This window comes from Notechis scutatus, chromosome Z (assembly GCF_049901735.1).
Source record: "Notechis scutatus isolate UNSWTSFEM ecotype Mainland chromosome Z, rNotScu1.2, whole genome shotgun sequence".
Lineage (NCBI taxonomy): Eukaryota > Metazoa > Chordata > Lepidosauria > Squamata > Elapidae > Notechis > Notechis scutatus.
This window is the reverse complement of record NC_142025.1, coordinates 15,911,750-15,983,838: the sequence shown is the minus strand read 5'-3', so window position 1 is coordinate 15,983,838 and position 72,089 is coordinate 15,911,750.

Sequence of the window (72,089 nt, the reverse complement as noted above, 5' to 3'; positions counted from 1 at the left end):
GGAAGACTTCAACTCAAGCCTAATTGACTTATTTCTTGCTCAATGGTGGACCCTCCTATTATTCCTCCTGTGAAAGCTGCTCTCTAGATGACATTACTTCCCTTGTTCCCTTGGATGGCTCATGTCTTTGGGATGCCAGGAATGATAGAAGAAATTCTCAAATGCTCCCACCTTGACTGAGCTTTCTTTCTTTCTTTCTTTCTTTCTTTCTTTCTTTCTTTCTTTCTTTCTTTCTTTCTTTCTTTCTTTCTTTCTTTCTTTCTTTCTTTCTTTCTTTCTTTCTTTCTTCTTTCTTTCTTTCTTTCTTTCTTTCTTTCTTCCTTCCTTCCTTCCTTCCTTCCTTCCTTCCTTCCTTCCTTCCTTCCTTCCCTCCCTCCTCTCATCTTGACCTAGATATGCTCATCTTTGGTTACTTTGGATCAGGTTAAGGATATTTTTAGCCATTGCAGCATCTTATACAATACATTCCCATGCTGATAACCCACCTTCCCTTCCCTTGCCTTCCCTTCCCTCTTGAATATTCACTTATATTTATGAATTAAAGAAAAGCTTTGTCTAGAACAAGCTTTTGTCTTCATTGGGTTCATTGGAGATTATTTTGATGCTAAGGCCATGGTTTAAAAACACATGTTGCCTTCCATTTGTAGGCCTACAGAAGTTAACTTCATGCTCCAGAGAGAAGGCAGCCTCCTTCTAGAGAATGAGGGAGGTCCATGCTCTTCTTTGAATTATATGCAAGTTTTTCCATTGCTGTCCCTCCATCTGACAATCCTTATTATGCAGTTGAGGAGAGAGGCGCTCAGGTCACTAAAGCAGAATCGTTCCCTGCTTTAAAAATTTATCATGCTATTGTTGTGGTGCATTAGATTTTCCCCCTTTTAGACAAGTGGTGCCAAGTCTCTTCTTCTGAGCCTGCAACTCATTAAATGGTCCTCAGGACTGGACAGCCCTAATTGCATTTCACCTGTGGTGATTCTATGTCATTCGGATTCAAACCCAAGTCAAATCAAGCTTCTCTTGTCTCAGAAGTGTGTCTGGGCAATATAAATATAAATATACAATACAAATGGATTGCTGATGGTGCAAATGAATGATAAGGAATACTGATAATGCTAGAATGAGACTTATTAATTATAATTCCTCCCCACCCAAGATTGAATCCATGGGGGAAAAAATCACTGAGAACTTTTGTTCCATTCCATTTGCAAGTTATAATTTTTTTCTCTACTCAATATAAGATTTGTTAGGACACCAGAATACTTCAGTCTCTAGATGTTTTATGATGGGTTTGCAGAACTAGGACAAGCACAACATGGCCACGGGCAAAATTCTGATATCTAGGAGACAGGATGCATTTTAATCAAACATCAAGGAAATACAAGACCATAAATGTGATTATTTGTAAAATAATTATAAAAATGCACTTTTACAACAGACCCAAGATGCTAAGTTATGGCCATTAAATGTACCTGCCAGACATCAGGTCACATCTTGAGCTTCTTCTAGCTACTCTAACCAACTTAATATTGAATCATAACTATAAACACAATATAGAAACTATTTTTATGTCCTTATTTGCTCTTAGTGCTTGCTAAATATTTAGCGCTACATGTTAAAACATTTATTAATATTCAAATGGCTTAAATCAGTATTTTTCAAACTTGGCAATCTTAAGATGTGTGCACAGCATGTTGGCTGGGGAATTCTGGGAACTGAAGTCCATATGTCAAGTTTAGAAAATACTGCTGTATATTCTGAAGCATGGATGAACTACACAGTTGGTAACAGCTTCCATTAGGAATCTCTATAAAGTTCTAGAAGTACATAAAAGGTACTTTTTGAAGCAACGGAGGAATAGAAGAAATGCACTTTTTCCAATGCTAGTTCTTCAGATTGGCTACCCTACCATCATTCTTGATCTTTCTCTTAATTCATATACTTGGAAGAAAACCAGTGGAAGTTGCAAGGAAAGCATTTTGCACATTTTCATCTTGTATTAAACAAAGATGGTTTAAGAACAGGTTAGATAGTCCTTGGCTTATGATTATTCATTCAGTAACTGTTTGAAGTTACAATGGCACTAAAAAAACTGATTTTTGTCATGTCATCCTACTTATGACTGTTGCAGCATTCTTGCAATCACATAGTCATAATTTGGATGTTTGGCAGTGTGTATATATTTACAATAGTTGCAGTGTCCCAGAATTACACGATCATAGCATGTGATTTTCCCAGTCAGCCCCAAACAAACAAAGACAAAACTGGATTAATGATTGCATGAAGCACTTAATAATTGCTGCAGAAAGATTGTAAAACTGGGTGGATTACTCGGTTAATCACTGATTCACTTAGCAATGGAAATCTCAACCTGTGGCTGGAAGTTGAATGCTACCTGCAATATATTGGAAGAACTAATTCTATAATTGGCTAGGCCACCAAACCCAATGGCTTGCTTCATAGAAAAAACCAAATCCAACCTCCACAAGACCATGTCAATTAAATCAGATCCTACTACACCATCTATTGTTTCAAATGTCTGTTTTTTAAGCTTCAGTACTAACGCAGGAACTGAACTAATTTTCCTCAAAAATGAAACTTGTGAAGTAACGAATTACAAGGTCACAGGTTTTCCCAATTCATGGTCTTTGAACATACTGAGACTACAATTCCCACAATTCCTTTCAGCATGGCCTTCTATTCTGAAGAAATTGTGGTTTGGAAAAGGCTCAACTATTTTGTTGCATGAAAACAAAACTCTTTTAGTTTTGCAGCCATTAAAAAAACAACAACTTTAAAACATTCTTATTTTGCCTTTTGGCTTCTATTTAGCTTAATTAATATTTTCAGGACTGAAGTGTATTTAAAATGAATGTCGACTCTATGAAATCATCCAATGTACTGATGTAGCTGCAGGTCATTTATTCAATTATTTAATGTGAGAAAGAACATGAGAAAGATTTGCATTATCCCCCCTTCTATCCACATGCCCGAAGTAAACTTTTGCCTCCTTCGTGCCTCTTAAATTCATAATTAGTTTGGGATTCTGGAACTGAGAAAACTTATGGGGATCAGATTTTTAGAAAATGCATATGTTTAAAAATCAAGATTTTGCTAAATGCAAAGAAAGTCAAACAGAGGGTTTATTTGTATTCAAATGTAGCTTTTAGGTATTTCAAATGGATTAAAGTGAATTCAGACAAAATAGAAGTTTAAATCATGAATTCTAAAAATCATAGAGTGAAAAGGAACCTTGGAAGTCACTGATGAGTCTTCACTGCAGAATTAATCTATGAATGATATGTCAAAGAATATTCAGCCTTTGGTTAAATATCCTCAGCAAAGATAGTTCTCTTCTAAAGACTCACTCTTCCACCCCCAATAATTTGAATTATTACATTTTTCTAATGAGCTTCGCCACACCACCACCCATAAATTTTCCCCAATGTGCTTTCAAGCAACCAGTCTTGATTTTACAATTTGTGGGTCCCAATTATGTTTAATATAGATCTAGAACCTGTTTCACTAATTGTTCCTCAGTACAACCTAGCCAAAGTTTACCATCCAACCAATCAACTGATCTTCTGTTCAGGTTTTGGTACTTAAAAGTCACAGAGTTTACCTTCCCTCCTTCAGAGCTCCCAATGTGTTCTGAAATCACAAAAGAAATAACAACAATAAGAACAAAAGCAAAAGACTTCAGTGTATCATAGTAATATTATAGGACATCATATGAAGTCTGATATCATTGCAAATCCTGAAAAAATAAGCATTTTTTCCAAGTGGGGCTATAAGGAATAGCCGAAAGATATTTTTGACAATGGGAATACCCACAAACAGGGTGACTTTTTGGGAACATGTTTAATCCACAATTAATACATGTAAGAAGGAATAAAAAAGTCTGGTTTTCAAATGCTTGCAAAGTTTTAGGATTTGAAGCACTTGTTGGCTGTTAGTATTGTGTGACAGAGTTATGATCATGCTATCCTGGGAGCAAGAACTGTGCTTTCAGAGACAACCATCATCTAGATAGGAGAATGAGGAACTGGCTAAATTCCTTTGTCTATAATATCTGTTTCTATCCAGTCTTTCAAGATTTTCAAGAACCAAAGGGCAAGTTTCGCTGATAATGATGTCTTGGGATCATCCCTATGGCCTGGATTTCAGGAAATTCAAACTAGTAAATATAATACATGGGTGGCAGCACCCAAGTAAGAGCACCCAGGTGCATCATGAAAGGTTCTTCATGGGAATATAGCCTGAATATGCTCTTGATATGCCACTTATGAAATATAGTTGATGTAATTCAAGTTGCATAATACACATAAGAGAGAATTATCTTGCTAAAAAAGAAAACCGTGTGTCATTTTAATGGGGAGAAAAAGGATGTAGGAATTGGGAAAAAAACATTTGAAGAGACATTTAAATTGAGTTGACTCACTTCCTTCCTTCCTTCCTTCCTTCCTTCCTTCCTTCCTTCCTTCCTTCCTTCCTTCCTTCCTTCCTTCCTTCCTTCCTTCCTTCCTTCCTTCCTTCCTTCCTCAATACATAATCTAAGGGGTGTCAAACTTGCATCATCATGGCAGCATCATGTGATGTATTGGGACTCCCCGCCCTTTGCTAAACCAGATGGAGGCATGGCCAGCATGTGACGCATCTGGCCTGTGGGGCACGAGTTTGACAGCCTTATCTAACACGTAAATTTATCTTTTATCTTCAATAAATTTATTTTTAATTCTTCAAATTTATGAAAACTAGAAGGAGATCTTTCTGTTTACAGAGTTCTGGATTTCTATCATGCTTTTCATCAACTAAGCCAATTCTGAAATTAATTGGAAAGATAAACAATAGTGTTAAAAACAAACACAGGGATTTTTAGTTACTCAGGATGAATTCTTGTAAATACAGTGCTGATCCTAGCATTTAATTTATTTTGGCCTATGGTGTCTGCCACATTTTGTTCTATGCCTAGCATGGTATACCACGAATGTCATCACACAGATATTCTTACTGTCTTTATCCTCTATATTTTGCATATTGCCATGGATAATTTTCAATCTGTGGTCATTCCCTCTACTCTTGTTATGGTTTGAAGGGATTTATTACCATTCAGTAGACAATCAAGACCTACCATCTTCCTAGTGCAAATTGATGACAAGGTTGAATTTGACTTCCAAATATTATGGCTTCAATGTGGCAAGAACATCTGATTGTTTGGGTTCTGATTTCATACTGGTGTTGGGTAAGTGCTCCATCTGGAACCACTTTGCAGGAGAAATCCTATCATTTCTGCAGAAGCTGTGATTACAAGGCAAATGCCAGAATTTGGGGGTGAATATGAAAACCCAGGATAAATATCTATTTACACGCAGAGCACAGGCTTTGAATGGGATGGGTGACTTTAAATATGTAACTCAATGTATTCCAATCTCTAGAAAATGTTGACTTTGTGCATTTCATAAATAAGTTCAAGGTAGAATGTTTCCTAAAGTAGATGAAATTGAGTAGGAAAATATACTAATTTAGATCAGCAGTGCTAAAGCTGCCCTCCTCCCTCCAAAGCCTTCCTAATACCATAAGGAAATGTGATGATTGCATTATCCACCTAATGCTGAACCTTCCATACTATACTAACCTAGTGCCCTTAAGATTTATTCCTGGCAATGCTGGGAGGAGAAATTAGTTGATTTGGTCTGCTGGCAGAATTCAAATCAGTTAATATTTTTCAGCCACACCAACAGAACCGGTAATAATTTTTTTTTTGAATCCCACCACTGACAGAGTTACCTAGCAGCCTAAGCCTGTATGGAATTCAGGTGAATTCCAGCAGTTGGTCCACACATTTTAAATCTGCCAAGTTTGAAAAACACTGCTCTAAATTATTTTTTGTGCCACTTCATCCATCTCTTCAAACACAGCAAGACCTTGCTGGAAGGCACATGACAGAATAGAAATGTAAGGAGCTGGTTTGTTACATACTGGGTGACTCAAAAGTCTCACCAAAATACCACTGCTATTTAAGAATATTATCTTCACAGCCCTTGGCCATTTCTGAATTCCTTGGTTTGACCAATGACATTGTGAAATCTTTGGTTGTTCCCTCCCCCTGATTTGCTGTATGAACTTCAGTTTTTAATTTCCAGCTTCTATTAATGCTGACCTCAGCAGTAACCCATGTGATCTCCTCACATCTGCTCATGTGTGGCCACCAGGGAGCTGTCTGGCATGGCTGCATGCATTTTTCCATGTCTGTCAGCTAAAGCAAGAATAAAAAAAAATCCACGTATAAAATGTAGGGCTCTGGAGCATTTGTGGGAGGATAGATCTGTGACATTCTGCAGAGCTTCTTTAGTCTCCGAAGCAATGAATGGATTAGGTGAGTCAATCAGGCTGGAATTGATTAAACCCTTTACAAATTTCCCTTGTCTGATTTCCAGCTCTGGCTGAATATACCTGATTGCTGGAAAAGTGGATGAAGAGAAAAGGTGGTTACTTTTAAAAGCAAATTATTTTGCTTTCAATCTCCTGCATGTACTTAAATTTTTTCCCCCAGTCTATGGAAGGTTGTTGCAGAACATCTAGAGAATGGAGGATATTGCTTTTATAACAATCCTGAGAAAGATTTTAAGCATGCATCTGAACAGAATGAGTTACAATACAGCAGCCTTTTTTGTTGTCTGCTATCTGCGTTGACTGTATTTGGAGAACTGTAGGATGCTTTCAGGTGACACATTATGTTGGATGACAATGTTTATGAAATATATGAGAACATCCTCCCCACCCACCAAATATTGGTGTCTTTCTTCCATATAGATTCACTTTATACACCTGTCACTAAAGCTGTGATAGCAAAATATATGCAAGAATTCAGAAAATTTGAAAGGAGGGAAATACTTGTGCTCACAAGTGTGTGTGTGTGTGTGTGTGTATACAGTATATGAAGAAAGAAATCCCATTGGTCTTACATAGTGTAGCCAAGGGTTGGAGAAAGAGGTAATACACCTGTCAAGCGGTAGGATCTCCTCTTCAGCAAAATGAGAACAAGTATAATTATTAGGCTCCTGCATAAGAGACTGTATGTCAATTTGACTCATCGTATAAAGATGTATGTCATTTTTTAAAAAAGTCCACAATCATAAGCATATGTGGTTCTTGAGTTTTCAAGCAAAGTGACCCAATGGAAATACTGTGGCTGAGTAAAGTTTTAGGCTATGTAATAACTTCTTTTGAACCATTGTAGCTGCAACAATGAGAACCTTGAAGTCCCAGAAATTTGGGAGGCATTAAGTTTCTACCAGGTAAATATGGGATATCTTCAAAGAAAGGACTGTAGTATAATAGTCCTTAAATAAAGAACGGCACTCTATAAACGTGGAAACACAGAAAATACTACAACACTAATTTCAAACAAGGGAAGGAAAGTGATTAGAACTTAGCTTCTGAATTTTTTTCCAGCTTCTTTGCCAGCAATGGCCACAGCAGGTGTCTGAATTTTCTTCATCATTTACTGTATTTCATTTCATTTTGATTCTATGGCTGCCAGTTTGCAAACTTGGGTAGCTAGCAGCGTTAAAACAGAAAGAAGTATTAATAATAAAAATGAAGGGGAGGGGAAGAGAGGGGAAGGGGAAGGAGGGGGAGACAAGGAGGGGAAGGGGAAGGAGGGGGGAAGAGAAGGAAGGCAAGCAGATAATATAGATGCACATGCACATAAAATAAAATTATTTATATTTCCAGGACCAGGATATTATGTAAGTTATTAATATGTGTATGGTGATATTTCACCATACACATATTAATAACTTACATATTATCCTGACCCTAGGAAGACCAAGGCCTCAGGACTTTTCTAAAGAACAGTAGTGTCAGAGCATCCAGGTCTTGGAGGAGTTGCTAATCAGAGGTGTATTCACAAGTTCTGACCAGTTCTGGAGAACCGGTAGCGGAAATTTTGAGTAGTTTGGAGAACCGGCAAATACCACTTCTGACTGGCCCCATCCCCATCTATCCTCTGCCTCCCAAATCCCAACTGATCGGCTGGGTCTTCTTTTGCTGCCCTGCACAGGAAAATGGAGCTGGAAAGCAGGTTAGTAAGGTGGGGAGGGAATGGGGATGTTGCAGTAACCTTCCTCAGGAGTGGGGAGTATTCTTTCCCTGCCATGCCCACCACTACCACACCCACCAAGCCATGCCACACCCACCAAGCCATACCCACAGAACCAGTAGTAAATTTTTTTGAATCCCACCACTCTTGCTAATGTACAGTAAGAAAAAAGGCCCACTGCCTAACTTCTGTCAATTCTTAATGCACAATAAGAAAAAAGGCCCACTGCCTAACTTCTGTCAATTAGAACTGTTTAGCAGATAGGGCCTGGAGATGCCCACCCTGTCTGATCTTAGTAGGCAGGCATGAATAGTTCTTCAAAAATTCTGGGTCTGTATCCTGAAGAGCTTTGTAGGTAACAGTAAACAGCATTTTGAACTGTACCTAGACACTTACCAGAAATCAATGCAGTTTATAATACAGTAGCAGTATTATAGATTATGGATATAAAGTAGGTGGGTTGCATTCTGGGTTAGTTCCAGGTAATCTCCAACAGTAGCCTCAGATAGAGCATACACCAAACGAGAGGTTGCAAAGGCATCATTGACTATGTGCAGAGTTTCCTAACCAAGTAGCAAGTGCAACTTTCCAACTAGATAGATTCTACTAAGGCTACTATGCCACCTGCTTCCAAAACCACAGGTCCACAACATCTCCAGATTGTGCAAGGTAGCTTGATCAAGAACAAAAATGAAATGTCTCCACAATCTTGTGATTCCAAAATTCACAGCTTTCCTGTAGGTGAGTTTCTACATCCAGACTCCAAGATCTCCAGACTCTGAGGAAGAACCTTGACAACATCACTTGGGTGATGTAACAAAACAGTACATTGCATCTCTTACTTCCTTTTTGATATTTTAATATTTGTTCTCCCTTTGTGTTGAGTTTGTTTGTGTGTTACCATGAGCATTGGAATTGTCAGCTTTCTGAATCATTGCCCATTGCCTTTTCCATAGGAAAGCGCTTAATTTTTTTGCCCTGGATTTTTTTCTCTCTCCATAGCTCTTGGCGAGATTTCTGAAGTCAATCTACTTTTTGCTGACTTTTCCCAGTATGGGCAGATTTGATCCTGTTTGTTTCCAGATTTGGTGAATTATTCTGCTGATGGGCAAGTAGAATCCCTTTATGAAAATTAATTCTAAAGTTCTATTTGATTAGTAGGAATTTTAAAGAACAATACAAGTTGGCCCAAAGATGAACTATATTATGCTCACCTTTTTGCTCTTTTCATTTTTTAGGAAAGGAATTAGGTCCTTCCACTCAAGCTGGACCTTTTCAGCTCAAGGTTTATCTCAATTCTTTTAGCTGATTTATCTGCTTTGTATTTTAGGAGGCTTTTTTAATGAGTTTGAGAGAACTCTGGGAACAAAGGCATGATATAAATGACTAAACCAGCAACATTGGTATGTATGAATGTGTGAGAAAATAAAACTTACTACCCTATAGGTTTGCAAAGCCCCTTAAGATCAAGATGATGACGCTGTGGAAATGTATTTGCTGTGTCTGACATTCATCCTGCAGAAACCTTAAAGAGCAGCGATCTTGACTTTCCCAGCTGTTTGCTTCAGGCAGAAGCATTGCACTGAGCTTCTATCTCTAGCCCTGGGAATAACTATCTGGCAGATGTTAAGTCCCCTTGCTCAAAAGCTTATCAGAAATCCTTTTATTTTTAAGTCTATGAGGACTAGGCAGCAACCATGACAAAGTCTACATTAAAACTATTGCATAGCTATATTTTAAAGTTTCTCCTTCATAATCTTTGCATTCTTACCAAAACATAGGGTACAAAAGGATTCGTATTGATAAAGTAGAAGGAATACGTTGCTAATCATGTGCTTTATTTTCTACCTATTTCAGTTGGACCTAGTATAGAAAAACAAGAGAAATTAGGTAAACACATCTAAGGTAGTAATCGTTTTAACTATTCAGTCATGTCCAACTCTTGACAACTTTATAGGCAAGTGATGTCCATGCTACCTCTTTGTATCAGTTTTTATAGTATCAAGCCAGTAAGTTCTTTGCTTGTTCCTTCTTTTTGACCCACTAACCATTCCTAACATCACTGACTTCTCCAATGAATTCACACATCTGACATGACCAAAGTGAATCAGATAGGTAACCCCCAGGTTACAAGTGCTCCTATAGTGAATGTTCGAAGTTATATGATAAGTGCCCCCTATTGTTTATGAATAACTTCCAAAATTATGAATATTGCAACACCATGGCAGTTGTTTGCTGTTACGGACAACCACAGAGGCTCTGCAACATTCACCCCACCCATTCCACCTCCCCTGCCAGGTTTTCACAGGCATTTTGCTCATGGAGACTCAATTGCCTTGCAAAGATCTCTCGATTGCAGTTTCTTTGCCTGCATTCACAGAGAACAGAGGCCTAATGTACTGCGAGATCATGTGAGATCAGTAGCGTGAAATCTCATGCTACTGATCTCATGTAATCTCACACTTTATGTCTCTATTCTCTGAGAATTGAGGCCTGGACATTTGCAAATGGAGGGAAGGCTTTGGTCCTTCAGGCCTTCCCTCCATTTGCCGTTTCCTTGCCAAAGCCTGCAGGGGATTGAATTCTTGTAGGCTTCGGCAAACATTTGCAAAAAGTATTTGTTGGCACTAGCGGAGCTTGGCAGGTGCGAACGCATCCCTCCTGTTCCTACCAACAAAGGCTTTTGGGAAAGGGCTGCTGAAGCCTACAGGGATGCAACCCTCAAGCACTTTGCTGATGAGAAAGCAGCCCCTTAAAGCTGCACACAGACTTCTGTGGTTGCTTTCTTACTGGAGATAGCTTGATGAGGCCTGCAGTGGAGAAAAAGCAGTCCCATAAGGCTGAGTGGGGCCTTATGGGGCTGCTTTCTTTCTGCCAGAGGTCTCGTCAAGCTGATCTTCAATGAGAAAGTAACCACAGAAGACTGTGTGCAGCTTTAAGGGGCTGCTTTCTCTCCACCAGAAGCCTCATCAAACCTTTTGCTGGTGAGAAAGGAGTGAGCAGGCAAAGAAACAGGCTGGAGAGAAGACAGATCTTCAAAAGGTAAGTCACTGGCATGACAGGATGTGGGGGGGGGGAAGCAATTATGGGGAATCCAGGGAGGGAGAATAAATATCTGTGGGTCAGGGAGGCCTTGGGTGGTTGGAAGTAGGTGGCCTGTTCCATTACTAGCCCCCATGGCTTTCCCCACCCCAAGATACCTCATGTCCACTTAACGAGCCGTGCATTCACCCACACATTAAGTTAGCAAATGCATGGGCAAAAGCAGGGAGTGATATTCAAATTTTGAGATTCACTCTCATGAATTCTTGAGTTATGGATGGAATGGATAGGCTCCATTACATTCGTAACTCAAGGACTACCTATAGTATTGTGATTTTGGCTTCTAGGGATGTTTCTGGTTTTATACGATTCTTGTATATTGTCCACAATATGCACAATAATTTACACCAACATCAAAGTTCAAAGGCATCAATTTTTCTTTGATCAGCCATTCTTAGTCTCCAACTTTCACACTCATACATCATTATAGGGAAGTCTATTTCCCTAACTAGTCTGCTGTTTGTATTAATTTCAACATCTCTGCTTTTCCAGATTGTATACATGTTAACCATTACAGCCTAAAGTTATCCTGCATTTGACTTGTAGTGTAGAATTGCTATCATGAACAAAAGCAAAACAAGAGCAAACCACTATTTAAAATATGCAATAGGATCAAAGCTATGGCTGATCTATGGAATAGGGAGATGACCTAAGCAATTGAAACTATTATCCCTAAATATCCTCTGCCACCCAGAAAGTTCAATGAGCCACTTGGTCTATCAGGAACCTCAGGGCATTACAATAGATATATTATTTAAGCTAGTGAGAATTTTAGGCAATCAGGCAACAAATGTACACATTTTTGATTAACAGGGTTTTATGAACTTGTTTATTAAAACTTGTTTATTAAAAATATCCGATTTTTCAGAGTTAAAGGCTTTGGAAGAGGAAGAATGCATATAGAGAAATCCAGAAATTAGCCCTTCTCCTCTTCCCTAGTAAAAATCAGATGGAATCTGCTTCGTGCTGTACCGAAGCTCAACTTGCAGCAAGGTGCTGGCATTGACAGCTGTGATGCTTCATTAGCCAGAGGCTATGTATCCTATCACATGCTCTAATTTTGGTAAAGATTTGAATCTCTGAGGAACACCAAGAAAGACCTTGGGGAGAACAAAATGAGGCAACATGTTGAGGACTTATATGCAAGAGCAACTTTTACTAATAAACTGCTCAACACCAAGCTGAAAAATGGCTTTGTGTTAGAATCAACTTTGAAAAAGAAAGACCATCTCGAGTGGCAAATCCACCCTGACAAGTTATTATTCTCTCTACATCCTGAACAGGAGATATCTTTCCTAGACCAATTTCTTGCTTCTTTTAAAAGATGGAGACTTAGGAACAATGACAGGTTTATATCAAGAAAAGGTCGCAGGTTCATCCTTGTAGATGACAGACATGGAATATATCTTAATTTTTAAATTTTTATTGTTTCATTTTATACTTCTTTGGGAACTCAAGATGGTTTGAAATCATTGTTTCTCAACCTTAGCAACTTTAAGATATGTAGACTTCAACTCCCTGAATTCCCCAGAGAAGCATGGGAGAGTTCATAGAGGTCAAGTCCACATATCTTAAACTTCCCAAGCTTGAGATACATTGGTTTAAATTAGAGTTTTCATATTATCTCCAATTAGTAACTCTATGAAAGGAAAATAGTCAAGACACCCAGAGGCTTCCATGGCTGCAGTTGACTTTAGGTGAACCCAAGTGCTGAATCTGCCCCCTCCTGAAAACCAGACACTAAATTAAATCTATCCCTAAAGTCCCCCCTTCTTGTCTTTTACTCTCATTTCCCATTCTAATTTATCCCTTCTCTTCATCTTCCTCCAGATTTTTTCTTTTCAAAAAATTCTTTTTTCTTTTCATCAAAGCCTTTCTTCTTGTCTCAGTATTTCATTCCTTGTGTGTCCAATCACACTTGGCCAACACAGAATTATTCTATTCTATTCTATTCTATTCTATTCTATTCTATTCTATTCTATTCTATTCTATTCTATTCTATTCTATTCTATTCTATTCTATTCTGTTCTGTTCTGTTCTGTTCTGTTCTGTTCTGTTCTGTTCTGTTCTGTTCTATTCTATTCTATTCTTATCTCCTTTTCCTGTTTTCTAAATTCTTCTTTAACCATAGGTTTAGGCTGGAAACCTACCTCTATTACAGTAGTCACCCCTTGTACCTCTTATATCTCTTGTTTGTTGTAGGTTCTAATGTAGATCTGGTTTTGGAAGCCAAAATGTTGGCTATTGACTACAAAGTGTGAAGTCTACAACAGCCAAGTTATCTTCATTTTTATGAGGGAATATAGTGAGGAAGTGGATTCTCACGACGGAGGGGTGCATTCCAGAGTAGAAAGATTCAACCCAGCCCAGATAACATGTATAAGAGGAAGAGGAGGAAGTTAGCCCCTCCATAATAGTTCACAGAGTATATTGTAGATGCAGATAGTAGAGTCTCCAGTCTGACAAGACTGACAGGCCTCAAACCAAGAATAATATGTGGTAATTCTTCCATGCTAAGTTCTTTATTATTTCACCCATAGACAAAAATCTACGATACCTGACTTTGTTACACCATTTATAGGAAACATTTTGGGATGATATTTGAAAGCAAATGCAGTACGTTACAGTTGTAAAAAGATAAAATGACATTGCAGGTGTCTGGGTTAGAGGTTACACACTATGTTAGAGGTTATACATCCTCTCTTAAGTTGTACACAGTGCACTAAGCATAATCCAAAGATCAGATATCTATAAGGAAGATTGCATTTGGTCAAGGAAATTCTTAACTACATCCAGAAGGATGTGTGGAGGAAAAAATGAAGTTGCTTTTGAGCAGGGGTGGGATCCAAGCAGTATAACTACTGGTTCGGTGCCTACATGTGCATGCAAGCTTCATGCACATGCACGCCTGATGTGCACTGCGCACATGTGCAATTAACAAACTGCTGAGCTAGTCGGACAGCTGAGCAGCGCTGCATGTGGGTGTGTAGCGTTTGAAAAAGCACTTTTTTCCTGCTTTTTCAACCGCAGCTGTGCTGCGCAAAGCAGCTGAGGTTGAAAAAGCAGGAAATAAAGGACAGCCAAGAGCCTGGGCAGGCGGCTGGGCCAAAACAGCAGCAGACACAGAGCCGGTTCTATGTCTGCTGCTCTTCAGAGCTACCGGTTCTACAGAATCCCACCCCTGCTTTTGAGTCTACAGAATCCCACCCCTGCTTTTGAGTCATGCGCATGCTGTAACTTCATGGACATACCTTAATCTTCTCCTGGTAATAGCATACAAGTGTTTTATTTTTTTTTAACTTCCCAGTATAACCCACTGCAGGACATCTCTCACTGAAGTAACCATCTCTGTTGCTGCTTAGCTTTTGAATCCATACAAATTTAGGAAGATATTGCTGCTTGCTTATAGATGTTGAGGTGGCCCTGAATGCAGGTAGTCCTTGACATACAATAGTTCATTTAGGGACCATTCAAATTTACAGTGGCCCTGAAAAAGGTGACTTATGACAGTTTTTCACACTTATGACCATGGTAGCATCCCTGTGGCTACATGATAAAAATGTGGACGCTTTTGTGTCCCAGATTCATGTGATTCCCTTTTGCAACTTTCTGACGAGCAAAATTAATTAAGTCAGATTCACTTCACAACTGTATCCCTAATTTAACAACTGTGACAAGAAAAGTTGTAAAACGAGGCAAAACTCACTTAACAAATGTTTCATTTAGCAACAGAAATTTTGGCTCAATTGTGGTGGCAAATTGAGGAATACCTGAAATCTTTTCATTACCAACTAGAGGGAGAGGAGAAATTTGGAAGGGATCTCAACTAAATCCTATTTGTACCTATTATGTCCTGAACTATAGAAGCCTGGAATTTACTTCTGACTTCCTCCTCGGGAGCAATTGCATGTGCTGAAGCGACAATATATTAAATGAGAGGCAATTTGCTTGTTTATTTCATTTGTTCCTCCTAATTAAAAATCTACTTACCGCACACAATTAATGCAAAATGCATTAAGTGGAGGATAGGAGAGAGAAAGAGAATGGCAGTGGAAGAAAGCAGGAGGCACTTTAGTCAAGCAGGCATCTAAGCTGGAGATTACTTGGGTTTGCCTGGGGCTGCGTTTGCTGTCAAGAAAACCCCTGGAGCATCTGCAGTTTGCAAGCTTTACAGCCAATCAGAATCAATAAAAGTGACAACTCCGAGCTAGGGGAAGTGAATTAAAGCTTGTTGTTGCTCTGACCATCAAGAGAATAAACCAATGCATACTTAAAGAGTAATCTTAAATAAATTAGATTAAAACAGAACAAGAACAGTCAAGTGCGTGCAATCACAAACACACACACACACACACACACACAAGCCCCTCTTCAGAAATATTTAATGCTTCTACAAGAAGCCCCGATCAAAGGGAAGGAAGAGATTTGTATAGACTTGATGTCGCCTTCTTTATGGTCTATACAATTCCCTGCCTTCCTTATTTATGTTAAAAAAAACTGCACCTTTTGCATTTCTGCACTGGGAAAAACTCACTCCATTAATATGTTTGTTTCTTCTTCAAGTTTCATCTCTTGCCAAAAAAGAAGGATAACTTGAAGTCAAGCTGTAAATGATAGAATGCAGTTATAAATGTAGACTAATACACAGCAGGTGATAATAACAAAAACCAAATGGCAGTGAAGGTCAGAAAATGTGGTTTTCTCATCAAACTTTCTTCTATTGGACAAATTAATGAAAGTGATTGGCAGTAGATTCCAGACTGTAGAACTCACTGGCACAAGATGTAGTAATGATCTGAAGGTTAGAAAACATGCATATACAAGAAATAACAATGTAGGGAAAGTTGCACAAGAATAATTTAAAATGCAGTTAGCAGAAGACAGAGACAATGTAGAGAAGAGAGAGAAATGGAAGAAACAAAAAGAGGAAAATGTAAGAAGAGCATAGATATCATCTTCCCTATTCTTTGAGAAGCTGTCCTGATTCTCCATTCAAGGAGTTTAGATTACAGAAGTGGAGTAATTTAGTATGATGGAAACATAAAGCAAACCTAATGCCAGTTAAATCAATTAGAGCTCAAGGACTTGAAAAACAAACCAAAAATAGTACTATATTAGCATAAATATGACAACTGTGGTAAACCCAGTTATTATATCATATCAGAGTATGCCTCTAACCAATGCTACTAATTCATTTTAATGATCATATGAAGTTAACTACTCACGACTTGGTTTTGAAGTTCCAATGTCACCAATGTCCAATGTTTGGGCATTTGACAACTAGTCCATATTTACAGCTATTTGCAGTGCCATGTGGTCACGACTAGTTTACAATATTTTTGCTGGAAACAGGTGTTTACTTATGAGCTCTAGTGGCAGTGGTTAGAATACAATACTACAGGCTACTTTGCTGTCTGCCGGTTGCCTGCAATTTGGCAGTTCACATCTCACTAGACTCATGGTTGACACAGCCTTCCATCCTTCTGAGGTGGATAAAATCAGGCCACATATTGTTGGGGGCAAAATGCTGACTCTGTAAACTCCTTAGAGAGGGCTATAAAGCACTGTAAAGTGGTATATAAGTCTAAGTGCTATTGCTATTGCTACTTCCATTTTCTGGCAAAAACTGGCCCATAGAAAACATTGGCTTTACTTAATGACTGCAGCATTTGCTTGAAGACCATCACAAAAAATGTCATACAACTGGGTCCTATCACACACTAGAAAGGATGCAATGGCTCAGCCATTAAAGACACTGAGTTTGTTAGCTGGAAAGTTGACAGCCCAAGTTCAAGATTCAAGTACCATGTGACAGGTGAGCTCCCATTACTTGCCCCAGCTTCTGCCCACTTAGCAATTTGAAAGCATGCAAATGCAAGTAGATAAATAGGTACCACTTCAGTGGGAAGCTAACAGCATTCCATGTACTTCTGCATATAATCATGGTGACCACATGACCAGGAATATGTCATCAGACAATGTTGGCTCCCTTGGCTAAGAAACAGAGATAAGCATCACCCCCTAAAGTTGAATGCAACTGGACAGGAGAAACATTTACCTTTATCACAAGGTAACTGTCATGATTTATAACCATAATTGCAAGCCTTAATTACAATTATAACTACAATTAATTTCCTATTTGAAATTGTTTACTGCCAACAGCCCAGCTAATGTACAATGAGCTCATTTCATAATAATAGAATTATAGAGCAAGAATATGCCATTAAATTTAACCCTACCAGAAAAGGAAAACCAGGTCCACATGTGAAGGTTCAATTAAATTGATTTATTGCTGAAAGCTATCTACAGGAATCTTCTAATTTAACCTTGGAGTAAGATAAGTACCAATAGAACAAAAGGGAAATTAGATTTTGTTTGTGGCTCTGTAGTGATTCTAGGCCACTTCCCTTTTTCACTCTGCCATCTTTTCTCTTACAATTTCCCTGCCCTCATTCAGTGCTTCTTTAAAGATTTGTAATCAATAACATTATCTTTATTACAGCTTCCCATTTCTTGAAGCAGGTTAGCAGTTAATCTGAAAGTGAAGCCCCCTCTCCTAAGATGGTTAGAATAATCATCGGAACATAGCCACTCAGCTTATCTTCCCTCTCAAACTGCTCACAAAACTATAAGTCACTCTATTAGCAAAACAGCATTACCTTTCTTAAATTATATGTTTATAGTGCTATATCTCAAGTGGGTTCATACCAGCCACTCTTTCACCCAACCTTTTTCTTTATTTCTAGCCACTGAATGTCTTATCTCAATGTTTCTTAACCTTGGCAGCTTTTAAGATATGTACATTCAACTACTGAACTTCAGCCAGCATGTTGGCTGGGGAATTCTGGGAGTTGAAGTCCACATATCTTAAGGTTGCCAAGATTGAAACATATTGCTGCCTTATCTGATTGTAATGCATCCAGATAAGTGAATTGCATGGTGAACATATACACTTTTATATGGTTATGTAATATTTCACATTTGTTTTGGTTGAACTGCTAACAAACATCTCTCCTACTTGGTAAAAATAAAGTAATTTGTCAGATAGTAAAGGTTTTTAGATATTTTTCCTGCTATTGAAGGATTAAATTATTGGAGTTTCATCATATATGAATTTGCCAGACATTTTAAGTGGTGCTGAGAAAACAAGGAAAGAATGATATGGAATGCAATATCTTTCCAAAAGTAGAAATGTTTAAGAAAGGGTGGATGTACATATTATTCTGATGAAATTCTTCTTATCCTTCTTATTTTTCTGATATCACTAAACAACCCATGACCCATTAAGTCATCATTTAAAAGCTATGTCCTTATTCACTGGTTTCCCCATTGAATTTCTTTGTGGAAAGTGGTGGGGAATATTGAAAATTAATTCCTTCCTTCCTTCCTTCCTTCCTTCCTTCCTCCCTCCCTCCCTCCCTCCCTCCCTCCCTCTCTCCCTCCCTGCAGATACATAGCTGTTGGTAGGTAAAGGAAGGAGGGAGAAGTTGTGTGAATGGCAGTGGTGGTATTCTACTGGTTTGGTCTGGTTCGACTGAACCGGTAGCTTTGCTGATCATCTGTAAGTGAACAGGTTCACTCCGAGATAAGCTGCTGGGCCCTCCCACCCACTCCGTCTTTATAGTGACCCTTATTTCCTGCTTTTCAACCTCAGCTGCTTTGCATGGCACAGCCGATTGCCGCAGGTCAGCTGTTTTACACACAGGGATTGCAGCAGAAGGTGAGCTGCAAATGCTGCCCATGCGCAAAGCACAAGTTTGGTCCACACGCATGCAAAGCACACAAAGTGTGCACTCACACTGAACCGGTAGGAAAACTTTTTGAAACCCACCACTGGTGAGTGGCCAGTGGCAAGCACAGAAGGATGGTGTGTGTGTGTGTGTATACGTGTGTGTAAGACTTACCTGAGCAACTTGCAACCTTCCCTGCTATCTTCCCCATTAACTTTCCCCTGCAAGCTTTCCACAAGCGATGAGTTTGCTTTTGGGAAGGTTACAAGGAGCATCAGCAATCACAATTGATTTTACAGTTCTTGCTGGCTTTCCCATTGACCTCTGGGAAACTGTGTAAGGGAGTGTTGAAAATGAAAATTATGTGGCCACATCTAGCAGTTGCAGTGTATTGGCAGTGCTTAAGTGGCCATAACATTTCATTCCCACAGGAATCATGGGACCTGCAATTCTGTAAGATAGCCCATTTGAATTACCTTGTTTCAGTAATTGTTGCCCTGTGCTTTCCAATTTCACCCAATTGAAGATTACAAACAGACACCAAAGTTTTAGGGGTATATAGATAAGTGAGAAAACAGGTAGGCAGGGCAAATCAACAAAGCCAAGATGGTAGTTGCATGATAACGCTCCATCCGTCTGCATGTGTTGAGGTTATACCTAAAAAGAGGGTGGGCACTGATGACCAGCTGTGGCAGCCATCTTAAAAAGGGGAAGGACTTGAATTGCATCTTGGGTTTCATCTTGGATCTCTTTTTTCATCCACTCTGTTAGGCACTCCTGCTCACAAAATATTTAAATTAGAACAATTGTGGTAGTTATTAGTTGAAATGTATTAATCATGGCTCCCAGGGTCTGCTGGGAGCCAGCACATCCAGACATTGAGAATTCAGATAAGTGTTGGAAGAAAAAAAAAAAGCCTCTCCATTCTCTGCGACTGTCTCAGTTGTGCGAACAAGGAGAGAAAGGGAAAGCAGCAGCTTACTTCTGGGGCTGGGAAATATTTGGAGACAGGAGAGCCCTGATGTTTAGGAAAGGATGCTTTATATTTAGGAATGGCTTGGTAAATTATTATCTCTGTATTTATTTATGGAGCTGCAGGACATAAGCATAAGGCATCTCTCCTGCCTCTAGTTAAAATATAGACATAACTTTGATCTTGCCTCCTGAGCAACAGAAGAAAAGGTATTCCCAAGCCCATAGGGCTACAGTTTGATCTTAAGGGGATATCCTTCCTAAGTCCAGAAAGATGTCAAATAATTCTTTCCTGTCCATTTTTTTTTTGCTTTGAAATAATTCATTTTTCTTTAGTAAAAAAAAATGCACTGGGATATTTGTTTTGCGCACTGTACCAAAAGTCACTTTTTTTAAAACAAAAAATGCAAATACAGACAAGAAACATCCACTCATCCATTTCCTAACCCAGGCTAACTGGTTTGGGTGAATTCAGTGACTACTACTGCCTCCCCCCAACATATGTTCTCTCTATCTCAGGAAATTTCAGTAAGGCAAAAAGTTGGTAGATTCCATTGTTCTGCAAAAATTTGACTAATCAGGTTTGAACTGTTGACCCTCCTAGACAGATCACATATCCAGGATGTGCAGTTGATGCCATTTCACCACTGAGAGATATTCCCAAGGAAATTATGCAGCATTCACATTTCACAGTCCTTTTTAAATGTGCTCTGAATGAAGAGATTGTCAGGATCACTGATCTTAATCTGGGAATCCACTTTAAAGAGACTCAGGAGAATAAACTTGAAGCTAGGGGATAATAAAACAGCATTTGAGTTGCCTGAACAAATGAGAGAACGATAAGGGAGAATTCAAAGATAATAATAATAAAAAAGGAAATAAATCCTTTGCCTCAAAGGGAATAAATGTAGAGAATATGGAATGAGACTGATGTCATCTGAAAATGATGTTCTTTACCAACCTGAAGCATGGTTTGTCTGGGGACTGAAATTTTCTCTTGAAATTTGGGCAGAATTTCAGAATCTACAGAAATAAGCAGATTTTTTTACTCAGAGCATACAGATCCTCAAATCTTTAACAACCATTTCTCTCTCCAAAAAAAACATCAGGTAAGCATGAGAAAACAAACAGGGCTAAAAAAATAAAATAAGGAATTCCAAGTCAAATCTTGACCTCTAGTTTTCCATAGTCCTATATTGATGTGCTTAAAGCTATAGGTTGCTGTCAATTGGAAGCTGGGAGGACAGTTGAGCCAAACAACAGTCAAGTTTCTGAGCCAGGAAACAAGTCAAAGATGAGTCAGGAAAGGAAGGAGGAAAAAAAAGAGATGATAATCACCCAGGCTACAGGGTTATGCAAACTTTGAACATGATTCAGAGAAAGTGTGGTGAACTCCACACAGGCATAGCATCTCTCTGCTAGTCCTTAAGGCAGCTTCATTGTTTGCTGCATGGCCTGATGTGGAAGCTTCAAGGGCTAGCCCTTCAAAGTAGACCAGACTAAGAAACCAGGATTATGAATGCTAATACTAATTTATTACACGTAGACCTTGACTTATGAGAACACTTAAGCCCCAAATTTCTGTTTCTAAGCAAGACAAATATTAAGTTAATTTTGCCCCATTTTATGACCTTTCTTGCCATATTTGTTAAGTGAATTATTGCAGTTGTTAAGTTAGTAATGCAATTGTTAAGAGAATGTGTCTTCCCCATTGACTTTGCTTATCAGAAGATCGCAGAAGGTGACCATGTGACACTGGGACATTATAACCATTATAAATATATGCCAATTGTCAAGCATCCAAATTTTGATCATGGGATGTTGCAACAATCATAAGGGTGAAAAACCATCATGTCACTTTTTCAGTGCCATTATAAGTTTAAATGAAGCTTGGAAGCTTGAATGTGCTTCCTCCTTCCCTTTATCTTCATGAGAACTAGAGAGGTCATGTCTGAGATGCTTTTTCTAACTACATTTCTGCCTTGGACTCAATAAATCTGACCATTGTCTTGGTTGTGATTTTCCATCCTCTCCCTCAAGGTTATTCCTATTTACCCTTATATTTGATGAACAACAAAGAAGTAGTGTGCTTATTCTCATGAAAGTCCTGAAGTACTTCTGAATCTACCTTCCTTCTTATCCTTCCTTCCTTCTTAGCCTTATTGACCATCTCAGTCCCAAGGATGCTAGGTAGTGTACAAAACAGCAATGAAATAAAACAATAATAGTACAATCCCTCTAAAAATTCCATTCTGGCACAATCAATTCCTGAAAGCCTTGTGAAAGAGTCACATTTGTATTTGACTTTAGAAACCCATGACAGTGGGAGCCATTTTAAACACTAATGTTTCAGAAGAGGGGAGCCCCCATGAAGAATGGATACCCATGGCCCCTTGTAAAAGAGGAGGGAATACTGGAGACTTTCAACAAACACTCTCTGATTGTCTGGATTGAGTGGACAGAGGATCTGGGAAATGAAAAACAATGTTGAAGCAAACAAATAAGATTTCTTCCCCTATGTAGTCAGAATCTGCAAAGACGAAGTCAGGATAGCAAAGGCTCAGAACGAACAAAGACTTGCAACAAAAGTCAAAGATAATAAAAAAAAGTTTCTTCCAACATATAAATAACAAGAAAAAAATCAAGGAAACAGTCGGTCCACTAAAGAGAGAAGATGGCAAGGAAGTAACGGGCAACAGAGAGAAAGCAGAACTGCTTAACTCATTCTTTGCATCTGTCTTCACGCAAAAAGAAACTATAGCTCAACCCACCAAAAACATAACTGTAAAAGACAGACTAGAAATAAAAATTAAAAGAAGCAAAAAAAATAGTAAGAGAACACCTGTCTGATTTTGATGAAAACAAATTGCCAGGGCCTGATGGATTACATCCCAGAGTTTTTAAAGGAGCTGGCAGAGGTCATCTCAGAACCACTGCACCATATCTTTCAAAAATCCTGAGCACCGGGAACTACCAGAGGACTGGAAAAGAGCTGATGTGGTTCCCATCTTCAAAAAGGAAAAAAAAACAGACCCAGGAAACTATAGACCAATCAGCCTAACATCAATACCCGGGAAGATACTGGAAAAGATAATAAAAAAAAAACAGATCTGCCAACATCTAGAAACAAGTAAAGTAATAACTAGCAGTCAGCACGGGTTTGTTAAAACAGATCATGCCAAACCAATCTTATTTCATTCTTCAACACAGTGACTAAATTAGTAGACCAGCAAAATACTGTGGACATAATATATTTAGATTTCAGCAAGGCATTTGACAAAGTAGATCACAACCTACTTCTTAGTAAGCTAGAAAAAAGTGGAATAGATAGATGGACCACTAGATGGACTCGCAACTGGCTGGCAAACCGTACTCAACGAGTAGTCCTTAATGGGTCTAAGTCTACATGGAGGGAAGTAAGCAGTGGGGTGCCAAAAGGTTCTGTCTTAGGCCCAGTACTCTTCAATATCTTCATTAATTACTTAGATGAGAGAATAGAAGGGGAACTTACCAAATTTACAGATGATACTAAGCTGGCAGGAATAGCTAACACCCAAGAAGATAGGCTCAAGATCCAGATGGATCTTGACAGACTAGAACACTGGACCATATCTAACAAAATGAAATTCAATATAGAGAAAAGTAAAGTCCTACACTTAGGCAAGAAAAACCAAAAGTACACATATAGCCTGGGTGAAACCAGGCTCAATAGCAGTAACTGTGAGAGAGATCTTGGAGTCTTAGTGGACAATCAGCTAAATAAGAGCCAGCAGTGTGCAGCAGCAGTCAAAAAAGCTAATGCAATCCTAAATTGCATTAACAGAGGGATACAATCAAGAACAAGGGAAGTACTAATACCACTCTATAAAGCCTTAGTAAGACCACACCTAGAGTACTGCATCCAGTTTTGTTCACCACATTATAAAAAAGATGTTGAAACTCTAGAAAAAGTACAGAGAAGAGCAACCAGGGTGATTAGGGGACTGGAGACTAAGGCATATGAAGAAAGGTTGCAGGATCTGGGCTTGGCTAGTCTAGTAAAGAGAAGGACCAGGGGAGACATGATAGCAGTCTTCCAATATTTGAGGGGCTGCCACAGGGAGGAAGGAGTCAAGCTATTTTCTAAAGTGCCTATAGGTCAGACAAGGAATAATGGATGGAAACTGAACAAGGAGAGATTTAACCTGGAAATAAGGAGAAACTTTCTGACAGTGAGAACAATCAACCAATGGAACAGCTTGCCCACGGAAGTTGTGGGAGTGCCATCACTTCAGACTTTCAAGAAGAGATTGGACTGCCATTTGTCAGAAATGGTGTAGGGTCTCCCGCTTGGATGGGGGGGTTGGACTAGATGACCTACAAGGTCCCTTCCAACTCTGATTATCTGTTTGATCTGTCTGTTTGATCTGTTTGTGAGTCTGACTGGATAGCACCATTTCAAAATTCAGGGGATAACTGAAATCATGACATGGAGCCATAGGTTCTTGCATCAGCAAATCCCTAGTCATATCCAATTTATTTTGCATTCACGATCTCAAATGCAGCACATTTCCATAATGAATTTGATGTGTTGATGCCCTTCCTTACTGGATCACGACTGTATCTTAAAGAGATATATGAGCAGATCCACTATGCATTTCTGAATAGTATGTTTCATACTATAAAAACTCAGCATGAGTCAGTTCACACATTCATGGTAAACTCTAGCATTTGCTTAACCACTACTGTGTTTGTTTCATGACCACAGTGTTTGCTTTATGTAATGACTACTGCAAAAAACATTGTAAAATTAGGCTGGCGACAATCAGTTTTATGACCATTATGATTTACAGGGATAATGGGCAGGCTCCATGATAGTTGTAACTCAAGAACTATCTGCAATAAGCTGATGGATGTACATGGTGATCTATGGGTCCTGTATAATTGGAAGAAAATGTGTCGACATGCAATGGAGATGAATCATAAGTAAAAACATAACCACCCTATCCGATGAATGTGAGATTCTAGGCATTTGGTAATAGATAGAACTGAAGGGAAATGATCTGTCTATTTCTGTTTTGACTCACAGTAAAGATATATTTTGTTCAGTCAGTTGTGATCCAGTTCTATATCCACCTTTAAATATTTTGCCCTGCTAATGAACTTAATAGATATAATTCCTGGATAATTTCTCTAGTTTCTTGGAAAAAGATACTTACATGATTCATTTGTTAAAACCAAAGAATGAAACAGAATGAGAAGCAGTGAATAACTGGATTCAATTCTCTTTGCATTTTTATTTTATAGCATTTTCTTGAATCAGAGAACAGTTCTCCCACAAACATTAATCACATTACTTCTGAAGTTTCATGTTGTTTGCAGTGATAATCATTGATTCAATAGACACAGAGCAGGTGGTACACATAATTCCTGTGAATTAGCCCAGTTTAATTCCCCTGTATGTCAGTCCTGTCAGCTTTGTCTTACAAAGAAACATTTGCAAACAGCTTAGCTTGTACAATAATTAGGCTACTATGGTTTCACCGTTTTGCTACATGGTTTGGCAAGTGATAAATATTCTACTATGTTATCTGCTTATGACATTGCAAAAAGTGATTAAAAAATAAATAAAATGAGCTGTTCCAAGGCTCCAGGGTCACACACACGAAACATTGACTGAGATCTGTAACAGCCTAGGCCTACCTCACTAAAGCTGTAACCAGAGGGTGAATTGAGCAATGAGTCTAAGTCCTAAATCTAAGCTGAGTCTAAGCTGGATTTCCAGGGGAGAAAATTCAGTAAAGGGGCATTGCAGTTGAATCTGGTAATTAACAAGGCTGACCTCTCTGCTTGGATTGGAGAAAACCAGGAATTCCCAAGGCGATAAGGCCAAATTGGGTAGTCAAAAAAACTTCCTGGATGTGATTTATGGTTTTAAAGATTAGCAGGATACATTATAGAAAAAAGGTAGTATGATGAAATTTTGGTGGGAGATAGATTAAAATATATTTGTACTTATAATTGCTGTAAAGAATATTAGAAACCACTTCTAAATATATTTATATTTTGTTTCTTTAATTTCCCCCCCAATTTTGTTCTTTTACTGTACTTTTTGCTTTTTATTTCATTTCTTTCTCTTTGTTTTATATTAGTTTGTGTTACTGTTTGTCTTCTTTCTTAAATTTTTATTTTTAGCTCCTCCTCCTCCATCATCATTTTTTTTTTTTACTCTTGGGGATTATCATTATCATTCCCTTCCCTTCCCCCGGTCATTCCATTCCTTCACCATGTGCCATTACCATTTGGATTTCTACAATTGTGTTCACCACTGCTAATAAATTACAGTAGAGCTCCTTCAAATGTCCTGGTGGTGTTTCTTTCTTAACATTTAGTGCTTAGTGCTTAGAATGGACATCCCCTTAGTCCGTTCTTCACCCTTCCTTCAAAGTTCATTTTATTTCTTTTCCATATAAGGATGTGTTTCACTTTAGAATGGGATGGGTAGCAGATAAGTTTAATAGATAATAGCCAAATAAATAAATAATTGTTAGAGTGGTGTAGTCATTAAAGGGAAAGGGCTACAAATTGGGAGACTGTGAGTTCTAGCTCTGTGATGACCGGGGCATGGCATAAAGGCTACACAGTGAAATAAGCAAGAAGAGTCCCTTTATTATCTCCAGCTTTGCCCCCAATGTCTAGGTTACCTTTGGCTGGAGAAAAGCTCTCCCAGGAACAGCCTTTAACTGGAGAAAATTCAGTCCAAAACAAGGTACATACAAACTGTAACTAAAATCCAAACAAACCAAGCTTCAGTAATTAACTTGACAGGGCAGGAGAAGGAATTTCAGACTTGAAAGCATGGCAAAACACACACAGTTGAAAAGATGCCAGGAACACAGATAAGCCACAATGAGACCAGATAAATTCATGATTTGCTCCCAATTGCTTGCTGCACGCAGTTTCTCTTTTTAAATGCTGTGTTCCCAGCTACAGCTAATGAAGGGAATCAGGGCCTTTTCTTCCCCCGTAAGCCATGCAACTCATGTTGTTCCCTTCTCCATTCCTCTCTGCATGCCCTAGGATAAAGAGGGGGTGGGCCTGGGTCTTCCTCTGAATTCCCTCTCTCTTGCTCTACCTCTCCCCTGTTCTACCCAGCTGGACTTTGCCCTTCCCCAGTTTCTTCCACAGCCAATGGAGCCATACTCCCACTCCCTGTCATCTGTTTGGCCTCCCCCTTCGAATCAGATTCTGACAGGGGCATGACAAGCTCTACATGAGGCCTGCTATGGGACTGTCAGGCTCTAAAAACCAAGAAAAAACATACTGAGGTTTTTCTGAGTAGTTTCCTACACATAGACAGAAAACTTGCCAAATTAAATCAAACTACTTACATCATTACTTCTAAGAACTCTTAGAGAAGGGCTATTCTGACTTTTTTCCTCTCACTCAACCATCTAAACCTCACTGTCTTTTGCTACTCTGGAATGTACTTCCTTCCTTTTGGGAATCCAGACTACATCCCACGACAGTGACCTTGGACCAGTCACTCCCTTTCAACACCGGGAAGGAGGCAATGGCAAAATATTTCTGAAAAAATTGCCAAGAAAACTTGTCCAGGCAGTCTCTGAAAATCAGATATGATTAAGGAAAGGAAACAAGACTATGCATTTGAAAATAGTTATTTAACATAAGCCATAAAATGAAGTAAAAGAAGCACATTGTCAGCTGGAGAGGGGGGGAAAATCACAAAAGAAACAGTTTGGCATTGAATGGACTTATCTCTGATATATTCTAATGACGAATCAAAGGAGAAGGAATTAGTATAGGCATATATGTAGTCTTACATATTTTTGAATCGACAGATATCAGTGAAAAACAGATCAATGCATTTTAACTGGTTAAAATCAAACAATAATCTGTTATTGATCTGACAGTACATGATATGCATGTGTATGTATGTGCACACAAATAGAGAGTATAAAGACAGAACTTAAGTCACCTGAATAAAATATAATTTTGGGATATGTCATAAACCTGATTCTCAAGTTAATCCTTTTTAAAGTTCATACAAGTCATGGAGCTATAAACTAAATACATCAAGTTGCATTTATAGAGTATGCTAAGCTGCACAAAAATTATCCAAAGGGGATTCATACTTTATTTATTTATTTATTTATTTATTTATTTATTTATTTATTTATTTATTTATTTATTTATTTATTTATTCATTCATTTATTTATTTATTTAGTCAATTATTAGATAACAGGTATAAGTATAAACATGGTTATAAATACATGAAATGGATACAAATAAGAAAAAAAAAGAAACAATAGGACAGGGATGGTAGGCACGTTTTGGTGCTCTTATGCACGCCCCCTACAGACCTCTTAGGAAAGGGGTGAGGTCAATGGTAGACAGTCTAATGTTGAAGATTTTGGGGTTTGGAGAGTATTCCAGACATTGACTACTCTGTTGCTTAAGTCGTATTTCCTACAATCAAGTTTGGTGCAGTTAACCTTGTGTTTGTATCTATTGTGTGCTCTTGTATTGTTATGGTTGAAGCTGAAGTAGTCATTGACAGGTAGAACATTGCAATATATAATTTTATGTACTATACTTAGATTGAACCGAAGGCGGCGTAGTTCTAGGTTGTCAGGTCTAAAATTTCAAGTCTGGTGGCATAAGGTATTCTGCAATGAGTAGAGGAGTGGAGGACTCTTCTTGTAAAATATTTCTGGACTTTCTCAGTTGTATTAATATCAGATATGTAATGCAGGTTCCAGACTGATGAGCTGTATTCAAGTATTGGTCTAGCAAATGTTTTATATGCTCTAGTTAGTAGAGTGATATTACCGGAGAAAAAGCTATGCAGGATTAGGTTAACAACTCTTAATACCTTTTTGGCTATGTAGTTACAGTGGGCTCTAGCACGTAGATCATTTGAGATGAGTACTCCAAGGTCCTTGACAAAGTTTTTGTCATCAATAAGGTCTTGACTATTCAGCTTGTATTTTATTTTTTGGTTTTTTTTTTCCAATATGTAAGATAGAACATTTATTTGTTGAGATTTGAAGTTGCTATTTTTGTTTGACCATTCTGACACATAGTCGAGGTCTTTTTGAAGGGTAGCAGCATTGTCAGTGGTGTTGAATAGCTTTACATAATCAGTGAAAAGAATGCAGTTGCTCTTGATATGATCACAGAGGTCATTTATGTGGAGTATGAAGAGAGTTGGTCCTAGAACACTGCCTTGGGGGACACCACTGTTGACAGGTACAGGATTTGATACTGTTGGCCTATATCAGGGGTGTCAAACTGGATTTCTTCGAGGACCAGATCAACATTGCAGTTCTCCTCTGTGGGCCAGTGAGGGGGAGGCAGCAGGGGGCAGTGGCAGGGTGGCAGGACAGATGCCTCCTGCAGGACTCTACCAGCCATTTCTGGGCCATTTTTGCCCATTTTTCAGTCCTTTTTTTGGGTAGTTTTGGGCCCATTTTTTGGCCTGTTTTCAGCCTGTGGAGTGCTGCAGGAGGTCATGGAGGATGAAAATGAGGCACGTGGGGAGGCACACATGGTCCATTTTAGCTGCCAGAGGCACTGCGAGGTGGTCCCTTCATATTTCCAGGCTGGCATCATGGGTTGGATTTAAGCACCCTGCATGCCAGATCTAGCCCATGGGCCTTGAGTTTGACACCCCTGGCCTATGTAACCATGATGTTTTATATTGATTTAATTAAGTTGTATGCACAGTTCTAGCATTTTGAATATAAAGGACAAGGTAGGGCAAGGCAGAAGAAGATGTCAGTGGAATTATGCTGATGATCAAAAGAATCCTGGGAGGCCATAGAGGGAAGTTCACTACTCAGCCTGGGCCTCAAAACAGTGATTGCACATCTATATTACAAATGAATACATTTAAAATATATATTTGGAAAGATTCAGGTATCATATGGAATGGCTACTTAATTTATATATCATCTTTCTTCTGGAACTTAAGAGGACATATATCAATCTCTCATTTTTTTCCAAACCCAACTGTTACTCTGAACAGTGGTTGAGCAGATGAATGACTGCTTCAAAATCACCCATCAGCTTCTATAACTCTTGGTGGATTTTAATTCAGGTCTAGTTATGAAAAATTAACATCTTTGTAGAATGGAGTATTCAGAGCCATGGAGATATCTTAAGTCAGTATATCTTACCCTCGGCAATATTAATATAATAGCAATAGCATTTAGACTTATATACCACTTTATAGTGCTTTACAGACCTCTATAAGCAGTTTACAGAGTCAACATATTGTCCCCAACAATTTGGGTCCTCATTTTACCCACCTCAGAAGAATGGAAGGCTTCAACTTCCAGAACTTTCCATGGGGAAAGTTGGGGAATTCTGAGAGTTAAAAACCATACATCTTAAATGTGCCAGAGTTGAGATACATTGTGTTAAGGAAACTAAGCAGAGACAATTATTGTTATATAAGCCAAAGTATAAGCTTGGAAAATAGCTCAAATACTGTATGAGAAAGAAACATAGATTAACTTCTCCCTAATTCAGTAGCCACACTTTCAAGATTCTGTAATTATATACTGCATGAACAAAGTAGACTTCCAGTAAGATTTCTTGACTAAGATCTGACATTTAAAGATACTAACCTACTTTAATGTTAGGGAGACATACTGCTGGTGTCTTCATAGACTCCTTGGTTCCAGTTTGGTTTGTGTTAAATCAACAATAAATGGTTGGAATTTTCTTGGATTGCTTTGACTTTACCTGAGACCAATTCATTGGAGATACTCTTGGATTGAGCAAAAGAGTGGGCTTTCCCATTTTGATAACTGTTCTCTCTTCATTATCCCTAGTGTGCCTTTGCTTTTCTCAAGATGTTTTTGAGATTTATGATTGCTTTTCCTCTAACAAAGACATGGAAGAAACTGAAGATCAGTAAGAAGTTGGTTTACAGATTGCAACAAGGTGACAAATCATATGACTGTGTTGTGATACATCTGCCTGGAGCACATTGAAGGTGTCTGAAGATCAGAGGTATCATTTTTCACAAGCGCTATCCATTCTCATTCAAGAACATTAATATATGCCTACCCTCTGTTTTGCTCATGTTCTGATAGCATCTATTCCTGTCACTTTGATTGAATCTGGCAACTGACCTCATTATCCTGATGATCACCAGGATACATATTGCAGCTTATACAGTTCACAGCAGTGAGCGTGTCAGTAATGTGTCTCTGATCTAATGACTACAAGATGGGGTCACCTTCCTGGCATTCCAGCTTCCTTCATTCAGTATGAACAACAAACTTAACTATGAAATTATATGAATAGTTCTGTAACCGGCTGCTTAAAGTAGGTCCTAAGAATGGTTAACCACTGAAGTTAAATATAGTGCACTAGACAGGCATTGAATAATCTATCTTGTTTTTAGCTTCTTGCCTGGTTGTGAATATTTGAGACATGATCACGAACCCTTTATACATCTTTTGAGGAAGTCTGGACCAAATAATATTGGGTAAATACATTCCCTGCATTTGTTTTTCTTCTGGTTTTTATTCAGTTCGATGTTAGAGATTTTGGTTATAGAATTTCTTCAGAGGAGAATAGAACAGCTGAAAAATAGAGGGACTGAAATGTTCCTGTCTCTATTCATTACAAGATAACCAAGGAATGTCTGCGGTATGTGAATGTAGTGGCTTTTCATTGCATTATCTCTGATGTATAGTATCAGGGGAGGACATCATGATCTAGGACATATATAGAACATCTGGTACTAATATCAAACAGTCCTGATATTACCTAGATCAGAAATCAAGAAAACAACCAAGCTTAGAGAACACAGTTCAATCCTAAGCTACAAGTTCTCTCTTGGAACTTTCTCTACTGGAATTTTCCAGGCTCAGGAATTCTGGGAGTTGAAGTCCACAAGTCATAAACAGGCCATTGTTCCCCACCTCTGCCATAAGACAACACATGTATTTTAGAAATAGGTGAAGAAGTCAGACATTTTGAAAAGTCATCCATCCAATTTATCTGCCAACTATTTTGGTAGATCAATGGTGGCAAAAAAGTAAAGATAATATCAATAGTTATTTGTGCCTTGGGTGCAATCCCAAAACATCTGGAGCACTATTTGAATAACATTAGCATTCACAAAATCACCACCAGACAATTGCAAAAGGTGGCTTTGCTTGGAACAGCTTACATCCTGTGCAATACCTTTAACACCATCAAACAGCAACAGCTACCTATTCCAAGTCTTTGGGAAGGACTTAATAGATGGAAAAATACTAAATCCAGTCTAAACATCTGGATGACTGTGTGACAAACCAAAATAATGCATTAAACTTGTATGCTCCCCAACCCTCAATAACTTAGCAAACTGACAGAAGGGTAAGTTCAGTCCATTGCCCAGCATTTTGTAAGACATGGTTTGCCTCTCCCCTCCCCAGAGGTCATGGATAATGCAACATATATTCAATGTTTGAATGAAATAATGAATTGATTAATTGATATGTAACCTGCATTTTTGTCCAAAGAGCTAGGAAGAAGTTAATTATAGAAGATAGAAACAGTTGCAATATGTCAGACACAAAGCACAGCATCATTCCCCAGAAAGCAGATTTGGTAGAATAGCAAAAAATTCTGTCAAGGAATTCAGCTGTTGGTTCAGTGGTACATGGAATGGGGATGCCATCTTGTTTTTCATCTTGGACAATGATATCCAAGTTGTGGGTCAAAAATTTGGGCTTGCAAAAGGGGAATAAGAATTTCCAGACCTTTTCAGCCAGTCAGCAAACATTTGAATAGGAGTGTTGCAGAGACAAAGATTTAAGGTGCCTTAAGGTGTGCGTACCATTCAAAATGGCCAGCTTTGTTTGTGCGTGTTTTATCCATATCTAACTTCAGCAGGTGGCAGCACCTGCTCAACATTATTCACCTTAGAAACTAAACAGGTTCAGGTGTTGCTGAGTTGACAACCAGGAAATATGGGATATAGGCCAATCTAGGGAGTCCAAAATAATCTCAGAAGAACTCAATAGTAAACTGTATCAGCTTGCATGAAGTGCCCAAGAGCTCTCTAGGAGTTAAGCCTGACTTGAAGGATACCCCATTTTTATCCACATTTAAGTGCAAATAGAAAGTGGTTAATCAACCTTTAGATGTTGGATTTAAATTTGCAACGACAAGAATGCAGCTGCTGAAGACTTTGAACTGAGATTCTTGAAGCCTGACTGAGGGCATCTTGATATATCTTTGGCCTTCTCTCCCTCTTTATAGATTGCAATTTGAATCTACAGGAATCATGTTCAGCTCTAAGCAGGCCACATTGCCACCTGTTCCAGTGATGTGAAAAGCTTATAAAGTTGACAATTATCACCCTATTTTTGTGCCCTTGCCACTTCTTAATATGAAAGACAGGGAAATCACATTAGTAATTTCTGGGTTCTCTAGCACTTCATATTCCATATGAAATTTGATCCAGTGTTGGAATTCTCCTCCTGCCAATAATTTAAGATAGCATTTTTAAAACTGTTGAACTGCTCTATCTTTGAGCATGTGAAATAATCACATTTATTTTATGGCTGACTTGTCCTTTAGTCTTTGCTGGCAAAATCATTATGAAGAAACATAGAGACAAGACCATTCCCATGTATTCATATGAAAAATAATGAATTATTTCTAGTTTTATGTTGAATTAAATTCTTTGGTTGGCCGATATTTATGAATACACATTTAAATTTGTTTCTATGTTTTCTAGAAATATTCAAGTGAGATTTATTAAAATATTTGTTTTCCAAATATTCTTACAAATACATAAGAAGATTAAGACCTATTTCTTTCCCAGATTATTTGGGTCCAAAATGGACTCCATTGTGAAGTCTCCTTTTGGATATTTTCATTATTGTGTTTGGTTGCTCTTTCATTTGTGATATTAGATATATTGTGTATATTTACTGTTATCTGGTTATTTGGTTCTTTGTTTTTCTATTGTACCTCTCCCAGACTCTCACTGTTTGAGTTCAGTAGCCCTATAAACCCAATGAATGAATTAATTAATTTATGAAGGAACAATCCTTTATATAGGTTTTGTTTGCATGAGTCTCATTGTGTCCATGGCGGTTTGCCTAGGAAATTGAAGAGAACTCCAGATGAAACCTGAAAATTTACAATATTTAATCTTGAATGAATTTATAAATTATTTCTAAGTAAATATGTAGAAGTTTTTTGTTTGTATTTACCATTGTTATTTTATATATTCGCACAGGGCATTTATGTATGAACATAAAGAGGAGTGCTATAATTCTCATGTTCAGTGGTGATATTCAGCCAGTTCGCACCAGATTGGGTGAACCGGTAGCAAGAATTTGGTGTGGGTCGTCGAACTGGTAGTAAGTTCTGGCTGTCCACACCCCCCACCTGGTCGCCATCCTGCTCGATGCTCGCTCACCCCGCCTGCCTGTCTGACATTTGCCTATGGTATTTATTTCTTTTTTTCCCCTCCTGATAATCAGATGTAGATAAGATCAGCTGTGCCGGGATTCCCCTTGCTGAGGCCCAGGAAGACAAAAAATGGAGGGAGGACCTCAGCCCCCTCCCTCCATTTTTTGCCTTCCAGAGCCCCAGAGGAGCCTTAGGGGAGCAAAAACGCCCCCCAGAGGCTCTTCTGGGGCTAGGAAGCTCCCAAAATGGAACTTGGAGGGGCGCTGCATGCCCCTCCCATGCTCTGTTCCTTTTCTTCCTGAGCCCCAGAGGAGCCTTAGGGAAGCAAAAATACCCCCCCCCCCAAGGCTCCTCTGTGGCTAAGGAGCTCCTAATAACAGGTGGGGGCTGCAAAAAAGCCACACCCACCCAGTCACATGGCCACGCCCACCAACCACACCCACAGAACCGGTAGTAAAAGTTTTTGAATCCCAGCACTGCCCATGTTGCACCAGAGCAATACTTCATTACGGTATTTCTTTAGGTTGCTTTTCATACATTGTTCATATGCAATACATATAGTTAGTCCTTGACTTACAATGACATTTAAACCCAAGATTTCTGTGGCTAAGTGAGACATTTGTTTTGCCTCATTTTACAACCTATCTTGCCACAGTTCATAAGTAGTTGATAAGTTAATATCACTGTAGTTGATAAGTTAATATACATAGCAGTTAAATGAATCTGGCTTCCCCATTGACTTTGCCTTTGTTATGACCTTTGTTAGAAGGTCATAAAAAGTGATATCATGATTCTGCTGGACTACAACCATCACAATGTGAGCCACTTGCCAAGCATCTGAATTTTGATCACATGACTATGGAGAGCTGAAATGGTAAGGGTGAAAAATGGTCATAAGTCACTTTTTTAGTGCATTGTAACTTTGAATGGTCATTAACTGTTGTAAGTTGAGGACTACTTTTTTTTTTTTTTTTTTTTTTTTTTAAAAACAAGTTTTATTAATTTTTAAAACACACAAATTATCATTATTCATTACATGTTTAAACCTTTTTCCTTGTAAATTTAACAAGTCAGATAAATTATGATTCTGTTTTAAACCATTTCCATATAATATACCAAAACCTCTTATTCAATTTCTCTTTACTTCTCTTTACTCTTATTCAATATCATTATTATTATTTCATCTGTTTCTTTCTGACTTAGTTACCATTATTCTCATTCTATATTTCTACAAGTTTTTACCAATTCTCCCCCAAAAAGACATATACACACAACACACAAAACATAAAAAAATATCTTTTGGAAAGTAACTTGGACCCAGGTGTCTCTCTCTTCATGGACTTCAATTATATTCATGCTCATCTTACATATCATTACTTATTTTATTTACCATTCTAAGCCTTCTATATTAACTTCTCCACATATTTCACACTTCTTAATTCTACCTTAATTAATCATCTTAGTTTAAATCATTATATTTGTATCTTTTGTCCATTTTTTATCATCCCTTTGTCTCATCCCTTATGAAAAAAAGAAAATCAGTTTCTCCTGAAATCATTAATCAGAGTATGATGCCTTTCTATCTCCCCCTAAGTTAATCAAATTAATCTTTAAAATAATATCTAATACCCAATCAGATTTTGCTTGGTACATTCTATCTAACTAATACATCCAACACAATTAAGTGCATAATTAGAGAATAAATCCAAATATTAAAAAGAAATACTATAATAAAAATTTTATAATAACATCAATACCATAATTTTATTAAACTCTTTAATTAAAACAATATTCTAAACCTCTCCTATTATTAAGTTTTAAAACCAATCATTTTTAAACATTTTAACATTTTAATCTCTTATCAACTCTTAAACCATTGCAATACTACCATCTCATCTTATGTACCTTGCAAAATCTTTTTTTTTTTTTTAAATTATACTTTATCCATTATCCATAAAAATTCCTTTTTTCCATTTAATTTCAAACCGTTGTAGCTTTTCTCCACCTTTTCCTTTTCTTTCTTTTCCCAACAAACCTTTCTACCCCCTTCTTCTAGCCTCTGCCTTACCGGCTTCCCTTCTCTGTCGTATTTCTTTTCCCCTTTGTTTACAATCATCATATTGGTTTTGCACTTTATTTTTCCCTTTCTTAAATGTTTTTTTAGATCTTAAGTCCTTAAATCCTTTAGTTTTCTTCTTTCTCTTCTTTTCTTTTCTTTCTCTCTTCCTTTTTTCTGGATCAAATTCTGAGATTCATTAAAGATGGCTCCTTCCTTTCTTTCTTGTTCCTCTGCTGTCTTCATCTGTTGTAATTTTTGTTGATAATTAGTAAGCGCCATTTCTAAGAAAAGGAAAGCTTCTTCCACACCATTTCTTAGTTCCTCAACAGAAAGAGCCATTATAAATCTTTTCTTTTCTTTTCTCCTTCTTTCTTCTTACAACAACCAGAATATTCAAAAGAAAATAAAAAAGATAAAACAGTCCCAAAGTTATCAGTCAGTCCAAACCAAGGCAGAGTTCTCACTTTCTCCTTCTGGGGTAATATCAATCAAAGAGAAAGAAAGTCCAAATCTGTTTAAAGTCTTGTTACAATATATTCTAGTCTTCAAATCCTTAAGGCATCTGCTCCAACAAATCTTAGCATACAAATATTTTCTTTTTAATCCTCTCTCTTCCCACTCATCGCTTAAAACCAATTTCCACCTAAAAAATAGGTTTCTTAATATCCAGTTATTTATTCCGTAGGAAAAGAGGGAAAGCTATCCTTTCAGCACCTTCCAGCAGCCGCTTTTTTTTCCTCTTCTGGCAGGTATTATTCAGAAAGTCATACTTTTCAGGAATTTTATTAAATATGTCTTAGAGCCCTAGGAGCCAAGAAAAACTTTCTCCTCTCAATCACTTTCTCCACTTCCTCCTGCGCATTCTTACCCGGCTGCCAGCTTCTTTGTGGCGGCCATTACGGACCGCCGCTGCACCGCCCTGGGAAAAGGGGTTCTGCCGGCCAGGAGGGGGTCTGCAGCACCCCCAAACCCTTCTCCGGATCCCCTACCTTCAGCTGCCCCTGCAGGGCAGCCTAGCTCCGTACCCGGCTGGGTCGGAGCCCCAAAACGGCTAGCGCGGCAGGGATCGCGCAGCTTCGCAAATCCCTGCCGCCGCGGCCGACAAACCGGAAGTTTTCAAGTTGAGGACTACTTGTGTGCTGTTCATAAGGGTTTTTTTGGCTACTTCTGAGATTCATGGACATAGAGATCAATTTATAAATATGTCTTGGATTGGTTAAACTGAAGGTTGGGGATTTGCAGAAATTTTTATTAGGATTTTGAAGATCTTTGAGGAAATGCTTCTTTGTGTCGTTCATGGCTGGAACTTGGAACTTGCTTACAAAAGACAATAGATCTCTTGCTTCTGAAAACCAAGGCAGGTGTTCATTCATGTAACTTTGGACTCTCTTCTAAAATTTATTCAGAAACTTTCTATGGCTATCCCAAGAGCTGGAGAAGACTTCAAGGTGATGCAAAATATCTCATTGAGGCAATTCTCACTTCTTCATCTTGTTGAGATAAATCAGTTCTATCTGATATTCCTTCAAAGATAATAACAGAATAACAGAATTAGAAGGGACCTTGTAAGTCACCTAGTCCAACCCCCTGCCCAAGCAGAAAACCCTACACCATTTCTGACTTATGGCAACCCAGTCTCTTCTTGAAAGCCTCCAGTGATGAAGCTCCCACAATCTCTGAAGGCAAGTTGTTCCATTGGTTGACTGTTCTCACTGTCAGAAATTTTTTCCTTATTTCTAGATTGAATCTCTCCTTGATTTCCATCCATTATTCCTTGTCTGGCCTTTGGGTGCTTTGGAAAATAGGTTGATCCCCTCCTCTCTATGGCAGCCCCTCAATTTTGGAATACTGCTATCATGTCTTCTCTGGTCCTCCTCTTCACTAGACTAGCCATGCCCAGTTCCTGTAACTGTTCTTCATATGTTTTAGCCTCCAGTCTCCTAATCATCTTTGTTGCTCTTCTCTGCCTTCTTTCTAGAGTCCCGAAATCTTTTTTTATAGTGTGGCGACCAAAACTGGATGCAGATGTGGTCTTACAATGGCTTTATAGAGTGGCATTAGTGCTTTACGTGATCTTGATTGAATCCCTCTGTTAATGCAATTTAAGATTGCATTGCCTTTTCTGCTGCCGCTGTACACTGTTATTCCTCTCTTTTTGTCCAGAGGAATTGTAGAAATACAAATCAGCATCAAAAGTGTGCTTAATTTTATCTGCCTCATGTTTTTCCCCTTATCTTCTGCTATCAATTATATCAGGTAACAAATAGTACACAACACTGATGTCAATCCATGGGCTTACATAGCCACATAGTCATTTAAACATGGTTTGCATACCACATTTTCCTGAAATAAAAAAGCAAAACAAAAACAATATGAGATTAAGTTATCTAACTAAGATAGGTTGGCTAATTTGTAATGCTGTGAGCTCTATTACCCGCTTTATCCAAACAAACACCAGCACATTAATCTAAACAGTGGCATATCAATCAATTGCCTGCTTGTTTTTGGTTAAGTGCCAGCCAGAATGAATGATTTATTACATTCATAATTTCAGGTCACTTGACACTCATTAATACACTGAAGCCTTAATTGTTGTTATCATAAGTGAGTCCAGAAGAGAAAAATGTTTTGTTGGCTAAAAGGAATGGTCTAAAAAATAAATGGCACAGGCTTACCAAATGATGGCAGATATGGCTGCCGATGAATTTAAGGTGGTAAACAAAGTCCAAGGAAGCAAGAGGAAAAAATAATAATAATGAAGATCTTATAGTACCTATCTATATCTAGTCTTCTACTTGTTTAAGCAGCAAATAAGGTGGATTTATTGCATGGGTTAATGGTGCTTTCTTTTCATTTAGAATTCTGCCCTTTCACCTATGTCCTAGTAAGATTCAGATGCAGTAAAATGAATTTCTGCATTTCATTTAGACATGGGTGATAGGAGAGGATGTCTCATTGGGTTTAATGTAGCAGGTTAATTGGGAGATCCAGAATAAGCTATGTTAAACTGTACAGCTTAGTTTTGTCTTCAGTAGGGTGAATGAGTAGAATATAGATTCACTGGAAACATAGTAAGAAAAGGGGGATATTGCTTTCCACAGTTTTGGATTTGGATCTGTTTAGAATTTAAAGTATAAAAATTATGGCAGCCGAAAGTGTCCCTTTCTCCTTATCTTTTTTAATGAATTTTAGAAGGGTACAAGGAGGCTATGATTTGTTTCTAATTAGCTAAACACAAGATGCTTATCATTTGGTTGAAAGTCAGTTTGGTGCAATGATTAAAGGCATTGGGCTAGAAACTGGGAGACCTTGCGTTCTAGTTTTGCCTAAGGAATGAAGCCAGTTGGGTACGACCAATTGCTCAATCTCTCAATCCTAGAAAGAAGGCAACTGCAAACCTCCTCTGAAATACGTTGCCAAGAAAACTTCATGGACTCATCCAGGCAGTTACCAAGAGCCAAAATTAATTTGAAGGCATAAATGCACACGTGCACGTGCACGCAAGCACACACACATTAATTTTGCCATTTTTTTTGCTGATCACAGCTACTTAATATTTCTGTTGTATATCACTTAATTCTGCACTGATTTACTGTAGTTTAGTTTTCTACTTGGCTTATTTGTTTAAGGAATTGTTTCTAATCTTATCATCAAGTAGATTCCAATGATCAAGTCATGTAATTGCTTCTTATATGTGATAGTTGTATGTGTATTTGGAAGATAGTCTTTTGAACATGCAATTAAAAACATCATTACTATTTCTTCAGCCCAGATGTCCATCTGTGCACATGCCATTAATTGCCATTACAATAAATGTTTGGATAAAGTTGAATCCAATCAAATGCTGAAGGGCTTCAAAGAAACTCAGCTTGATTTAGAATGAAATCTTTTTGCCTTTTGTTGGTGTTTGGAAGTTTTCTTTGCATAATAATGCCTTGCTTTTTGTCATTTAGTTAGCAAAATTTATATTTGAATATTTGGGTTGAAGATTAACTTAACATCCCCTTGGACACCATAGTCTTGGTTCACCTATACAATTTAACAAGATAATTTTTTCTAATAGTGCTGATAATGGAGTCCAAAGCAGGGGTGGGCTGCTGTGGGTTCTCAGGGGTTTGGGAGATCCTCTTGCTAAGATTCTGCAAAGTTTGGAGAGCCCCCAAATCCCACTTCTGGCTGCCCCACCCCTCCCAGGAGTCCTGGCTGGCCCCACCCCTCCCAGGAGTCACCACATAACCCATTTTGGATGCAGGTAAATGCAGGGCATACATGGAGGCTTGGAGAGGGTGAAAAATGGGCCTTCCAGAAGTTCAGGAAGGCTGGAAATGGGCTCATTTCTGGATTCCAGAGAGCCCCCGGAGCACGGGGAGGCAATTTTCACCCTCCCAGAGGCTCAAATAAAGCCTCAGGAGCCTGGGGAGGGCACCCCTCTGCCATGGTGCAGAGGCTGACTAGGCAATGCCCACCATAGCCATGCTCACCCAGCAACCGGGCAGAGGACCCATTGCTAAAATTTTTGAAGCGCACCTGTGGTCCAAAGGATGGCAAAATATATGGGGCGAAGCAGACTGAAAATTTTTGAATTGGTTTTGAGATCCTTCATTCCATTCCATCACAGGAAAAAGTTGGATAATGTGCTTTATATAGAATTGAAGTAATATCATAAACATTGGAAGAGGAGACCCACTGACCACCTGCTAAAATCTTGACAGTGGTTCGTATCCATATCAACGTCCTATTTGAGCTGTCTTTTAAAATTTATCTAGCAAATCAGGCAGGAGAGTGGACAGAATAGTGTGACATTGGAAGGGTGATAAGTATGTCTTGTAAATGTTCCTTGATGATAACAGATCAGTAATTATGACATGTTTGTAACAAACTGTGCCTATTCACGAAGACAACAAAGATTTCTCCTGTCTATTTTAGCATATACTGAGAAAAATTCTTTGCCTTTCCCGATGAGAAGCAAACAGAAATAGCCTTGGACCTAGCTCTAACCACTTCAGTTTCAGTATTTAACCTTTTTGAGGTTGGGAAAAAACCCCAATTTTAAAAAGAAACAGTTACTTGAATTTTGGTTCCTGCTTTTTTTTTGATAAAATGAGATATTCATATTTATTTTATTCACCTATTCAATTTATATGGCTGCCCTTCTCACAAGAAGTGACTCTGGGTGGTGACATAAAGTAATAAACATCTAAAAATAAGTCATTATTAAAAAGTTAGGAAAGCAGAAGATACATAAGGAATTAGATTAGCAAAGGTGTCATCTTATTGTCTCATGGGAACTCAGATCTGATGATATAGCCAGATTTCAGAGTTTTCAGAAGAAAAAAAATAGGGATTGAGCTGACTTTAATAGTCAGGGTAGGTGTTAGGAATATAAGTCACCTGAAAGCTATTTGGGTTGGACAATATATAAACCAGGATAGATATTTTAATACTGTCTCTTTAAGAAAATGCAAAAACTGTAGTTGGGTGTGGTTTCTCAAATGGCCATAAGATGGAGCCAGAAACCTGGGTTGTCTTAGTCTTAGTCTCAGAAGAGAGTATGTCTCAGTGAGTCTCTGTTTTCCTTCTGTTGGAGACTATTGCTGTTCCTCCATTTTTCCTAATTGACTGCTATCCCTGGATTTGATGTGAGTCTGATACTGAACTGTTTTTGACACTGGACTTTGTTATTGGATTATCCCTGGATTGAAAACTGACTGATTTACCTGTGAATGACTTTGGACTGCTTATCTTGAACTTTGCTTAAACTTTTATGGAAAGTAAAAACCTACCGTATTTGCCGGCGTATAAGACGACTTTTTTGCCCTGAAAAACATGCCTCCAAGTGGGGGCCTCGCCTTATACGCGCCGGGTATATTCTTCGCCTTGTTGGTGAGGAGGCTCGCTTCTCCCTCTCCTTGAGGTCATAGCAGGCACTGGCGAATTGCAAAGGGTTCCTCGTAAATTAGCTGCAGATCTCAGAGCGGGGACTTTGCATTCAGTTGTAGCCTTGAGCGCCGGGTTACCCGTAGCTCTGCCAGGGAGGGATTACGCCCGCAATCCGCCGGCTCCCTCTCGCTGAGGTGGGGCGGAGGTGGGATGTGGGTCCCTACTACCGCTAAGGCTCAGCTAGAGGTAGCGCAGCTCTTGACCCGGCTTGCTCGGTTTCTTCCTTCCGTTTGTTTTGCTTCGCTGGCGATTTCACCTTTTGTGGAGCTGGGCAAAGGGACTGATCGGACCCCACCTCTGGGGCTTAGACGTTACCCAGAATCAACCTGGTTTTCAGGCGCGCGTCCTTGATGGACTCGGGAAAGGCAGGTGGAGAGGCTAGAAAGAAAAAGGATCTGAACTCCTTCTTTCCTGCCAGATCCCTGGCAAGCAGCGTTGGGTAAGACCAGGCAGGGCCTGGCGTTTTCCGAAGGACTTGCCTGTTGAGTGACATCAGCTTCTGAACCAAAGCCCACTATGTCAGATACAATAAAGCAGAATGGGTGTCTTTTTCTCTTTAAAGACGAAACAGAGGTTGGGGGTGGAAGAGAAGAAGGGGAGCGATCATGTTAAAATGACAACTTTCTAGATCCAGTCCCAAAGGGGGAAAGGAAAATAAAACACAAACGCCTAATTTCCTTAATTTCACTGCAATTTCTCCTCTTCTCACATCCCACATTGTCTTCTCTGCTGCGGGGAGCAATGTCACCTTTTTTACTCTGGTATCGATGGAAAAGCAGGTTTGGCAGCGGTATCAAGTAAAAGACAAGTGAAAGGCTGAGGAGGATTGACATCAAGATCAACTTATCTTCATTATGGGCAGCTTTGCAGGGTAGTTCATATTTCAGTTCATATTTCAGTTCATATTTTAGCAAGCATAATTTAATGATAGTGGCTGGCAAGTCAAATCTTAGATGCATTGCTAAAATGGGATCTGCGAATGTGGGGTTTTCAGAAAGCTAAAGGAAGGGAGTGTGGGTGTGAAAATTTGGATATAATTAATCATGGCTAGTTTAAAATGCAACATTGCCACAATTAATATCAGAGTGAAAATTATGCTTCTGCAGGCCCTATTTGTGTCTTTTCCGCTTAGCTGAAATAGAATTCTTTTAATAAAGTTGCCTGTCCATGACAAGTCATGGTAAATGGGTAATTTGAAATTTAGGCACACACACACATTTTATAAAACTATGAACTATACCTGCTCTGAATCGGAAAATTACTTATGTTCTATTATTTGGCATACTTTCACAGCCTTGTGAGTTTTCCTGCATGTCATAAGCATTTGAATATAAATTAACATGTTGAAATCAAATCTGATGTTCTTTTACCTTTTATTTGGTATGTGGAAGGTGTGCGGAAGAGGGGGTAGTCTTATACGGCGTAGTATATAACAAACTCTATATTTTGAGTGGAAATGTTGGGGGGTCGTCTTATACGCCCAGTCGTCTTATACGCCGGCAAATACGGTACATTTACTGTACAGTGTATCTGTGTGCTGTGTGTGTATTATTCAACACCTCTCTCAAATACGTCTCCCTGTATGCGCTCATTCTCCTAACGGGGAATTACCTCAACAGTAGGTATCCATTATGAAAAATTTAGAGACCTAGTCTTATATTTTCCGGAATTGATGGGACTGTATAAGATGCTCCTGGTCAGCAAACCTGAAGTTTTCAATGTAATGCTTGGATACCTTGGTAATTGGGAAAGATACATCTCAAATTTACTTTAAACTAATATTATGCAAGCAAGGCTTTACATATGTGGAGAAGATTCTGAAATACTTGCCTCATTATCTGCTGATCTGTCATCTCTGTGAGGATTTAGGATATAAGTCATTATCTTACTTACATGTAAAATTTGGATTCTGTCCATATGCTAGACATTGCAATAGCTATTAGCAAAGAAAAAAATTACCCAAAAGTACTGAATCTGCATTGGCAATGAGCTTGGTTGTCACACTGATAAGTGTCAAGAGTTTTGCTATGGAATGGTTTAGAACTTCACTGAGATATTACAATGACTATTTAGAAGCTGACAAAAACACAGTGTATGTTTAGTTCAATTTTGTTTTTTTCACTGTTATCATGCACAAATTGATATGGTGAGAAATTAGGAGTACATTATAAAGTGGAAGACTACAATTGGGGCACTCATATAATTTTTCCCCTGTAACAATTTTTGTAAATTTAGTTATTTTTGTTACTTATTGAAAGTGTCAGATAATTTAGGAACTATTACTTATTTTACACAGTTAAAATAATATTTTTATATTTACTAGTTTTAAAAATTATTACTGTCCTTCCCCCAAACAACAACAGCAACAACTGGTGGAAGAAAAAGATTTAGGGTAATATTTATTTATTTATATTTGTATTATTTATATTTATTTTCTCCAATAAAAAACCACATTGCAGAGAGAGAGAGAGAAAGAGGAAGAGAGAGAGGCAGGCAGATAGACAAGCCTTCCTTCCTATTTTTCAAATATTTCTATAACCCGCCTAGAATACCAGGGATAAGGAAGTCATAAAGTAAACAGTGGAAGGCTGATGAGAATCAAGGAGTATACTTGTTATAAATATTACATACTTGCAATAATGCCACTGGGTTGCAGAAATTGACCCACATACTTATAGATTCCTGCATGCATTACTTTCTAGTTCCTGTTCAAATGCTGTTAAATGGAGTCCTTGATTGTTTGCATGCAAATGTTTTGTTATCTAACTAGGTAACATCTGGGTGTGGGTTAACCCTGGGTTAGCACTGAAGATGCTACCTACTTGAGTAATGAAATGTCTGCAAGCAAGTAAGCAAGGTCACAGAGCATCAATAACCACTCCTCCCTCCACCTATCCATCCATCCATCCATCCATCCATCCATCCACCCACCCACCCACCCACCCACCCACCCACCCACCCACCCATCCATCCATCCATCCATCCATCCATCCATCCATCCATCCATCCATCCATCCATCCATCCATCCATCCATCCATCCATCTATCTATCTATCTATCTATCTATCTATCTATCTATCTATCTACCAGCACCAAATATTGCAGTATCTATTGGCATGCTTCTTCTTCCTTTTTTTCTACTAGGATTTTGAATGGAACATTGGGTATATTAGGTTTCTCTTCCTGACTTTGCCCTTCCCTTAAAAAAAAATATGTGAGCTACAGAAAAAATTCAGAGTCACATCCGACATTTTTCTTTCTCCAGAGAACCTCCTGGGAAGAAAAGGTCAAGAAAGATTCTCTCTTTTTTAAAGGATATATCCACCAGCTCTTTGGAACCTCTCCGTGCTACTGGATTCAGTTATGTTTCTTCCATTTCTCTGTAATCTCTGTTTTAATTATTGTTGGCTACCTTGTAAACAAACTAAAAGAAAAATCAAGTAACCCTGTTCTGAGTAGTGATTCAAGATTCAGCTTAATTGTTCAAATACATCAGAGGAAGGAATTTCCTTTCCACTGAAGAGTGAGATCATTTGCTTCCACAGATGTATGATACTATCCTGGGAGTCGAGGAAAAAGATCTCTTCCTTTCATTCTTGTCTGACAAGCAGCTGTAAATTTTTATTTCAAAATCTAAAGTGGTGGAACCTGTAAGCTGTAGGAAAGCCTTGTCCTGTTCAGTGGCTCTCCTCTGCAAGCGAGAACTGCCACAAATGATAATAATAATAATAAAAGTAATAATACTTTATTGTCATTGTATGTATATACACAGTATACACATACAATGAAATTCACATAACACCCAGAGACTGACCCCAACACGCACACACACATGACAATCCCCAAACACCCCCCACCCACCAGAATTCCCCTCCACTAAAAATTACAAGCATCCATACAACAGACCAAGCAATACTGTCCAATAGCTTACTTATGGTGGTCCTTAAGTTCATTGTTAAGTGTAATTATAGCTCTGGGATAAAAACTATTCAGAAAACGTGTGGTCCAAGCTTTAATTGTTCTGTACTGTATCTTCTGCCAGAAGGCAACAGTTCACAAAGACTGTAAGCAGGATGGGAAGAGTCTCTGAGAATGTTGTGCAATTTCCTCAAACAGCAAAATGGGAAGATGTAGTCCAGGGCTGGTAGGTGGAGCCCAATGATATTCTGGGCAGTTTTAATGATTCTCTGTATGACAGTAATCTCATGCTGGTGTTACTCTTGGTGGAACAAATACATGTCATCTATTTAGAAGGCAGAGAAGAAAGATTATGTTCACATACACTTTACAAAGCCAAGAGGAAAAACTTGGGCTAACAAAGGAAAATCCATGTGTCTTTTAGTTAAGAGAGTCTGTGTTAAATGTCTATGGAGAGTTTCAGTCAACCAGGATATGGTTGTCCCAAAGGCACTGTTCAAAAGGCAATTGGATTTTCTTGGTTTTTTTCCTTGAAATTCTTCTCATCCAAGAAGCTTTTTCAGTTATGGCTGAATGGAAGGGATTGGAAGGATTTTTATTCTTGCAATCATCTAGTCATTAGCACTCTGAAAGACTGATGTTAGCTCTCTGAGGCATTGAGGCCACTTGGAGATCACCTGAATCAAAGTCCAAATGGGTGTGGAACCTTCTTTCAGACTGCTGAAAGGACTATGTTGTAGACAGAAGAGATATGATCTATGTTATTTTTGGGGATCCATAACAATCAGTTACTGAAATATATGTATATTCACTGGGGTTAGATCATAGCTGATGTAAAATATGTTGAATTTCGTGGAAGCCTCTGTTCTCTCCAGAAGGATATTTGGCTTCAGTAAGTTCATTTTCAAGATCTTTCATCTTCACCATAAACTATTAGGGATATGGTAGGGATAAAGATTCCTAGATTGATTCTAAGGGATTAATTAAGTAGTAGCTGAATAGTTGAGTTGCTGATTCATATATTTTGTTCCTTTCTTCTGCTAACAAAAAGTCTAAAATAGCAGAAGTAAGAAGCAGAAGAGGTGTTATTAATAAAAAGTAGTGTAGAATCTTGAAGAGAAATACTTCTAATAGAGACTAATTGTTAAGCATTCCCTGTATATTTTGAGCTAATGACTCGATTAATTAGGTGACTATCACTATGTCTTTTTATCATTCAACATCCATAGTAGTCCAACAGCTTTACTGTAGATAACTAAAATGCCCCAACAGTTGTATTTTTCTTCTTTCTTTCAGTTCTTCTTATGTTATAAAAACAGACAGTGGAAAAGAAACAAGAAAATCCAAATATTAGGCAGGTGTTTCATACATGAAGCTTCAAAATTAGTCCCAAGACAGCACTTGTAGAGTAACTGCATTTGTCAGTGATATATCTTGTCATCACCAGATTACATCTAGCATTATGATACTAAAAGCAAAGGTTGAACCCTACTTGAGTTCTGAAAACATGAAAACAGTTCCTAGTATATCTCTGACCAAGGATAAAATGCACATGTTTCTAGATTCCTAGTTGGACAGAGAGTAGACAAGAGTAATTGTGGGCAATGGTTGTTCATTTTTTATTCTTTGTGAACTGATGAACATCCTTTCACCAGGATGGTTTGCCAGTAACTACTTCTTTGAATTCTTATAAGATCATGCATGTATCATCTAGCAATCTCATTTTCTGTTCATCATCTTCAATTTTTCTGAACATTATGTCTTCTTCAGTAGCTTTTGTTTTTACATTATGATGGTCATGGCCCCATCAGATCCTGGTTCAGAGGAGGAGGAAGAGTGGGAACTGGGACTGTTTGACAGGGATGTACATTTCCCTTGGCATATTTGGAGAAGCCAGGGGGCAAGGAGGATGCTGTCCCAGGCCCTCAGACTTTGTGGGAGGTATTTGACCAGACAGAGAGCTGTCTACCTTCACAGATATAGGAAGCAGAGATGGCATTCAGCAGGTTCTGACAAGTTCTGGAGAACTGGTAGCATAAATTTTGAGTAGTTTGGAGAACTGGTAGCATAAATTTTGAGTAGTTCAGAATACCACTTCTGACTGGCCCCACCCTCATCTATTCTCTGCCTCCCAAGTCCCAGCTGATTGGCTGGGTCTTCTTTTGTTGCCCTGCACAGGAGAATGGAGCTGGAAATCAGGTTAATGGGTTGGGGAGGGAATGGGATTTTACAGTATCCTTCCCCTGCCATGCCCACCAAGCCATGTCCACCAAGCCATGCCACACCCACCCACCAAGCCATGCCCACAGAACTGGTCGTAAATTTTTTTGAATCCCACCATTGATAGGGAGGATCCACTCCTCTGATGAGGAACTGCTGCCTTCTCCACTTGATCCAAGTGCATGGAGAGCAGAGCATAAGCAAGCTCAAAGAAGGGTCGTAAGGCAACTCGGAAGAAGGTTTTCCCGCCCCTCCTCACAAGGACTACCTGGAGAGCAGTGACTTAAGAAGAAGCTGTAGGGAGTTAGTCTTTTCCAGGAACAATTGTTTGCTTTGCCTTGCTTCGAGGACTGCTTTTTGCCTTTGCTTTGAGCACTGCTGTTGATTTGCCCTTGCCTTGTGGACTGCTTTGGCCTTTTGCTTTGCTTTACCTTCAGAACTGCCTTTGCCTTGGACTTTGTCTTTGTCCTGAGGACTGCCATTTGTCTTACATCTGAACTCCGCCTTGTGGACTTTCCTGGTAATATATGGAATGTTGTTTGTGGGATTGAGGGTGGGTTGCTTCAGGGTAGCATGGGGTGGAGCCTTACTGGTCATTGGAGAACTGTTTGTGGAACCCTTCTTGAGGACGATAAAGGATTCTCTAAGGCTCACCTTGTCTTGACCTCCTTGACCAACAATGAGCTCCAAATATTTAGGTTTAGCTTTCAATGTTCAGTCTGATTTTGTTTCATCATATTGAACAGGATGAATAACAATACACATAACTGGAATAACAATATACATAACTGGAGTGGCCTAAATTATGAAGAATGTGCAAGAACCTCACAGAAGCAGACCTAGTGGAGACTCATAGCTATCATCCTCTTGGAAGGAGATGATACTTGAATTGCTGTATTGGATTATTTGTCCAAGCTCCAAGATATTCTTAACAATCCTCTTTAGCTCCCACAAAACCATCTTTTCTTCATTTAGACCCACTGTTTACATTAATTTTGTACAGGAAAAGAAACAAGTCCCTGTGGATTTTACTCCGCTAGTGATTGCTGATTGTACAAGGCAGCTCTCCTCTTCATTTCATGGCCATGAACCAGCACTGTCCAAATCTTTGGAAGAAGAAGAAGAAGAAGAAGAAGAAGAAGAAGAAGAAGAAGAAGAAGAAGAAGAAGAAGAAGAAGAAGAAGAAGAAGAAGAAGAAGAAGAAGAAGAAGAAGAAGAAGAAGAAGAAGAAGAAGAAGCATAAGTTGGTGCATAAGCGCACCAACGTGCCTACCGTCCCTGTCCTATTGTTTCTCTTATTCTTTTATTTTTCTTATATGTACCCATTTCATGTATTCACAACTATGTATACGCTTATACTTATTATCTTGTAAACAATTGGCAAATCAAATAAATAAACAAACAAGAAGAAGAAGAAGAAGAAGAAGAAGAAGAAGAAGAAGAAGAAGAAGAAGAAGAAGAAGAAGAAGAAGAAGAAGAAGAAGAAGAAGAAGAAGAAGAAGAAGAAGAAGAAGAAGAAGAAGAAGAAGAAGAAGAAGAAGATCTTTTGATCCGGATTTATGTAGATTTCCTGGCAAAATACAGAGGAAAATTCCACTGGGAATTAGCTCTCCATGAATTAACACAGTAAAAAGGACATTACCAACAGATTTGGAGGCCATTGTTATGTTTAGGAGGGTGCATATCTTTTGAACTGGACTTATGTACATTTCCTGGCAAAATACATGGGAAAATCCCATTCGGGAAAAATCCACTTAGGGTTAGGGTTAGCTTTCCATGAATTCAAAAAATAAAATGGAGATTGCCTATTGATTTGGAGCCTACTGAAATGGTAAGGAGAATGCATACTTTTTGAACTGGTCTTATGTCCTTTTCCTGGCATCACACCTATTTGCACTGATTCAAGTGACTTTTACTGCCACTCTAACCACGGTGGCACCATGTTTAGAGTGCAGTACTGCAGGCTATTTCTGCTGATCACCAGCTGCCTGCAATTTAGTGGTTCAAATCTCACTAGGCTCAAGGTTGATTCAACCTTCCATCCTTCTGAGGTGAGTAAAATGAGGACCCAGATTGTTATGAGCAAGATGCTGACTCTGTAAACCACTTAGAGAGGGCTGTAAAAACACTGTAAAGCCACATGTAAGTGTAAGTTATATTGCTTACAATAGAAAGAAATGATGTTGACAATAATACACTTTGTTGATGATGTAGAGAAAGCATTTGGTCAGTTGTCAGGGGCTTCATGTTGGGGGTGGTTGATAGATTAATATCAGATCCCACCCACATCCTCCACTCATCCTATTCCTTCCTTCCCCATATTTTAGCTATTGAATTTTGTGTTTTATAGCTGTGTAGTATTTTATTTATATAGTTTTATTTATTTTTTAATATTATAAACTGCCCAGAATTACCCTGTGGTAAGATGGGAGATCAATAAATTGGATAAATAAGCAAGCAAGCGAGCAAGCGAGCAAGCAAGCAAGCAAGCAAGCAAGCAAGCAAGCAAGCAAGCAAGCAAACTACTTTATTTGTGATTTAATGGTTTGTTTAGATTGGTTATACAGCCTTTCTCCCAAGAAGCAGACATCTCTTTATTTCATGGATGCTATCATTGTTCTTTCTACCCTTAGCATTTCTCATTCCAAATACGGCTGAAATTAGGATTATAAAATATTAAACTGTATTTTTCTAGCATGAAAGCTAGAAATTGCAAATGTTTCGTAGTTTCAATAGTAATTCTTTGTTTTTGGTGTTGGAATACAGATTGATCTTTTTCAGTCTTCTGTGGGTTTTTCCCCCCCGCTGCTACCCACAAACACAGCATCGTCTTGCAAGTTTTTAAATAGTTCTACTGGTATTTTGCAAACTCTGCATCTTTGTTGTTAGCAATATTTTCTAGAGCCCATTTAATTTCACCTTTCAAAATATCTGGTTCTGTTCAGTGACCCTACCTTTGTGCATATCTGGGGTCTTTTTATCTTTAATCATTTTGTCTTTGTGTAAGTTTCCCTTAATTTCACAAATGTTTTTGAAGAAATGTCTTGCTGTGCTTTCCATTTGACCGTTGTCCTCAATTTTCTTGTATTCCTTATTTAGATACATCTCTTTGCCACTTCTTGCTTTTCTCTGGAATCTGGTGTTTATTGGATGATTTTTGTCTCTGTCAAGGTTGTTGTTTGCTTTTTGTCTTTCTGCAGCTATTTTTAATGTAACAGTTGACAGTCATTTTAACCACATTTGTTTTTTTTAATAATGTGGAATATTTTTGAATATTTTATGAATATGAATCCAGAATTCTTCATCCACTCTGTTTAAGAAGTCTCCATTAAATCTGTTCTTTACCATCACCAGATATTCCTATAAACTATTTCTGAGATTGTATTTTGGGGGTATAATTATTTTGTTTGCTTTCTTACATTTAAATTGGAATTTTAAAACAAATAAATAAATAAATAGCAATAGCGCTTAGACTTATATACTGTAAAGCTTTACAGCACCCTCTGAGCGGTTTAGAAATATTTCCCACAACAATCTGGATCCTCATTTTAGTAACCTCAGGAGAATGAAAGAATGGAAGGCTGGGTCAATTTTGAGTTGTCAGGAATGAAGAACAGAGTTAGCCTGCAATATTTTATTCTAACCACCACACTACCATGGTTCACCAAACAAACAAACAAATAAATAAAGGTCCTACTTTAATTGAAGGGATAGAGTTCCTCCATTTTTCTTTAAGAGTATATGGTCAATTTAATTTAAGTGTTGTTATTATGAAAGAATAAAGGTCTCACTCTAGGAGGAGGTGCTCATCTCCATTTCTTAACTGAGAGAGCCAATGTTGTCTGAAGACATTTTTTTTTAAAAACAAGTTTTATTAATTTTTAAAACACACAAATTGTCATTATTCATTACATGTTTAAACCTTTTTTCATTGTCAATTTAACAAGTCAGATAAATTATAATTCTGTTTTAAACCATTTCCATACAACATACCAAAACCTCTTATTCAATTTCTCTTTACTTCTCTTTACTCTTATTCAATATCATTATTATTATTTCATCTGTTTCTTTCTGACTTAGTTACCATTATTCTCAATCTATATTTCTACAATTTTTAACTAATTCTCCCCCCAAAAAGACATATACACACAACACACAAAACATAAAAAAAATCTTTTTGGAAAGTAACTTGGACCCAGGTGTCTCTCTCTTCATGGACTTCAATTATATTCATGCTCATCTTACATATCATTACTTATTTTATTTACCATTCTAAGCCTTCTATATTAACTTCCCCACATATTTCACACTTCTTACTTCTATCTTAATTAATCATCTTAATTTGAATAATTATATTTATATCTTTTGTCCATTTTTTATCATCCCTTTGTCTCATTCCTTATAAAAAAAAAAAAAATAAGTTTCTCCTGAAATCATTAATCAGAGTATGATGCCTTTCTATCTCCCCCCTAATAATCAAATTAATCTTTAAAATAATATCTAATACCCAATCCGATTTTGCTTGGTACATTCTATCTAACTAATACATCCAACATAATTAAGTACATAATTAGACAATAAATCCAAATATTAAAAAAGATACTATAATAAAAATTTTATAATAACATCAATACCATAGTCTTATTAAACTCTTTAATTAAAACAATATTCTAAACCTCCCCTATTATTAAGTTTTAAAGCCAATCATTTTTAAACATTTTAACATTTTAATCTCTTATCAACTCTTAAATCATTACAATACTACCATCTCATCTTATGTACCTTGCAAAATCTTTTTTTTTTAAAAAAATATACTTTATCCATTATCCAAAAAAAATTTCTTTTTTTCATTTAATTTCAAAACATTGTAGCTTTTCTCCACCTTTTCCCTTTCTTTCTTCTCCCAACAAACCTTTCTACCCCCCCTTCTTCTAGCCTCTGCCTTGCCAGCTTCCCTTCTCTGTTGTATTCCTTTTCCCTTTTGTTTACTATCATCATATTGGTTTTGCACCTTATTTTTCCCTTTCTTAAATGTTTTTTAGATCTTAAGTCCTTAAGTCCTTTAATTTTCTTCTTTTCTCTTTTCTTTTCTTTTCTTTCTCTCTTCCTTCTTTCTGGATCAAGTTCTGAGATTCATTAAAAATGGCTCCTTTCTTTCTTTCTTGTTCCTCTGCTGTCTTCATCTGTTGTAATGTTTGTTGATAATTAATAAGCGCCATTTCTAAGAAAAGGAAAGCTTCTTCCACACCATCTTTACCATTTTTTTTTGCTTGTTCATATTCTTTTCTTAGTTCCTCAACAGAAAGAGCCATTATAAATCTTTTCTTTTCTTTTCCCCTTCTTTCTTCTTACAACAACCAGAATATTCAAAAGAAAATAAAAAAATAAAACAGTTCCAAAGTTATCAGTCAGTCCAAACCAAGGCAGAGTTCTCACTTTCTCCTTCTGGGGTAATATCAATCCAAGAGAAGGAAAGTCCAAATCTGTTTAAAATCTTATTGCAATATATTCTAGTCTTCAAATCCTTAAGGCATCTGCTCCAACAAAGTCTTAGCATACAAATGTTTTCTTTTAATCCTCTCTTCCCACTCATCGCTTAAAACCAATTTTCACCTAAAAGAAATAGGTTTCTTAATATCCAGTTATTTATTCCGTAGGAAAAGAGGGAAAGCTATCCTTTCAGCACCTTCAAACAGCCGCTTTTTTCCTCTTCTGGCAGGTATTATTCAGAAAGTCATACTTTTCAGGAATTTTATTAGATATGTCTTAGAGTCCTAGGAGCCAAGAAAAACTTTCTCCTCTCAATCACTTTCTCCACTTCCTCCTGCGCATTCTTACCCGGCTGCCAGCTTCTTTGTGGCGGCCATTACAGACCGCCGCTGCACCGTCCTGGGAAAAGGGAGTTCTGCCGGCCAGGGAGGGAGTCTGCAGCACCCCAAACCCTTCTCTGGATCCCCCTACCTTCAGCTGCCCCTGCAGGCAGCCTAGCTCCGTACCCAGCTGGGTTGGAGCCCCAAAAACGACTAGCGCGGCAGGGATCGCGCAGCTTCGCAAATCCCTGCCGCTCGCGAAGCCGACAAACCGGAAGTCCATCTGAAGACATTTTTGTGATCATGTGGTTGAGGTTCACAGAACACTGTTACCTACCTACCAAAGTGGTATCTATTTATTTACCCATATTTGCACCCTTTCAAACTGCTAGGTGGGTGGGACAATTACAGGAGTTCATCCCATTGAGTAGAACTTGGGTCTTGAATGTAGACTATCAGTTTTTGAGCTAACAAGCTCAGCATCTCTAACCATTGAACCATTTATTTTTTTATTAGATTTTTATCTTGCCTTTATCTCTCTCTATAAAAGTGAAATACCATTCACGCATCATCACAAAACCTCCAAAACTGTAAAGCCTACAAACTTGAAATTTGGCATGTATGTTCCTCTTGACTTCTAGGTGCTCATTAAGAAAGGATTTTTTCAAAATGATCATCAGAGCATTAGTACATCATATGTTATTATTAACACGCTCTGATGCTAAGGGATTCTACTTCCCTTCCCCACCTGAAAAGAAATCTGTTCCAAAGCAGAGGAAAGAAATTTTAATTTTAGTTTCACAGTACCAAGCAGCTTTAGTACAGAACAGTTGAGCTAAGCCACGTCCAGGCTCCTTGCTGTCTCCTTCTTGCTCACATAGCAAATACTGTTTCAGTTTCCAAACAGACCTCAACTCTCCCAAACACTGACAGGAATCTATCCAGATGTATACCGATGGATGCTAGTAGGCAGAGGCACAATTTTTTCCCCTTATTTTTCTCCTCAAAAACTAAGCCCAATCACATATTTTTATAGTGAAGCAAGGGTATAGAGCTAGTTATTTTATACATGTTGACAGTGCAAGAGAAGGAGAAAAAAACATTAGTTGCAATACTATGCACTGTATATTGATATCACTATGTTCCTCTGATTGTGACATGTTGGGAGGTATATAAATGTTTATTTGATCTAACATTTATTTCCAATGTCTGTTGTTTCTGTGGCACCTTCTAATAGAGAAACAGGGAACTATCTTTCTCTGTTTCATCAACTTGGTAATTTATCCTGAGAATTTTTTTTAAAGATAAGATTGAACCTATCTTAAGAGAAATCTGAATTACTGGCACCACTTTAATTACAAGGTAAATAATCTTTGTAATTACAGATCAGTTTGTTTTCTTTAGTGATACTATTATGGCAGATAGAATTACAATAGGGCATGTTTGCACAGTAGCTGAAAACTCATCTTTAGATATGCAGTTTGTTCTTTTTTGTAAAAAACAAAACAAACTGATGTAGATTCTAATATTTCTGCCAAGGAAAACAAAGAAAAAAGAAACATGTAATGTAATTTATATGAGAAGCATCTTCAGAATTAAAAAAAAATCTCATCCCATGTATCTCTATTGCATTGTTAAATTTAAGAGAGAGAGAGAGAGAGAGAGGGAGGGAGGGAGGGAGGGAGAGGATTAAAAATGGCAAAATTTACAGTTGTCTAAAAGCAATTAAACCAATTGAATTATTTGTAATAAAGTGCACAATATATTTCACTTGTAGAGAAGAGGGAACTCGGCATCTATTTTATCAATGTCCTAATAGATTCAGGGTTAGGAATGATTATGCTTTATCATGGATGAGTTTAGACTAGGGGTGTCAAACTTGCAGGATCACATTGTTGTTGTTACGAACTAAACAAACTCATTCATCAATAACTATACTAGCTTTACTTCAGCAGCAGGCTCGTAATGCTGCACTTCTGATTGGCCCACGGATAAGCGAATCGTGATTGGCCACCTCTGGCTGACCTGATTGGCTGACAGCAGGCCGTCTCTGATTGGACGCTTTTAGAGTGGTTAATTCAATCTCATTGGTTGTTGTGACAGCAGCCAGCTCTATAAAAGAGCTGCTGCTGCCCTAGTTGTTGTTCTGTTCTGAAGTCACTATTAAAGAGTTGAGTTGAGTCACTATCGATGCCTCGTCTCCGTTATTGTGCCCACTCCTCCAGATCTAACACTGGCGACGAGGATGGGATGCGGAGATGATAGAGCTGACTTAGCACTCGCTGAGCACCGAACAGAGCACGGGCTAAGAGCGCGCCAACAACGGCAAGATGACCAGCGGCGCCATACCACCCGCTCCATTTGACCCGGCTAACGAAGACTGGGACTCGTATATAGACAGGTTCCAGATGTTCCTGGAGACAAACAATCTGAAGGACACTGCGCCTGGCAAGAAACGAGCGATCTTCCTGACCCATTGCGGGCCTGCCGTTTTTAAAATGGCTAAGGCACTTGCTAAACCAGCGGAAGTTAAGACAATGGATGGGGATACCCTCGTACCGATCCTCCGGGCCCATTATGCACCCGCGGTGCCAACACTTATCTGAAGACACAAATTTTACCAGAGGGACCAACGTAAAAACGAGAGCGTTGGAGACTTCATCGCGGACCTCCGGAACCTGGGAGGCCTCTGTGGTTTTGCAAACCTCGAGGAAGCCATGAGAGACCGAATAGTTCTGGGATTAGATGACCACGCGGCGCAGAGCAAGATCATGGCTAAAGGGGACATCGACCTCGCAGATGTCATCGCTGACGCTACTGCAGCAGAAGCAACCAGGAAGTCGGCCGCTCGAATGCGCCGCACCAACGCACCGCTCCGCCAACTCGCCAGTGACACTACGCCTTTTTCCGAGAGGCACTCAACAACGGCTCACCATGAAGACCTCGAATCCTCGTCTGATAGTGAGGAAGAGGAGGTCAACCAACTCAGGTCAGAGCGCGACCAGCAAGACCAAAAGAGCCAGAAACCTGCACGTCAATGCGCCGGTTGCGGGGCCAATCACCCGTGATCTGACTGCAAATTCCTCGACGCACTCTGCCGTTCCTGTGGAAAGAGGGGCCACATCGCAAAGGTCTGCAGAAGCAAACGAGCGTCAAGTCCAATCCGAAGAACAACGGGCAGCCCACCTGCAAATCGGGACCGTCTGAATCACCAATGGAACCATTATCACTACAGAAATCGAGTGCCTGTTGCATCAGCTAGGCGGGAAGAGGCGCATCAAACCATTACCATTGGTCACGCATCATCCTTGGATGCAAGAAAGATCCGAGTGAAGGTCGCTATTGAGAATCGTCCATGCTTAATGGAAGTAGACTCGGGATCGTCCCTATCAATGGTCTCATGGAAAACCTTCAAACAACTGATCCCTGACATCCGTCGCCAGGACCTCAGCACCCAAAAAATCATATTAAGGGACTACCAGGGAAACAGGATTCCCGTTGCCGGTTCCCGCCACGTCCAGGTGTCCTTCAAGGACCACACCGCAACTCTGCCTATTACCATCGTCGATCGAGACCGACCCAGCTTGTTGGGGTTACAGTGGTTCGCTCCACTGGGAATTGAACTAGCTGGCATTCACCAGACCGGAGACAGCGACTGGGAGCGGCCCTCATCCAGGAGTTCCAGGACGTGTTCACCGAGAAGCTAGGCAAGTACAAGGGATCCCCCATATTGTTTAGCCTCAGCCCCGATGTTGCGCCCATCCACCTTAAGCCACGTCGAGTGCCTTTCACACTCAAGCCAAAGATTGATGAACAATTGGACAAATTAATAGCTCAGGGGGTGTTGGAACCGATCGATCACGCCCGTTGGGAAACCCCGATTGTAACACCCATAAAGCCTGATGGATCGATAAGAATTTGTGAGGATTACCAGGCCACCCTAAATCACGCACTTCAGCAGAGCGCTTACCTGGTACCTGTGGTCCAACATCTTCTTCACTCCCTGGGCGGCGGAAAAATATTTGCAAAATTGGACCTCGCCCAGGCATGCCAGCAACTACCCGTAGATGCAGAAACTGCTGAGGCCCAGACTATAGTCACGCACAGAGGTGCATTTAAATGTAATAGACTCCAGTTCGGAGTGAGTGTAGCACCAGGCATTTTCCAAAGCCTGATGGAGAGACTGCTACAAGGCATAAAAGGAGTCGTGCCTTATTTCGATGACGTATTAATAGCTGCCCCCACTAGAGACGTATTAGAGAAACGACTCAGAACGGTTCTCCAGAAATTAAAAAACGCCGGGTTGAAAGTAAAAAAAGACAAATGTCAACTTTGTACTGAGAGGGTTGAATTCCTGGGGTACCTCCTTGACAAAAAGGGAATCCATCCTACTGAAAAAAAAGTAACGGCAATAAAAAACACCCCAAGATCCAAGAATAAAACAGACCTCCAAGCCTTCCTGGGACTCATTAACTTTTATAACATCTTCTTGCCCCAGAAGGCAACTGTAGTGGAGCCCCTACATAGACTACTCGACAAGAAGGCTTCCTGGGTCTGGGGACATCGGGAAGAACGAGCATTCCAGCAAGTAAAAGATCTCTTAACCTCAGATGCTGTATTAATGCAGTATAACGAGACTTTGCCGTTAACTGTCACCTGCGACGCTTCACCGTTTGGGGTAGGAGCCATCTTAAGCCATGTCCTACCAAACGGAAATGAGGCACCTATTGCTTTCTTTTCACGAACTTTATCAAAGACTGAAAGAAACTACAGCCAACTCGATAAAGAGGCTCTCGCTATTGTATCCGCTATTAAACGTTTCCATGAATATGTATATGGCAGACCGTTTACCATAATAACCGATCACAAGCCATTGCTTGGCATTTTAGCGGGAGACAAATGAACTCCCCACATCTTATCACCCACAATGACCCGTTGGTCAGAGTTTCTAGCCGCATACAATTATTAACTGCAACACCGCCCGGGGAAAGCCATTCCCCACGTTGACGCCTTGAGTTGTTCTCCGCTACCAGAAGCCATAGACAATCCAGCTCCAACTTTAACTGCACTCCAAATCGAAACTCTCCCTGCACCACCCCTGACTGCACGAAACATCGCCGTGGAAACAATAAAGGATCCTGTATTCGCTCGAATCCTCAGCTGGGTGGAACTAGGTTGGCCTGACAATGAACCCAACGACACCTTCGCGCCTTTCAAACACTGACAGACAGAACTGTTCTCCCAGAAGGGCTGCATCTTGTGGGGAGACAGAGTTGTCATCCCAGAAAAATTACAACATACAGTTCTAAAACTGTTGCACGATGGTCATCCAGGCATCGTGCGAATGAAGGCATTGGCAAGAAGTTACGCGTGGTGGCCAGGTATCGATAAACAGATAGAAGCCTGGGTGGCCACATGCAACAAGTGCCAGGAAATCTGCGCTGCCCCACTGAAGGCACCTCCAACTGAATGGGACGCACCTCGTGGTCCCTGGTCCCGCATCCACATTGACTTTGCGGGACCCACCAAGGGACACACTTTTCTCATAACTGTGGATGCCTATTCCAACTGGCTCGAGGTCCACAAAATGAAAAGCACCACCACAGAAGCCGTCGTTAAAAAATTAAATAGACTATTCGCTACGCACGGATTGCCTGACATTTTAGTCTCAGATAACGGTCCCCAATTTACTGCCCTAGCATTCGAACAGTACCTAGCCGACCAGGGCATCCGCCGTGCCTTAACTTCACCGGCTCACCCTGCGGCCAATGGCAGGGCTGAGCGAATGGTCCAATTCATAAAAAAGACCTTGCACAAGATGGAACATGGAGACATTGACGACAAAGTAACCAGAATGCTTCTCCTCCAACACATCACCCCGCACAGCATCACAAACAGAACCCCGGCCGAACTTCTGATGGGCCGGAAACTTCGCTCACACCTCGATCGGCTACACCCAACCTACACGCCAGAAAAACCTTGCGGTTCTAGCAGCAAGTGTCGTGCATTCAAGGTAGGCGACTTAGTCTTTGCGAAAAACTTCTCAGGTGATCCATTGTGGGTCCCCGCTACTATAACTCAACTTACGGGCCCTAGATCTTACCGTCTACAAATTAGCGATGGGAAATTATGGAAGCGCCATATAGACCAACTTCGTTCCCGATTGGCACCTAACCCTATCTCAACCCCTGAATCTCAAACTGGGGGGGGGAGGGAATTTGAGGGGGCCGAAATAGAAATAGCAGATGACCCAATAACCGAAGCCCAGCAGTCTGCACAACCAACCATGGGATACTCAACTTCCGGAGGAGGACCGAGCCGGGTGATTGTTTCACCACAAAGCAGCCCGGCCATAGAAGCAAGTCCAGGGAACCAAGATGGAAACAGAGAGGACAGCCCTGAATCCCCGAGCGGAGTAATGGAACCGTCTTCGCCACCCGGTTCTACAAGCAGCCCACCGGAGCCAGCGCCAGAGCAGAGACCGGTGGAACAGCGAAAATCGAATAGACAGGTGAAACGGTCTGCCTACTTGCGAGAATATGTCACCCCACCCCTCAGACGGAACCTAGGGGGGAGGGGTGTTACGAACTAAACAAACTCATTCATCAATAACTATACTAGCTTTACTTCAGCAGCAGGCTCGTAATGCTGCACTTCTGATTGGCCCGCGGATAAGCGAATCGTGATTGGCCGCCTCTGGCTGACCTGATTGGCTGACAGCAGGCCGTCTCTGATTGGACGCTTTTAGAGCGGTTAATTCAATCTCATTGGTTGTTGTGACAGCAGCCAGCTCTATAAAAGAGCTGCTGCTGCCCTAGTTGTTGTTCTGTTCTGAAGTCACTATTAAAGAGTTGAGTTGAGTCACTATCGATGCCTCGTCTCCGTTATTGCGCCCACTCCTCCAGATCTAACAGTTGTCATGCGATGTATTGTGACTTTTACCCCCTTTGCTAAACCAGGGGTGAGTGTGGCCAGCACACAATGCATCTGGTCCCCGGGCCACAAGTTTGACATCCCTGATTTAAACCAAGAAACATTTAAGCTACATCTGGTCTTGTGCTGAGTAGCAATAGCGATAGCACTTAGACTTATATACCACAATGCTTTACAGCCCTCTCTAAGCAGCATACAGAGCCAGCATATTGCCCACAACAATCTGAGACCTGATTTTACCAACCTTAGAAGCATGGAAGGGTGAGTCAACCTTGAGCCAGTGAGATTCGAACTGCTGAACTGCTGGCAGCAGTCAGTCAGCAGAAGTAGCCTGCAGTACTACATTCTAACTACTGTGCCACCCTGGCGCAAGCTGCACAAACTGTGGCACTGTTTGTCCAAAAGAGCTTCTCCCGTTCTTTTAAAATGCCGTTCTTTCTAATCTTGGATATCTTTGCACAGATGCTTGACGAATCTCCTAAGACTCTTGTTACCACAACCTTGAACTAGGTGACATGATACATCATAGTGCAATAGTTTTTGGGAGGAAAGAGGAGACAAGGGGAGTGAAGGAATATTTTTGATGCTTCCTGCTAGATTTCCATGAGAAAACTCAATGGAAAAGCCTGCAGGAAGTCAGAAGTCTTGCTTTTACAGCTCTTCCCCTCCTTTTCCTCTGCTTAAGTAAGGAAATATCTTTGAAACAATGACCTAATAGGGTATGACCTGTCTAATAGTTGTTCAGTACTCTCTCCATAATTATAAAAATTGTCCCTTTACAGTACTAGTCTTGATAAGCTTGAATCTGTAACATTTTATATCTCATTGGTAGAGTAATTCAGAGTAATCCCTCGCTGCCCCTTTTCTGAGTTCCTGTTTCTGGAATTAGATAATAGTTTCTAATTTTGGCTTCAGTAATTTTAAATTCTTTTTAAAAACAATGCAAGATTTGTTGTGCATATATCTAGGTAGTCCAGACTACGTGAGCCACAGAAAACTATTAGCAAACTAGAGTAACTTTGATATTTGTTGCTGTGGGTTCCTTCAAATCAGTATTGACTCCTGGTGCTTACCAGGACAAATCCTTGCAGGATTTTTTGGGCAAGATTTTAGAGGTGGTTTGCTGTTGCTGCCTTCCTAGAGCTGAAACTAAGTGCACCCCGTTTGGTTAAGGCAGGGCAAGAACATATGGTCTCTGAGTTTCTAGACTTGTGCTTTCACCACTAAACTGAGCCTGATAACTAATGTATACCGTATTCATTCATATGCAAGATGGTGGTGCATGCACAACGCGAGGCTTTGTGTCTACCCAGAATCCGCAAATTATTAGCTATTTTATTTTTCGTAGCCAGTCTGTTTATACAAAACAGTTTGAGCCTAGCTCCCTACACCCGACAGGAATTTTTGGAAATTGGTTCTAATCACCATAACTGCGACTTTTTGGACATTTGTCTCATCCCTGCCGAGATCTCCAAGACATCAGAGACTCTTCCCAGCCAGCACTCTTCCCAGCCAGGCGGAAGTGCTCATAGGCGGCATCGAGGCCATAAGCAAAGATGAGGGAAATGCGGAGGGTTGAGAGCTAAGCAAAGGCTAAAGCCTCGTTGGCTCTTTTTACCCAGCATTTTTCTTGATAATGTACAATCTCTGGCAAATAAGATGGATGAACTTCTACTTCGTATTGCCACCAACAAAGGATTATCGGACTGTAACATCATAATCCATATGGAAACATGGCTGAATGGTGGCATTCCTGATAGCGCTATTGAACTAGCCGATCACTGCATGCTGCAGTTGGACAGTAGAAGGCTCTGATAAGACCAAAGGTGGGGGTTTATATATTTATGTAAATAAAATCTGGTGCACAAACTTTGCTATCATCGAGAAACACTGCTCTGCTAATGTGGAATTTCTCATGATCAAGTGTAGACCTTTTTATCTACCGAGGGAGTTCACTTTTTTGATAATATCTGCTGCATACATACCACCGGACGCTAATGCTAAGCTACCAATGAAAGAACTACATGCAGCCATTAGCAAACAATTAGCATTGCATCCTGAGGCAGCTTTCATTGTTGGGGGTGATTTTAACCACTCTAACTTGAGAACAGTACTCCCTAAATTTCATCAGAATATCTCTTGTTATACAAGGGGGGATAAAACATTGGATTATGTCTACACTAATGTTGAAGATGCATACAGAGCCTTCTCTCTCCCCCACCTGGGGCAGTCCGATCACCTCCCATTGTTTTTACTCCCTAAATACACATCACTCATTAAACGTGTGAAACCCTCTGTGATTACAATTAAAGTCTGGCCGGAAGAATCAGACAATATACTGCAGGACCAATTTCAGCATACAGACTGGAGTATGTTTGCTTCCCAAGCTACCTCTGATTCTCACGTGGACATTGATAAATACACCTCTTCTGTCCTGGATTATATTAATTCCATGATTAACAGTGTCACAACTGAAAAACAGATTACCACATACCCTAATCAGAAGCCATGGATAAATAGGGAGGTTCGTCTCCTGCTCAGGGCCTGAAATGGTGCCTTCAGATCTGGTGACAGACAGGCCTACAGTGCATCCAGAGCTGATTTGAGAAGGGGCATCAAGAAAGTGATGCGTAGCTACAAGCTAAGTTTTGAGGATCACTTCGCTAATTCCAATCCCCGGCGTATGTGGCAGGGCATCCAGAACATCACTGACTATAAGCCTGCCCACTTTACTCCCTCATCCGCTAATGTTTCATTTCTTGATGAGCTAAATGTTTTTTATGCTCGTTTTGAATGAGACAATCAGGAAAAAGCCACCAAGACCAGATCTTCTGTAGACTTACAGCCCCTCACACTTTCAATCACTGAAATCTGTGCTGTTCTGAGCCAGATCAACACACATAAAGCTGTGGACCCTGATGGCATTCCCGGATGTGTACTCAGGGCCTGTGCTGGACAGCTGTCTGTGGTTTTGACTGACATCTTCAATCTGTCTCTTTCCCAAGCAACTGTACCAACTTGTTTCAAGACCACTTCCATCGTGCTGGTGCCTAAACACTCCAAGCCAGAGTATTTGAATGACTACTACCCTATAGCACTTACATCTACAATCATGAAGTGCTTTGAACAGTTAGTCCTGGCACACCTCAAAACTTGTCTCTCAACCACACTGACCATTATCAATTTGCCTATAGCAAGAACAGGAGCGCTGACGATGCTGTTTCCATAGCATTACACACCACTCTAACACACCTGGAGAATAAGAACACCTATGCAAGAATGCTGTTCATTGACTTCAGTTCAGCATTCAATACAGTCATTCCCTCCAGGTTGATCACTAAACTTGGTGACCTTGGCATCGATATTACTCTCTGCAATTGGATGCAATTGGACTTCTTGACAAACAGGCCACAACATGTCAAGTTGAATAACTCCACTTCCTCCATCATCACACTAAGTACTGGCGTTCCCTAAGGCTGTGTGCTGAGTTCCTTCCTGTTCTCTCTTTTCACCTATGACTGCAGGCCTGTGCATGGCTCTAACATCATTATCAAGTTTGCAGACGACACCACGGTGATTGGACTCATCAATGATAACGATGACTCAGAGTACAGGGAGGAGGTGCAGAGCCTAGTTACATGGTGCGCTGGCAATCACCTTTCCCTGACTTTTCTGATCAAATTCTACTGCTGTGCAGTCGAGAGCATCCTAACCAGCTGTATTTCAGTCTGGTATGGAAATTGCACCATTAAAGAAAGGAAGGCATTACAGAGGGTGGTGAAAACCGCCCAATGCATTATAGGGATCCCACTTCCTGCCATCGTGGACATTCAGAGGAAACGTTGTCTGCGAAAAGCCTACAGCATCATTAAGGACTTCTCCCATCCAGCCCATAAACTGTTTACCCTTCTTCCATCTGGAAGGAGGTTCAGATGCCTGCAGTCTAAGACCAGCAGGCTAAGGAACAGCTTTTACCATACAGCAGTTTCCTTATTGAACTCCTCAACTCGTCTATCCCCATACACACACTGATACTTTCCCTGATAATATATAATAATATCTTGTATAAACTTCTGTGCATTATACTTATTTTCAATATGTTCATAAACACTCTGTACAGTCATATATATTCCTTCCATAGACATATATTCTGCATATTCATAGATATTCTGTATATCCATATATAGTTACATTTTTATTGTATATATGTATATATGTATATATGTATATATGTATATATATATATATATATATATATATATATATATATATATATATATATATATATATATATATATATATATATATTTTATACTTCATTGCTGGTTTGCACTTCTGGTTAGATGCTAACTGCATTTCGTTGCCTGTGGCAGTGACAATAAAGTTGAATCTAATCTAATCTAATCTAATCTAATCTAATCTAATCTAATCTAATCTAATAGATATAAATTCATAAATACTTACATAGGTGTGTGTGTATGTATGTATGTATGTATGTACATATATGTGTATATAAATATGTATATTACTGTATATATGCAAGCATGCTCACACATACATATACAAATGTATAAATATATATGCAGGATGGGGGAAACTTAATAACTCTTAAGAAGCAGAAGCACAAATATTCAAATGAATAGAGAAGGAATTAACAAAGAAATAAACCAGATAATTTGTTTTTGCAGTCTGGTTGAAAAAGGGTAGATAAGAACAAATTTAGATATAAAATATATAGAAATGACCATTCCAATAACCAGATAGAGCATTACCTAGTTTATGTTAAGATGCTATTTTTGAAAATTTAAAAGTACAACCTAGAATAAAATGGTGCATTCTGGCAGAGGTCAGGTGAAAAGTCAAAAATTAAAGTCTTCTCCAAATGAGAACAAAGAGGAATAAAAGCTTGCAAAAAAAAGGAAGTAGAAGAACATCACAAGAAGTTTTTAAAAAGTTTACCTTTAATAATATTAAGACCGACAATAATATTGAAAAACTTTTCTTTGAATTCTCCATTGGATAAAAATAAGAAGAAAGAAAGAAAAATTCAGATGTTTGAGGTTGGCCATCAACATCTAAACAAAAGACTATCCTTCTGCATAGCTCTCCTGCTGATAATTTTCCTCCCAACACCATGTTTTATTGTTTTCAATTATAAGACTTTCAAAATGATCATATAAACATCAGTGGTAAGTTTTTTGTAAATGAGCATCATTTTTGTGTGATGAATAAATTGCCACGGTCCTATAATTAGGCCAAAGAAATAGTGGAATTCATTGCTTTTTGCTTCTTGTAAAGAAATAAAAAGTTTATCTCAAATTACAGTTTGTAATTTGATTTAATCTTTTAAAAGTATATTGCTAGTCTTTTCTTTATACTCAGCAAGTCTTCCATTGTCCAATGGAACTGATATTTTCTGCCTCAACGGTAATCACGAAGGAAATACTCAGACTTGAAATAAGTCTGGCTGAAGGCGTAATTCCATCTTTCCTTTCCAAGTTCCTTTCTGTTTTTTTTTTTAAATAGAAGATTAAGAGAGAAGAATGATCGTATTGAAGACAGATGACAGAACTCAATTATACTTCGGAACGGTTTAGCATTTAGCTGTTTCTCAAGAGGGATATTAACATTTTACCTTGGCATACGTTCTTCCTCTTTCTCCTCCAGTTCGGAATAAGGTGAATGATTAAAGATTGCATTTATCAGCAAAAAGAAGACAAGCTTTACATTATGATCAGCTGCTTTTTGAAATTCCAGCGGAGGTTATCCATCTGTAGGTATTTGCTTAACCAGGTCAACTAGCTTCTTGATTCGGAAGAATGAATAACTGACCTCTCTCAACACTTATTTTCTCTCTTTTGAAAATTATCTTAGGTATTTCTGGGTTGCAGGAAGAAACTTGTTAATTTGCCCTTCTGCTTCCTTACAAACAACTTTGCTTGCTTTGGTCAGACTTCCTCGCTACTATTTGCTTATGATCTGGAACATGTCTTAATAGTTAAAATCTACCAGGAATGAATGAATGAATGAACAAACACTTGTCCCCAGGAATGAATGAATGAATATAATGTGCTAAAGCACAATTTATTAAAACTTTTATAATTTGGGCTCTACCAATGATAGGAACCACATTTTCTTCTATTTTACCTCACAATAGAGTTATAAGTAAGTGAATGTATTTGAATGCATTCAGCACACATATGCAAGCATGAGAAGCTGGACCTTAAGCCCACCTAAAAATAGTTGTCTAGGAACTTTGATTCCAGCTATTTACTGCTGTTTTCTAAATGTATGGAAATCCTTTGTATCTGGAACAAACCTGAGCAAAGATGTTCAAATGTTCAACTGAAGACCCTAATTCAATAGAGAACAGGATGAACATACTGATTTTACTTTGTTTGTTTCATCTGCCAATATTCATTAGAAGTACTAACCAGAAGTATGCTTTCACTGAAGGTATGATTTTTGTATGTGTGTTTCTCCAACTCACACCGAAAAGTCCCTGCAGTTCTCTGGCAGAATTTTTCAGAAGTGGTTTGCCATTGTCTGCTTTAGAATAGAATTCTTTATTGGCCAAGTATACGATACACAAGGAATTTGTCTTGGTACAAATGCTCTCAGTGTACATAACATTTTTTTAGAGAAAGTGATTGGCCCAAGTTAACTCAGATAGCTTTGTGTCTAAGGCAGGACTAGAACTCATGGTTTCTCAGTTCCTAAACTGACCATTATACCAAACTGGGTCTCTTAGTATGTTCCAGGATCCTACCAAAATAGGATACTAGTGTGTGCAGAGACCCACGTTTACATTCAAAGCAAATGCAGCTGCTGTTCAGGCTAGTATGTTGGATATGTTCCCTCCATTTAATTATTTATAAAAATAGTAAAAGTGGAATACAAATTAAATGAATGAATTAATAAGTAAATAATGTGTTGGTGGTGGCTCCTTTCTGTACCTTGCTTGATGTACTCTGGCCATTGGACAGGGCTACAGCTGTGGTGTGCTTCTCGGCATGCATTTACATGTTTATTTGGAGACAGAAGTATATAACAGACTAGCAGTATTGGAAAAGACCTTGGAGGTCTTCTAATTTAACCCCCTGCTCAGAATTGTTACTTTTTTGTTATTGTTTTATTGTAATTAGTTGTAAGGGTTTCCTTTTGGACTTGTGTTCTGGAATGCTTGAACACATTATCGTGTGAAGAACTACAGCCAGGGAAACAGTATAAAGAATTATGGGAATAATAATAATAATAATAATAATAATAATAATAATAATAATAATAATAATAATAATAATAATAGTAGTAATCTGCCCGTAGCAAAGAACTGGTGGGATCATAAGCCTGAAAAAGTGGTCAAAAATGAGCATGCAAAACTATTGTGGGACTTGACTGATAAGGTTTTGGAACATAATACCCCAGATATCATGATTGTGGAGAAGAAAAAAAGTGTGGATTGTCAACATTGCCATAGCTGGTGACAGCAGAATCGATGAGAAACAACTTGAAAAAATCACCAGATATCAGGACTTGAAGATCGAACTGCAGAGACGCTGGCATAAACCAGTGAAGGTGGTTCCAGTGGTACTCAGCACACTGGATGCTGTGCCTAAAGACCTAGACAAGCACTTAAAAACAATTGGCACTGGCAAAATCACCACTGGTCAGCTGCAGAAGGCCACCTTACTAGGATCTGCTCGCATAATCCGCCGATACATCATGCAGTCCTAAACACTTGGAAAGTGTTTGACTAGTGATCTGTGATACGAAACCAGCATAGTTATCTCGTTTGCTGTGTACACTGTTGTTTTTGTGTTAATAATAATAATAATAATAATAATAATAATAATAATAATAATAATAATAATAATAATAATAATAATAATAATTCTCATTGTTGATTTTGATTTATCTAGTATCTTCTTGCATGTATTCTTCTTTGGAATTTGTGCTATTCCTTTTCCTTTTCCCATTAGGATGTATACTACTAGGGCAGTGATGGCTAACCTTTTCCACGTTGCGTGCCAAAAGTGCACCTGTGTGCACTCGCACTTGCGTGCCTCCACATATGATGCGACTCCCCCGCCCCTGTGCATGCGCAAGTGACCCCCTGCGCATGCACCGCACACCTCTGTGCATGCACACATGACCCACTGCACCACACGCCTCTGCATATGCGCACACAACCCCCCTGCATGCTGCATGCCTCTGTGCATATGCACACATCTCCCACAAGCGTGTCTCCCCCCGCACATGTGCAGCAGATACTCGACAATCAGCTGGCTGGCAGGGGGCACGTGCACATGTGCAGTGGGGGTCTTCCAGGTGAACTCTTGCATGCTGGCAGAAGTGGCTCTGCATGATGCTTATTGTGTGCTATAGGTTCTCCATCATGGTACTAGGGTTTCCAGCTGGCTGGGGAATTCTGAGACTTGAAGTTCCCACATCTTAAAATTGCTATTGAGAAAAACTATGCTAAAGAACAACCCTCTGTAAGAAGATTTCAGATGCTGCTAAAGTTCACAGAAACACTGGAGGTAGGATGTGTCAATTTTTTTTTGTTTTATAGAAGCTTTTTCCTTTACCGAAGTCAGTCTTAATTTAACCAGCTGCCAATCATCCACTTATTTTCAATAAAATGTGAACATAAGATGTAGAAGTAAAAGTAGTAAAAATATTACCAGACACTGGAGGAAAAACCTGTATCATATTTCGTATGCAGAAAAGTGGCTATCATTACAATCAGCCAAGTAATTAAACCATATTTATGCTTTATTTATCTAGTTACATTCCATATTATGAAAGATAATAAACTGAATACCATGTGAAATAGCCTCATCAAATCCACAGAGGAAAGTGGGATGAAATTGCAATATTCCTTGATGGCTCAAATTTTCTTAATAATATCTGGTTTCTTGAATGTTGTGGAATTATGAAAACATGGACTGATATTATTTTAACTGGCTGAATCCTGAAAATAATTATGTATCATTATATCATAGGACTTAAGCACACAAAGAAACACATACTCAAAGAAGAACATTATTGTTTCAAACTGCAAATGATGATTTGGTGAACTCCATTGGTGCCTGAAATAAACTTTTGGCTGTAGTCCGAAGCATGCTTACCCATACAAAGGGCTAATTAGCCTCAAAGGGGCATGTAATCAAAGGGAATTATGCCTAAATTTGCAGGTGGTTTGGTTTGAAGAAGAAAAGCATGGCTATTAAGAATGTATACATAAATGGGAGGGCCAGAAAGTAACCTAACATAGGAATTTCAAGGTAGAAATAAATGTGAAATTCAAGAGAATTTGGGGATTGATCACATTGGTTCTGCATACAGTATAGTAAAACTAAAAAAGGACCAGTTTAATGGTGGTGAGGAATGGAGTCTACGGTCTATCTTTTTTTAGTTACAGTTCAGACAGCCAGTTTTGCGTATTGGTCAAGGCTAGAAGTTGGGAGACTTTGAGTTCTACTCCTGCTTTAGGCACAAAGCTAGGGGACAATGAGCCCATTACTCTCTCTCTCAGCTCTAGGAAGGAGGCAATGGGAAACCATTTCCAAAATCTTGCCAAGAAAACTGGAGGGACCTTCCATGCCAGGATCACCATTGATTTGAAGGCACCCCCCCAATCTGACTATAAACAGGAAGCATCCTGTTAGTGAATGCCTTTTCACCATAATTCACATAGTAAACACAGACAACACATACAGTATATTTGTCCTTTGTGTTCCGATTAGTTGACCTCATGGCAGTGCAACAGAATACAATTAATGTTGCTAGTTTCTGGGCAAGATTTGTTTAATTTGTACATATCTTAATCTTGTGTTTTAAATTTTATGTCATATAGTATACCTTATTTTAATTGTGATGCTTCTCATACATACATACAACAAACAAACATAAAAAGTGAATACAAGACAGGACATATAAAAAAGAACAAACCTTTTTTTTTGCTAGCTTTCTGTATAAAGGAAGTTTCTGCATGAAGAAAATCTTAGCACTGAATGCATATTTTATGTCTGGAAAACATCTACACTTTTTCTCCAGAATTTGCATCCACTGTAAGATATCTATCAGTTGTAAGAGAAACCTTTTAAAAAATTCTTGGAGGTTTTCCCCCACTCCCCAAGTAGCAAATATCTGGCCTTTTTGTCCTCCCCCAATACCACTGCCCCTCACCCAGGGCTCAAAGGTTTGCCATAAAACTGGGTTCTATAACAATGAATGAATGGATGGATGAATAAATGAATTCTTTTTTGGCCAGGTATGATTAGACACACAAGGAAGTGGTCTTGGGCCATATGGTCTCAGTGTACATAAAAAGAAAAGATACATTCATCAAGAATCATAAGGTACAACACTTAATGATAGTCATAGAATATGAAATAATTGTGGACAATTTGGAAGAATTTATCACTTTCACCATCATTTTTGATTGGGAAGAAAATGCCACTAGGAATGGAAAATAATTTCTGAAGCTTAGATCCCTAAAAGATGTCATCATCAAAATTCATTCTGCTTAGATACACTGAGGTTCTATTGGTTTTATCTTAAAAACAAGAAATCCTGACTGGACAGAATAAAACTTCAGAAAGCAATTTTTTAAATTAAGTTTGAACAAAAAGAGACTTCTAACTCTCCACCAATCTACATAATGTATTAGTTTAATTGGCTTCTAGTTGCAGGTGTGAGAGATTAATAGGTTAATTTTTCCACATTTTCCAGAAACATAGAAAGGGTCACTTATTGAATTTCGTCTCTCCCTGTTCAATATAGGAAATGAAAACATTAAATAAATCCAAATTAAAACATTTTCATACATAACTGTCCAGCCTCTGTTAAAATCTACCAGAGAAGG